General features: G+C 41.4%; 1 protein-coding gene across 1 annotated transcript; it reads right to left on the bottom strand.

Annotated features, from left to right (window-relative positions):
- Window positions 1-20,843: 20,843 nt before the first annotated feature.
- On the bottom strand, window positions 20,844-61,176 carry SEPTIN7 (septin 7). The gene is made up of 12 exons (XM_007523387.3): window positions 61,080-61,176; window positions 48,879-48,985; window positions 43,707-43,807; window positions 42,802-42,936; window positions 38,801-38,918; window positions 34,903-34,995; window positions 33,676-33,772; window positions 31,771-31,822; window positions 30,456-30,581; window positions 24,127-24,262; window positions 23,232-23,371; window positions 20,844-21,888 (listed from the first exon to the last, which is right to left on the bottom strand). The coding sequence occupies exons 1-12, from the start codon at window positions 61,087-61,089 to the stop codon at window positions 21,849-21,851; spliced, it is 1,155 nt and encodes a 384-aa protein (XP_007523449.2). The 5' UTR covers window positions 61,090-61,176; the 3' UTR covers window positions 20,844-21,848.
- Window positions 61,177-72,089: the final 10,913 nt, after the last annotated feature.

Here is a 72,089-nt window from a genome sequence, read left to right as displayed (position 1 = left end):
CGACAACACCAATAACAACAATAACTACAACAATAAAAAAACAAGGGCAACAAAAGGGAAAATAAATAAATAATTAAAAAAGAAGAAAAATTCCCCAAATGTTGCAGCATCCATATAACATAGAAAGTTTGTTATCTGCAAATTCTATATCCATACAACATAGAACTTGCCACTTTGACCATTTTTGGTATACAACTCATGACAATAATTTAAAGGCTATGCAGCCATTCCTGCTACCTATTTCTCAAAAAAAAATAAAAATTGCTAACATCCCAAATAGAAACTTCTACCCATTAAGCACCAAATTCTCATTTCCCCTCCCACAACCTCTAGTCTCTTTTCCTCTGCCTGGCCCGCCTTCCATACTTCATAGTATGAAGAAATGAAGCGATCCGTTTGCCATTATGTGTCTGTTTTTGTTTGTTTGTTTCATTTGGAATCTGTCAGAATTTCCTTCTTTTCAGGCCTGAGACGCAGTCCATGTGTGGCTATGCCATATATTGCCCATCCATTCATCCCTCCAAGGGCATTTGGGTTGTTTCCGTCTCTCGTCTACTGGGAGTTACCGATGCTGCAAAGACCACTGAGCAGGTAAGTCTCTACCCCTGCTCCTTCTTGCCTTTCTTCTGGATTTATTAGCAGAAGTGGAAATTGCTGGGTCCTATGGGAGATGCACGTTAGCTGTTCAAGGATCACTCCCACCTCGTCCCCAAATGTTCATGTTTTCATTGGTTATAAATGCTTGGTTTAAAAAGAGTGTGTTGTGGCTTTCTTAAGACACTTCCCTAAATAAAATCAAAACAAGCCCTGAGAATTTTTGAAACAAAATCAACACCCACTAAAGCTCCAGTGGCTTCCCCAAGGGAGCAATGTGGGGGTTGTCCAAACAGCATGCAGTCCCACTTAATCTCAAGAGGTCCAATGGAAGAGGAAGAAGACAGACACACGTGGCCAAGCAGGTAGCCCGTCCCTGCCTTCTCGCCGCCAGGGGGCGCAGAGAACTCAGCTGTCATTCGCATCACAAGGGAACACATCTGTACTCCTGTTTTCTTTTAATTTTATTTATTTTTCTATTTATTTATTTCTTATAGAGACTGAGAGAAACAGAGAGGGCAAGGGGAATTAGAAAGGGAGAGAGCCTCTACGGTCACTGGTCATCTCCATCAGGAACATCATCATAATGGACCCCTTTGTGGGCCCGTATAGGACCTTGCCCTCAATGGGAATCAACAATGGTAGGGACTGTTCCATTCTCCGAAGGGAGGTTGGACAACATACTCTATCTACCACCTGAGGAAGATGGGTCATGAAATTAGTGCAGCCTGGAATGTTCCTAGCTGTGACTACAAAATGTGAGCTCAGATCTACAGGGATGCAGGGGTTACATAGGTTCCTGTGCTGAATATGGGCCCTAGATCAAATTGATAGGGTTTAAAGCTAACAATATTTATATACTTTTACCATATTTGGGAGCGACTCTCTTCCCTGACCCAGCTTTCTAGTCCTTTTTCCAACTATGACACTATCTCCCCAGACAACGATGACACCATCTCCCCAGACAATAATTTGTTAGCTGTCAGGGTCAGGCAAAAACTAGTAAACTCATGGACCCCTTGAAATAGACCTAAAATAGACCTACTAGCTTTTTCCAAAATGGAGACCCCAAATCTTCATCTGCAATATTCTTGCCTTTGGGTTCATGATCAGTCAAAAATTTGTTCTGCTTTATATCTTAACTCTTTTTCAGCCACCAGGTTCCAGATGCTACCATGATGCCAACCTGACTTCCCTGGGGAATGTGTCCTGGAGCCTCACCTCTCCAGAGCCCTGCCCAACTAGGGAAAGAGAGAGAGAGGCTGGGAGTATGGATCGATCTGCCAACGCCCATGTTCAGCGGGGAAGCAATTACAGAAGCCAGACCTCCCACCTTCTGGACCCCATAATGACCCTGGGTCCATACACCCAGGGGGATAAAGAATAGGAAAGTGTTGTTGAGGTGGTCTGGTGTCGGGCTGCACCGCAGAGAAGAGAGCGGACGTCCAGAGCAAAGGGGTACACAGATCTTTATTATAGGATGGGGGGGGAGGTTTGGTTCAGACCACGTGGAGCCAGCCAGCAATGGCCGACCACGGGGGGAGAGCAGGGAGCGAGACCTCAGAGAGGGAGAGCCGAGAGCCCAGAGAGAGAGAGGGGAGGGGTGAGGGGGCTTTTTATTGGGCGACAACCAGGGGTGACGTGTAGGGCCAGGATTGGTTGAAAGGGGGCACTCTAGGATTTAGCGGGGCATAGAAAAACCTGGGGGCGGAGCCAGGATTGGTTGAAAGGGGGCACTCTAGGATTTAGCGGAGCATAGAAAAACCTGGGGGCGGAGACTGCATCAGAATAAGTCCTCAGCAACATCTCCTCCTATCCCTTTATATCTAAATGGACACAGTAAAGAAAAATGGAATGGAGCAGGCTTAAATGTTTTAGAGGAATGCCATGCTCAGGTGGGAAGATGTAGGACTTTCTGTGGAGAAGGGAAGGCTTAAATGGCTGCCAACCTTGTGAGATTTATGCGTCTTCCTGTGCTCAACCCCTCTTCAGAGAGAGAGACTTACCTGGAGAGACTCATCTCATAGGTTTAAGTGCAGCCTGCTCAACCATCTCTTCACAATATCTCTACATCTTTTCTATCTTTCTACCTAGTAATAGCATAAGATGTACAAAGTCTATAAAAGACTATCATGGGGCAGAAACCTTTTGGGCATAAGCCTACATGACATAACAAAATAGGAAGGGACACGAAGGGGAGAAGTAAAAGCCAGTGTGGTGTGAAGGGAAGGATTGGTGTGTAAAGGAGCATTCCCTGTTTGGGTGGGGAAAGGGGCAAGGGTACATAATGAGGGGGAGGCGGGAGGCATGACCCACCAAACAGAGGGGCTATTTGGCATTGTATAGTCCTCAAGGCAACAGTCTGTAAAGTCTATGAATTACTCAGGATCAGTCTATGAAAAACCAGCAACGTGAAGGGAAGGAAGCTGCTGTAAAATTGTCTAAAGTGTCCAAAGGGTATACCAGCAAGTCCGATAGAAGTCTCAGTCCAAAGTAGGCGACTAGGGGGAGAAATGGCAGGGGATGAAATGCTGCATGAGGAAGGTCAGCCTCTGGAATTCTGCTTTTCTGTAGATTGTGAGCTGGAACCGCCAAAACGTGACAGGTCAAAGCAAAAGCAGGAAAGGCAGACAGGCAGTAAAAAGGTTCTGTCCTTGGAGTCTGCGAATCAGATTCTTCAGATCGCGTTGAGTGACATCTAGGGTTTCGGGGGGTGTGCCACGGTAGTCGTGCCATCTAGTGAGTGACGTCAGGGTGTGCAGGGGTTCAGATGGTTTTTCCGGGATTCCTGTAAAGAAACACAAACAATCTGCTTCTCGTGGTTAGCAGGGCATCTGATTTGAATGCTTTATAGAAGAAGAGGTTTGGTGCCTTGACCAACTGAGTATTGGGGGATGTATCTTTCCTATTCATTTATGATTACATTTTATATTATTTGTTATGGTAGTCAGCCGTTTATCTGGAAGGTCCTGGGTGATTCATGGGGAAAAAGACCTTATCTTTTAACAAAGACTCTAAGGTGTAGGGAGGCGGGAACTATCTTATCCCTTTTTTTTTTTTTTTTTTTTTGTATCTTGTATCTTGCCTTTTGTTGCCCTAGTTGTTCTTGTTGTAATTATATTGTTGTTATTGCTGATATTGTGGTTGTTGGATAGAACAGAGAGAAATGGAGAGAGGAGGGAAAGACAGAGGGAGATAAAGATACCTGTAGACCTGCTTCACCGCCTGTGAAGTGATTCCCCTGCAGGTGAGGAGCCGGGGGCTCAAACTGGGATCCTCAAGCCAGTTCTTGCTAAACTCGCTGCGCCACCACCCGATTCCCAGGAACTATCTTTTAACATAAACTCTATGGCCATGCCAATAGCAACCTTGAGGGCACATGTGGCTCCCCACATGTCCCCCTGTCTTATATCATGTTTTGATGTTTGGCGGACTTTGTTTTGTGGCAGGGTGGACTGTGCCTGTCTTAGGTTGGGGATCAGCCTTCCGTCTTACCCGTCATTGGAACACCTGGTCATTTTTGCCCAGTAGTACCAGATGCCCTGTCTTAGGTTGACTGGATAGCGCTAGTTTCCTCTTACCCGTCATTGGCTAGCCAGCCCTCTACATGGTGGACGTTCTGATGGAGGGGGGCAAATCCTCCACAGCAACTCAATATTCTGCCATGTCCAGCCTATGATAGTGACTTTGTATAGGTTGCATCTTTATGGCATCAATCTGTTGCTGCAAAAGGCCATGAGCTTGTTAAGAATTATAGGACTGTGGTCCGGGAGGTGATGCAGTGACTAAAGCCTTGGACTCTTAAGCATGAGGTCCTGAGTTCGATCCCTGGCAGCACATGTACCAGAGTGAGTCTGGTTCTTTCTCTCTTTCTCATTAATAAATAAATTTAAAATGTGAAAAAAAAAAGAATTATAGGACCTATTGTGAGCAGAAGAAGTAAAACAAGCTAGGGTCCCACAACTAAGGGTATACAGGTAAGGAAGGGGGAATGTATCCATTGATATGAAGAGGTAGGAGCATATCTCAAGTCTAAGGGAAGCAGTCAGTGAATGTGATGTCCAGGGGAACAGCCATTTGTCTTTGGGGGTAGTAAAGGATGTCCGTGGCATGGGTGATGTTATAAAGAGAAACATCTTTAAATTGTTGGCTGACAAAGGCAGGCCTATGGTGGCAAGACAAGATACACCAGTTAAGTTTACAAGAATATGTGAATGTTGCTAATTCACATAGGTTGGATATGGAGGAACTTCTTACAGTTTAATACCTTACCGTATGAACAGATGATTCCTCATATGAAGGCTTGATAGCTGTAATCACTTACTTGTGAAAAACAATAAAACTTGTAACAAGTTAGAGGTTTACTATAATTGACTTTGGACTATAAGCAGACTCAGGTTACTTAGAGAGTTAATGCATGTTAGTAACAATGGTTTTAACATTTAGAGTACTTCTGAGCAGATGGGTCATACAAAAAATTTTTGGTCATTCAGCACACTCACTCAAAACACAACTGGCCATTCATAACATAAGACATTCAGGGAAGGGGTAGGAGAGAGGGCTCTGTGAGCCAACTTTTGTAGGTTCTGCCATGCCATATTATGGATCCTGGGATGTATCCTGCATCTGGTCCTCTTGTGTTATTTCTTGTTCTTCAGGAATAACAGCGCCATCCTGCGGGTATTGTCGGACATGGCGGGCAGGAACCCAGACAGGTTTAGAGAAATTTTGAGGGAAAATGCATGCGAAACCCCTTCCCATGGTCAATAATGGGTCAGGCCCTTTCCAAACTTTATCGAGTGGGTCTCTCCATTTGACCTTAATAGATGGGAGGGTAGATGGTGTTTGCCAGTGAAGAATAATAGGGGGTAAGGCTGAGTTATTGTAAATATTAAAGAGATTTAACGTAGTTAAGGCTTTTGCTAGCTGGATATTTGGGGGATATGTTCCTCCTTTATCTTTATTTAGTTGAGCCTTCAGAGTTTGATGGGCCCTCTCGACAATGCCTTGTCCCTGTGGATTGTAGGGAATGCCCGTGGTATGAGTAATATTCCAGAGGGAACAAAAATCTTTAAATTGTTTACTTGTAAACATAGATGCATTGTCTGTTTTCAAAAATAATGGGACCCCCATAACGGCAAAACAAGAGAGCATATGGCTTACAAGCTTTTTAGCACTTTCTCCTGTCTGAGCTGTAGCCCACATAAATTTAGAAAAGGTATCAATTGAGACAAACACATATTTTTGTTTGCCAAAGTTTGGTATGTGGGTGACATCAATTTGCCAAATAGCATTAGCTTTTAAACCTCGGGGATTAACCCCAAGGGTCTGGATAGCAGGTGTCTTTATGAGACTTGCACAAGAAGAGCATGTAGCGAGGATATGTTTTAACTGTGATACAGGAACATCAGGGAATCGAGCTTGAAGGCCTTTAAGATTAACATGGGTTAGAGAGTGAAAATTAGCAGGATCAGAGACAGAGACTGGGAAAGTTACTGTGGAGGCAAGGCGGTCAACTGCGGCATTCCCTTCGGACAGGGAACCAGGAAGAGGGCTGTGGGAGCGAAGGTGTTGAATATACAGTGGTTGGGTTCGAGAACAGAGCATAGAGGCGATTTGAATCAAGAGAGGGGAAAGTGGGTTGTCATCAATTTTCACATACGAACGAGCAAGCCATGGAAGTAAGTTAACAGTATACACACTGTCAGAAAAAAGGTTGAAGGATTCTGGTACAGCTTTTAGTGCAAGAAAAACAGCATAAAGTTCTTTGTACTGAGGGGAATTATCAGGAAGCTCAGTAAAGAGAGGTTTAGGAGATTGTTTGTCTGGGTAATATATAAGGGCAGCAGCTCCCCTTTTTCTGCCATCAGTAAAGATTGTAGGAGCAGAGGGAATGGGATCCCGAGAGAAAAGTTTAGGTGCTAGTAGAGGCAGAAGAGGTAAAGAAGCTATCAATTTATTAGAAGGAAAATGGTTATCTATTTGTCCTGGAAACCCCACGAAGCTTATGGCAAAGCGGGAATGATGGCATATAAGCCACTCTGTATCTGTGAGAGAAAAGGGCAGAATGATTAAATCCGGTTCTTTCCCTAAGACCTGCACAGACCTATTTCTTCCTTGGCGAACCATGAATGCTAACGCATCTATCTCAGTGAGGAGTCTTGGAGCTCCTCCTACTGGCGTGTGAAGCCATTCGAGAACCCCATGGTCTTGCCACAGTGCCCCTACTACTGTGGGGGTGGAGTTGAAGATTAGAAGGTTTACCGGAGAGGAGGGGGAGAATCGAACAAGGTGCATGTCCTGGAGGGCCTGGTTAACCCTTTCCAGTGCCAAGGAGGCCTCAGGAGTTAATTTACGTTTTGAAGAGGGCTGTTTGTTTCCTTTCAACAGGTCAAACAGTGGTTGGAGGCAGCTTGTGGGCAGATAGAGATACTGCCTAAGCCAATTTAAATTTCCTAGAAAACTTTGTAAAGAAGCAAGAGTAAGGTTAGAAGGGAAGGTAACATTAGGTTTTAAGGGACGAATTTGCGTTAGAGAAATCTCTGAACCTAGGAAGGATATTGGAGGGATTAGCTGTATCTTCTCAGGGGCTACATTAAGGCCGCTTTTCTTTAATGCAGGAATGAGAAAATCACGTAAGGCATAGAGATCTGTATCTGATTTTCCCCATATTAAAATATCATCTGTATAATGAAAAATATTAAGGCCCTTATGAATATATGGGACAAGGGCAGATTTAACAGCCTCCTGACAAATCATAGGACTATTGGCCATACCCTGGGGCAGCACCACCCATTCAAATCTATCAGCGGGGCTGGCATTATTAATAGATGGAACAGAGAAGGCAAAACGTTTACAATCTCGCGGATGCAAGGGGATAGAGAAAAAACAATCTTGTATATCAATAGCTATGATTGGAATTCCCGTGGGAATTGCAGAAGCAAGAGGCAAACCCCTTTGGGGGGAGCCCCAGACCTGCATGGTTTTATTTACTGCACGGAGATCTTGAAGGAGGCGCCATTTTCCCGAGCGCTTTTTAATCACAAAGACAGGAGTATTCCATGGGCTTCGAGAATGACGAATGTGTCCCAAGGACAACTGCTCTCGGACGAGCTCTTTTAAAATTTTTAGCTTATCCCTAGGTAAAGGCCACTGTTCCACCCAGACAGGCTCATTAGAAAGCCAGCTTAAGCGGGGTGTTTGGCTACGAACAGTGGCATTTAGTATTGGGGGTGCTGAATAGACCTGGTATCGCGGGAATGAGTTTTACGCTCTGCAGAGGCGTCTGTGGATATCCTAACATTAAGACATTCCAGAAGATCCCTGCCCAGTAAGTTGGTGCTAATATTAGCTACCAAAGGGCGGAAGTGTCCAGTAGAACCTTCTGGGTCTTCCCACATAAGCGAGTCTCGTGTGTAAAATGCTCTCGTCATCCCTCCTATTCCATGTAAACTGGGTCCAGGGATGAGTTCCCAATCTTGGGGAATCTCTTCTTGCCTTAAAATCGTCTTTGCTGCCCCCGTGTCAATCAAAAATTTAAAAGGAATGTTGCCTATCTTTACTGTCATAGAAGGGTGACCTTGTTCTAAAACAGGAGTAGTCCACAAAATCTCAGGCCCCGAATTTGTACTATTCAGGGGCGAACCATCTTTATGAAATTGGGACCAACAATCTCTCTTCCAATGAAACCCCTTACGACATTTTGGACAAACAGTACGTGGTCTCTGGCTCCCTGACTGAAAGCGGGGTTGCTCTGGCTGGAGGCGTGGTTTCCCTGACTGGAGGCGTGGTTGCAATTTATCAGGACATTGGTTACGCCAATGTCCTTGGCGACCGCACTGAAAGCAGGCCCCGTTTTGCTTACGTGGGGCAACTGCATAGACCTGCGTCATAGCGGGTGTCCCATAATTGCCTGATGTAAGTTCCTGTGTCGCTAGAATCCAATTATCTGGGTGTAGGTGTTTAAGATTAAGGCATACCTGACGGAATTGTGGTGTCATGCCTTCCCAGACAATAGAGCGCAGGAGTAGTGTGCGGACGTCAGGATTATAAACCTTTCTCTCTAAGCTTCTCTTCACCCTTGAGATGAAGCTCGCCAATGACTCATCAGAGCCTTGGTGAAAAGAGTTAGTGGGAGCTGATGGATCTACATCAGGTGTGGTCACCCTTTCCCATGCTTGTGTTGCACAGATGCGTACCTGTTCAAAATAACCAGTTGGAAACCTGGCTTCTGCCTGCTGAGCTCCAGATTCATAAGCTCCTGCTCCAAACAAAGCATCAAAATTCCATTCTACCTGTTTGTTACTATTTTCCTGCGATTGCCTAGAGCACTCATCGCGGAAACATGCCTGCCACTGAAGATAGAGTGGGTCTGGGAGTGCAGCACGAGCCAGTTCTTTCCAGTCTTGTGGTATATTTAAATGATGGTAAAAGCTTCTCAAAACGGACTTAGTCCATGGAGAGTGCATACCGTCCTCCCTGACTGCTTGCCTGAGCGCTCCAAGTTCTTTCGAGGAATATGGCTGCCACGGCTGAGGGTTTTGTTTAGAAGGGGCCAAGTTTACCGGGAATGTGTGGATTTGGTCCGATGGCGTGGGAGAGGGAGCTACAGAAGTGGAAAGTTCAGTAGAAACTGCTGTAGTGGCTGCAGGGGAGACTAAACGCATATCTACGGGGACGGAGCTCCCGGGGTGGACTGCACATGGTTTAAAATCCTTAAATGCTGAAAAAATATCCTTTAGCTCTCGTATCTCAGCCACTAGGTCCCTTAATGGTGACGTATCAGCAGGGGGCGGGGTCAGGGACGAGGAAGCCTCAGGCGGAGCTGAAACCGCGGCGGCAGGGGCCAGGGGCGGAGCTGAAACCGGAACGGCAGGGGGAGGGGCTAGAGAACCGGAAGCCTCACGGGAAGCGGGGGGCGGGGCCAGAGAAGCAGAAGGAACTGAACACGTGTCTGCCACAGAAGGGACCGAACACTTGTCTGCAGAAGGAGCCGAACACGTGTCTGTGGGGACAGCTGGGGGAGGGGTCAAAGGAGCGGCAAAACACGTGTCTTCAGGGGCAGTGGGGGGAGGGGTCGTGGAAGCGGAAGCTGCCGCAGGAGAAACCGAACACGTGTCCCCGGAGGCAGTGGTTTGGGGGCTGACTGCAGATTGCTTAGGGTGTTTAAGTCCTAAGTAAATATCCTTTAACTCCTGTATCTCAGCCTCAAGGTCACTTAACCTTTTGGCAGGAGGCCTTGTACATATCCTGAAAATAGTAAATATAGCCATGAGAACCCATGGTGTAGCAAAAATTAAAGCGTCTCTGAGATCGAAAGCCTGTCCCAGGAGAGAAGGATAGAATGTCTGGGACACCTCCTCATAAAACGGAAAAAATCCCATGGTGGAGGGAAACGCGGGGCCACAGAAGCGGGCGGATTCCACTTACCTGTGTCTGGGCGGTTTCGGAGACCTCAGGCCGGGCGTGGTGTGGGTACGGAACACGATGGGCGCCAGATGTTGTTGAGGCGGTCTGGTGTCGGGCTGCACCGCGGAGAAGAGAGCGGACGTCCAGAGCAAAGGGGTACACAGATCTTTATTATAGAATGGGGGGGGAGGTTTGGTTCAGACCACGTGGAGCCAGCCAGCAATGGCCGACCACGGGGGGAGAGCAGGGAGCGAGACCTCAGAGAGGGAGAGCCGAGAGCCCAGAGAGAGAGAAGGGAGGGGTGAGGGGGCTTTTTATTGGGCGACAACCAGGGGTGCCGTGTAGGGCCAGGATTGGTTGAAAGGGGGCACTCTAGGATTTAGCGGGGCATAGAAAAACCTGGGGGCAGAGCCAGGATTGGTTGAAAGGGGGCACTCTAGGATTTAGCGGAGCATAGAAAAACCTGGGGGCGGAGACTGCATCAGAATAAGTCCTCAGCAACAGGAAAGCTTTCAAGGGGGAGGTGGATGGGATAGGAAATTATGGTGGTGGGAATGATACCCCTCTTATCCTATAGTCTTGTCGGTGTTTCCATTTTATAAATAAAATTTATCTTTTTTAAAAAGTAAATCAGTGGGACTTCATCAAATTGAAAAGCTTCTGCACAGCATAAGAAACCACCACCCAAACAAAGAGACCCCTTAAAGAATAGGAGATCTTCACATGCCATACATCAGACAAGAGGCTAATAACCAAAATATATAAAGAGCTCACCCAACTCAGCATCAAAAAAGCAAATGACCCCATCCAAAAGTGGGGAGAGGATATGAATAGAATTTTAACTACAGAAGAGATACTAAAGGCCAACAGACATGAAAAATTGCTCCAGGTCACTGATTGTCAGAGAAACGCAAATAAAGACAACTATGAGATACCACATCACCCCTGTGAGAATGTCATATATCAGAAAGGACAGCAGCAACAAATGCTGGAGAGGCTGCGGGGACAGAGGAACCCTCCTGCACTGCTGGTGGGAATGTCAATTGGTCCAACCCCTGTGGTGAGCAGTCTGGAGAACCCTCACAAAGCTAGAGATGGACCTTCCTTATGACCCAGTAATTTCTCTCCTAGGGATATATTCTAAAGACTCCATGAAAAAGATATGTGTGCATCTATGTTCATAGCAGCACAATTCATAATAGCTAAAAACTGGAAACAATACAGGTGCCCAACAACAGATGAGTGGCTGAGAAAGCTGTGGAATATATACACGGTGGAACACTACGCAGCTATTAAGAACAGTGAACTGGGGAGTTGGGCTGTAGCACAGCAGGTTAAGTGCAGGTGGCGCAAAGTACAAGGACTGGCTTAAGGATCCCAGTTCGAACCCCTGTCTCCCCACCTGCAGGGGAGTCACTTTACACGTGGTGAAGCAGGTCTGCAGGTGTCTATCTTTCTCTCCTCCTCTCTGTCTTCCCCTCCTCTCACCATTTCTCTCTGTCCTAACAACGATGACATCAATAACAACAATAATAACTACAGCAACAACAATAAAAAAAACAAGGGCAACAAAAGGGAAAATAAATAAATAAATATAAAATTAAAAAGACTTCAATGATAACCTGATTGAATTATAAAGTGGGTTTAAACTATTAATACATTTCTAACAATGACTATTTCTTTTAAATATTAAATCACCTATAATCTTAAACCAGGGAGACCAGAAGCAACTGGTTACGTCACTATATAAGACACAGCTATGTGTAAATAGCATTAAATGGCATAAGTCATGGTATGATATAGAAAATGCTAACAATAGGATTTTCAAAGTAAACCAAATTCTCAAATACTCTGGTTATAATAATAAGTATCTACGGCCTTCTTACACTCTAAGACAGCAGGAACCTTCCCCTTCCCCACTCTCCATAAAGCCCGTGTTTCTCCCAGTCCTGGAACCCCTGGGGCGGGGCTCCTTTTCCTGCAAGCTTCTCTTGATTTATACCAATGGATACCACATCTGCTGAACTCAACCAAGTCAGTGTGACTGGTGGCTCCTTGACACACCTCACTTTGGATTGTGCCCAGAGATGCCAGGTGTGGCATGTCAGCCCTTCAGCCCCAGGACTCTGGTAAGACCATTCCTAGCTCTCATAGGACTCCTTAATTCCATGTCTGGTGGTGCTCTTCCTAACAAAGCCACAAAACCTATATATAGACTGGGGCCATGAGACAAAACACATGTGCACATGTGCCATAAATTAAGGGGAAGTAAATACCTTGTTGTAAGGGCGCACAATCGTTTGCAGCGACTCAATAAGTGCAGCAAGCAAGTCGAAAGACCTAAAAAAGATTTTTTCATTAAGTACCATACTTGATCAAATAGTTTCTACTTAGACCTAGATACTTTCCTCATCTGCTTCCTATTTCACGTCCCTCAGTCACTCTCAGGCTAACCTTGTAATAAGACAAAGTAAGGACTACAAAAGCTGGGTAAGGGTAAGAGACCAGCACACTTTAATGATGACTCTTTTGGTCACTGCCAGGCCACGCCATCCTCCAGGGCCCTAGTCAGGGCATCCTGGGATTCCCACACAGACATGTTGGGCCTAGACCTCTAATAAATATCTCTCTCCACTGTCACTGAACATCTCCATCAGGAACAACATAGTGGACCCTCTTGTGGCCTCTACAGAACCTTGCCCTCAATGTACATCAACTCTGATAGGGACTACCCCATTCTCTGCCTCACTTTTTAAATTTTATTAGTGATTTATTATTGATTTACAAAATCATGAGATAACATGAGTATAATTCGACACCATTCCCACCATCAAAATTTTGTGTTCCCGTCCTCTCCATTGGAAACTACAGCAGTTCTCCCAAGGTTACAGATATAGATTGACTATTATTTCTATAGCTATCTATCTCCAGTTATATATATTTGGCTTTTTTTTTCCCTATGGTCCTGCCTCTATTCCTTTCTTTTCTTCCTTTTTTAAAATTTACTTGCCCAAAGCGCAAGGACTGGCATAAGGATCCCGGTTCGAGCCTCTGGCTCCCCACCTGCAGGGGAGTCACTTCACAGGCGGTGAAGCAGGTCTGCAGGTGTCTGTCTTTCTCTCCCCCTCTCTGTCTTCCCCTCCTCTGTCCATTTCTCTCTGTCCATTCCAACGACAACGATGACATCAATAACAACAATAATAACTACAACGATAAAAAAAACAAGGGCAACAAAAGGGAATAAATAAATATTTTTTTTAAATTACTTATAAAATAAAAAATAGAAAATATTGACAGAACCATAGAGTAAGAGGAGTGAAATTCCACACATTTCCCACCACCAGAGTTCCATATTCCATCCCCTCCATTGGAAGCTTCCCTAGTCTTTATCTCTCTGGGAGCATGGACCCAGGGTCATTATGGGGTGCAGAAGGTGGGAGGTCTGCCTTCTGTAATTGCTTCTCTGCTGGACATGGGCATTGACAGGTGGATCCAAACTCCCAGCCTGTTCCTATCTTTCCCTACTGGGGCAGGACTCTGGAGACGTGGGGCTCCAGGGTACACTGGTGAGGTCGTCTGTCCGGGGGAGTCAGGTTGACATCTTGGTAGCAGCTGCAGCTGGGTGTTTGGAATGTGGATTCCTTTGCTTCCTCCTTTTCTGTGGGAGTCAGTTCAGTAGTTCTTGTAAGGTGGGGTTGATTGTAGCAAATTCCTTTGGTTCTTGAATATTTGAGAAAACCTTTTGACTTCTCTCTCATATTTGAAGGATAATTTTGCAGTATACAGTATTCATAGCTGGAATTCCTTCTCCTTTAGAACTTTGAATATGTCATTTCACTCTCTCTTGGCCTCTAGAGTTTGTGAAGAGAAATCTAGTGAAAGTCTTTAATTTTGTTTTGTAATTTTGTTTTATTTACTTATTTGATAGAGACAGAGATAAATTGAGAGGGAAGGGGGAGATAGAGAGGGAGAGAGACAGAGAGACACCTGCATTCCTGCTTCAGCACTTATGATGCTTTCTCCTGCAGGTGGGGACCAGGGGCTTGAACCTGGATCCTTGCACACTGTCATGTGTGTGCTTAACCAGTTGCACCACCACCTAGACTGATGAAAGTCTTATAGCTCTGCCTTTGTATGTAACTTTTTTTTTGTTTTTATATTTATTTTTCCCTTTTTGTTGCCCTTGTTGTTTTTCATTGTTGTTGTAGTTATTATTGTTGTTGATGATGTTGTTGTTAGGTAGGACAGAGATAAATGGAGAGAGGAGGGGGAGACAGAGGGAGGAAGAGAGAGATAGGCACCTGCAGACCTGCTTCATAGCCTGTGAAGCGACTCCCCTACAGGTGGGGAGCCGGGAGCTTGATCCGGGATCCTTGTGCCAGCCCTTGTGCTTTGCACCACATGTGCTTAATGTAACTTCTTTTTAAAAAATATTTATTTTCAGTTTTTGTTGCCCTTGTTTTTTATTGTTGTTGTTGTTATTACCGTTGTTGTTATTGATGTCGTCATTGTTGGATAGGACAGAGAGAAATGGAGAGAGGAGGGGAAGACAGAAAGGGGGAGAGAAAGACAGACACCTGCAGACCTGCTTCACTGCCTGAGAAGTGACTCCCCTGCAGGTGGGGAGCCGGGGGCTGGAACCAGGGTCCTTAAGCTGGTCCTTGCACTTCATGCCACGTGCACTTAACCCGCTGCGTTACCACCCAACTCCCTGTAACTTCTTTCCTTTCCCTAGCAGCCAGCAAAATTTTTCCTTGCTGTTGACTTTTGATAGTTTTACAATAATGTGCCTTGGTGTTGGTCTTTTTGAATTTATAAATCTGGGTGATTGTTCTGACTCTTGAATGAGAATGTTCTAATGGTTTCCTAAGCGAGGGAAATCCTCAGCTAAAATTGCTCTGAAAATAGATTCTTTGCCTTGTCCTCCTCTTCAGATATACCTGTCACTCTTATATTTGATCTTTTGATGGAGTCTGCAATGTCACAGAGTTGCTTCAGTCTTTCCGCACCATCCTCTCACTCATCTTTGAATTGAAAGAGTGGACTGGCCGTATCTTCTAGATTGGGGATTATTTCTTCTGAATGTGTGAATCTACTTCCTAAGCCTTCTACCTGGGCATGGGTTGCAGTTAGAGTGTCTTTTACTCCCTGGAGTTCTGACTGAAGTTCTTTTAAGCTCTGAAGATTCTTAAGTGAACTCAGTTGTAAGTGCCTCTCTTGTGTGTTTAAATTCCATGCTTTTAATTCTTGCTTAAATTCTTGGAGAGTCCTCATAATGAGCTTTGTGTAGTCTGTCTCTGAGAGTCTCTCTAGATCTGTAATTCCTTGGATTTCATCTGTTTCATTTCTGTCTGGCTGATACAGCATAGTTGGCTGTTTAGTTCTGTTCTCTGCTTACATAGTTTTTCTGCGGGTTATATGGCCAGCAGGTGGTGCTAATGTGATCGCTAGGTTTCTCCGGTTTGTATGATCTGTGGCAAGTGGGATGGGATGGGATGGGATGGGATGGGGTGGGGTGGGGTGGGGTGGGGTGGGGTGGGGTGGGGTGGGGTGGGGTGGGGTGGGGTGGGGTGGGGTGGGGTGGGGTGGGGTGGGGTGGGGTGGGGTGGGGTGGGGTGGGGTGGGGTGGGATGGGATGGGATGGGATGGGATGGGATGGGATGGGATGGGATGGGATGGGATGGGATGGGATGGGATGGGATGGGATGGGATGGGATGGAATGGGATGGTTATTTTGGGCTGTCTTGTGGTCACAATCACCCTGTTTTATGTTGTGTCCTTGCCTTAAATTCAGAAGGCTAAAACCCCCAAGTCAAAGATTGAGAGGTTTTAAGCCCCCATCTCTTCCTTCCGGCACTAGGAACAATGTTGCTTGCTGCGCTTAAAGTGAAATGGCGAAAATGGCGCAGCCCGGTGCCTGGCCCAGCACCCAGAGCTCTGATTTGACTTTGCTGCTCTTCTGCCCACACCACGGCCCTCTTCACTCCAACCCCGGCGAGCACCCACCTGAGGCTGCAGAACTTTCAGCTGTAGGTTATGACTTCACTTGGGTCTCGTGTTTATTTGCTGTCTTGGGAGGAAAGTCGATTTGGTCCCAGTTATTCCATGACCATGCCTCCCGGAAGCCCCCTCATTCTCTCTCTTTGCCTCCAGGGTTATTGCTGGGGCGCGGTGCCTGCACTAGGAATCCACTGCTGCTGGAGGCCTTTTTTTTTTTCACATTTTGTTACCCTTGTTGTCGTTATTGTTGCCACTGATGTTGTTGTTGACTGGGACAGGGAGAAATCGAGAGAGGAAGGGAGAGAGGAGAAAAGAGAGATAGACACCTGCAGACCTGCTTCGATGCTTGTGAAGTGATCCCCCTGCAGGTGGGGAGCCGGGGGTTTGAACTGGGATCCTTAGCCAGTCGTGTGTGCTTAACCCGCTGCGCTACCACCTGGACTATTCCATTCTCCAAAGGGTGTGGCTACATAGTCTGCCACAATTTGTTCTGCTTTGTGTCTTAATGTTTTTTCAGCTACCAAGTTGCAGATGCTACCATGACACCAAGCTGATTTCATTGTACAGATGACCTCACCAACGTGCCCTCGACCCCCACCTCCCCAGAGCCCTATCCTAAAAGGGAAAGCTAGAAACAGGTGGGGGGTGTGGGTTGACCTGCCAACACCCATGTCCAGGAGAGGAGCAATTACAGAAGCCAAACTTTCCACCTCTAATGATCCTGGGTCCATACTCACATAGGGATAAAGAATAGGAAAGCCTCCAATGGAAGGGTTGGGATATAGAGCTCTGGTGGTGGGAATTGCATGGAATTGCACCCCTCTTATCCTATGGTCTTGTCAGCCACTATTAAATCAATAAAATTTTTAAAATGTTTGGAGACGACTGGGGTCCCAAGCCAGCATCTTAGTATTATTTTTTTGTGGTATCTTATTTATTTGATAGAGACAGCCAGAAATTGAAAGAAGGGGGTGAAAGAGAAGAGAGTCAGAGAGTGGCAAGGTGGTGACCACCTGGTTGAGTGCCCATTACAATGCTCAATGACTCGAGTTCAAGTCCTAGGTCACCACCTGCAGGGGGAAAGCTTTGTGAGTGAAGAAGGGCTACAGGTGTCTATCTCTTTCCCTATCAACCCCTCCGCTCTCAATTTCTGGCTGTCTGTATCGAATAAAAAGAGAGACAGAGATACCTGCGGCCATGCTTCACCACTTGCAAGCTTTCCTCCTGCAGGGCCAAGTCTGCATCTTTAATCCAATCCCCTGCCAGAAGCACTCAGCTGATTTCTGACCTGCAGAAAGACAGCACATACAGTTAAAATTTAAAATTCCAATGTAATTGATGCTACGGTTAGGGGCACTTGTTGTTTTGAATGTAGCAGTGGATAGCTAAGTGTAATCTCATACAGCAAAATTCGAATCTACTTGATTTTTAAAAGGGGCTCAAATGGCCTGGAAGTGGCCCTTTTGCTAGACCTGCGCACTCAACACTTTTGGCACAAAGTACTCACCAAACGCTTGTTGCTGCACTTCACGAATTGTATTCCCTCCCCTCAGGCTTCAAAGGTGTATTTGACTTTACAAACAGGTTCTCTTCCCAGTTTGTACTCTGGGTTCCCGGAGTATTCACGTTGGGTATGCAGACAGGGTCCGTCGGGTCTCTCAAGTTGGAGAGAAAGGCCAAGAGGGGGGCGTATCCTCTTCAGGACACGACCTATAGCTGAGCCCATCTCGACTGGGGCTATCAGAGGTGAACTTGCTTCAGAGGCATCTAGGCCACCTTCCAAACACACGACTATGAGGAATGAGAACGAGGCCTTAATGGAGTTTAGGGAGAGAAAATGCCAACTGTAGTTCTTGGCATCTCTCCTGAAACCTGAAAATCCAAGATTTTTACTTTAGTGCCTTAAATGACTGTGCTCCTGAAACATTAATTACAACATTTAAGTGATGTATATAATCACATGAGAGTTATCCACGGGGAAACATAGCACAGTTCCCCTGGCTCCTCTTCAGACCAAAAGTCAGTATTTCTGCTTGCATGTTGCCCCAGTATCTAGTACCAATGGATTAAAGAAGCCGTTTGTTCCTTTGCCACTTAAATTCAAGTTCAAAGGATTCATGGCCAAACTTTGCCTGCTTGTTCAAAGATCCTTGTCTGCAACCTAAACATTTGAGGGAAGCTTCAGGCTGTTTCTGCTTGAGTTCAATCTGATGTCAAGAATTCTACTGTTGGAGGCCAGGCGGTAGCACACTGGGTTAAGCACACATGGCGTGAAGTGCAAGGACAGGTCAAAGGACCCCAGTTTAAGCCCGGATCCTCACCTGCAGTTGGGGGGCTGGAGGGGGTGGGGTGTCGATTCACAAGTAGTGAAGCAGGTTTGCAGGTATCTTTCTCCCTTGTCTTCCCCTCTTCTCTCAGTTTCTCTCTGCCCTATCCAGCAACAGAAGCAACAACAAAACGATGCCCACCAGGAACAGTGATTAAACCTGGAGGCAAATAAATAAATAAATAAATAAATAATCCTACCCTTGGAGGACATGGAAAGTTTTAAACAACCTGCCTATTGGCAGTAGCCTGTAGTAATCTATGCAATTCTAAGTAAAATTCTTTATGTTAAATAAAGAGGAAAAGCTCCCATTAATGCCAGGGTGTCGTCAGGTAAACTTCACCCCCACTAGCTTCACTTGTGGCTTTTCCTAGAAACAAGGAACTGACTGGTGCGAGGTGACAGGATTTAGATATGAGAGACACATAAGGGCAATGGAATTGGAGGCGGCAAGAAAAGCTCTGTTAGGTTAAATTGGTTCACCACAATGTGCTTGGGTGAGAGGCAAAATCCTGTAGTCTGCTGTCTGCTTGTAGATGTCCAGAGCAAAACACTGCTCCTTGCAGCCACCTAGAAGTTAGGAAGCTAAGGAGGGCCCACTTCCAAGAGAAATTAGACATTTGATTGAAGTGCCTTACCACCCCACCCCCTTGTTATTTGTCCCCCAACTTGGACCACCTCTTCACAAATCTGTTCTCAAGAGGTCTGAACTCTTCCCCATCCCAAAGAACTTCAAAAAGCCCGAGCAGCACTGGATTTTGGCATTCCCACAAATAGTGCATCTGAAACGGCAGTTTTGTGTGGCCAATAGGTCCCCTTTCAACTAGACTCTCTTCTAACACATGACTGCTTGGCCCAGCACCCCATGGGGCAGACATTCAAGCCAAGAATAGGCTTCATTCTTCCTGTGAAAATGTGAAAGGCTTTTTAAAAAAAGAACACAGGAAATTGTCAGTACCTATTTTCTGCCATCAACGGCTGACACTGAACTTTGAACATTCGCTTAAGCCCAAATTATAGGGATCGAATTTGCTTTTGAAAGGTAGCAGAGCTTTCATCAGAAATAGGATACTCTGATAAACCATACTAGTATGGTTTACAAAGAGTGACAACTTAAAATATTTTTTGTAACTAAAAAGTAGCTCTAGAGACCTAGGAAAGCACCACGTAAATGAACTATCACCTAAAACAGAGATGGGGGAAGCAATACTCTTGTTCTTCACAGTTCCTATCAATATTCCCATCAATATTCAAGAAAGACCTCACAAGGTTCAGGCACCTTCACAAGAAACTCATGTGAGGTCACAGCATAAGCCTCACTCTAAAGCGGCGAGTGACGCTTTAGACTCTACTTGGTAGCTGAAGGAACATTCCGAAAGGGAAATTATCATACTGAGCTAGGGTTTGAACACGGATGATTAATGAGCCCAGCGTTTTCTTATCCTCTGGGCTTGCTGGCGTCTGAGCTGCTATCATACTGAGACTGGCTGCACATACCAGATGGTTACAGTGTGACTGAGGCAATCTGGTCCTGGTCTAAGGAACACCGTTCATACCACCACTCTATCAGTGCATAAACCTAGTGTGTGAACCACTAAATCTCCAGACCTGTCTCCACGTCTGTGGGAGGATACTGTCTAATAAAGATTAAACGAAGACAGTGCACCTCAATTGTTTAGCTTACAGCCTGGAACGAAGTGTTCAATACATGAATGCTTAGTACTATGCTATGTGACCATCTGGTATGTGCTGTGTCATTTCATATTAGAAGAGAGGAGATCCCACATCTTTCTTCCTGTTCAAAATGTCTGTGGCAGAGCTAGAGATAGTTTAGAGGGCAGGGCACATGCCTGACCGTGTGTTTGTCCCAGGCTTTAAGTGCAAGATGACACAGGAGATGCTGTGGCAGAGGAGAAGCTCCGTGCTGGGTGTGTCCGTGTCTCTAAATGGCAAAGTGGCCAAGAGCAGTGAAGTCACACATGGGCGAAAGGGGGGGGGGGGGGGGGGAATCGGGTGGCTGTGGAGATGGCTGAGCTGTAAAGTGCAAGATAGGATGTGTGAGGTCCTCCGTTCAACCTGCAGAACTGCGGATGCCAAAACAGGAATTCTGGCATCTCTCTCTCTTATGAAGTAACAGTTTTGTGTGTGTGTGTGTGTGTGTGTTTTTTAATAAGATAGAAATTGAGAGGGGTCTGGGGGGTAGGGATATAAGATTCCTACAGCACTGCTTCCTCATGGGGACCAGGGGGACTGAAACTCAGGTAACATGTGCTCTCAAATGGGTGTACCGCCACCACCACCCCTTTTAAAAAATGGCTAATTTCTAGGACCTTGGGAGTTTACTTGATGTGAGTGAACTGCTGGCATTGTTCTCAGAGCAGTAGTTATCAAGGACAGGCAGAAACTCAGCACGTGCGTTCTGAATGAAAAAGCAAGTACTACATCAGGGCAGAGGCTTCCTCCCAAGCAGTCCCAGTTTCTGTAGATCGACTAGGAGTATTAAGACTACACACCATTACATCACAACATTGTTTATTATGTGAATTTTTTACAATACAAACAAAAAATACAGAAATGCAATATATGGATACAGCTAAATGCAGAATGGTGACTTTTTCAAGAGGCCATGATTCCCATTTCTAGTACAACAAGGAGACTGCACACAGGTAGAAACAGGTTGGTCACTAGCTTCACAATCTGCCTAGAAATGATCTGTGAATGCATTTACCCCTTCTACTGACCATAAGGTGTAAAAAGGGAATTAAAACAAAGTTTCCTTGTTGGTTCCTACCATGTGAAAGGTGCTATATTCTATTTTAGCAGGGCCAATATATGGAAAATACCTAAATTAAGTGTTATCACAAAAATGAAGCAGTAATGTGGCTCTGGCTAAAGAGGGCACTAAATGAGGATAATACATATTTAAAGAATCCAAAACAAATCAACAAACAAAAAAGTTGTTATAAAAAAGCTCTAGGTGCATTGTAAGCATATAGGGTTTTTCTTTTTTCCATGTGTATTTTTAAACAATGGAAGTGTCAAAAAATAGGGTCAACTGTGTTAGACTAAATTACATTATTGTATATGCTGCACTGAATGGAACCTTTGTATTATAATTATCATAAAGAAGCATAGTTTGCATCATATTATGGCAATTTATCCTCAGTGAAAACCTTCCAAGTCCTTTTATTTTGGAATATCTTGTAAACAATCAAACCACCTGAACATTATTGTACAACAGTAAAATGTTTCCTTGCATTAAATTGAAGACATCTGTTTAATTTTTAAAAAATGAAAAAATGTAAGAAAGGTACTTAGCTGTTAGTTTCTAAGTACACAACAACCTAGACAATTCAAGGCATCTTAATTTCCATCAAGAACAAAAAATTAATAATTTTTGTCATGCTGTTAAATCCATCATAATGGATAAAACTGGTGCAAATTGGTCAAACGGATCCAACAAACACTGATGTCCAAGCTGGCATATGGCAACTAATATGTAACTGGTGGTCAAGAGGGTTTAAAATATCTTCCCTTTCTTCTTGTTCTTTTCCAAGGTTCTACACAATAAAAGAAAACAATCAAAATGAGTGACTACATTATAAACATTTACACAATAGACATGTCAATAGCTAACTCAGTTCTGTGTTACTTTTTCGAACTCATTAAAAGATCGGTTATCAGTCCTGGAGCAGGATGGCACAGGACCACCTAGTGGGGCTGAATTGTTCTGTGGAAAACTAGGAAATGCTACATATGTACAAACTACTGTATTTTACTGTCAACTGCAACTATTAATCCCCCAACAAAGAAATTTTTAAAAATTGGTTATCTAAAAGATTTAGAAATAATGACAGTGATAGTCTATGCTAGCATTTTCTTATACAACCCAATATTTGACAAAACTTTAATAGAAAAATGACCAAAAAAAAAACCTCTTAAACATAAGAGTAACAATTCTTCCCAAATCCAATAGTGCAAAATGAAATAGATCAGCCAGTATCAAATAAGGTATCCTTTTCTCCTACTGCCATTTCTATTTTGAAATGCATTTACCTTACAAAAATATTTTCTTCTTGGGGGAAAAATGGTTAATGGAAGGAAAATATTATCCAACAAATACCTAATATTGAAAGTATTTATTGAAAAGTAAGAGTAATTTGTGGAATCCATATGGGGATGCAACTTTTGAGTTTTGAGCAGAATAAGGAAAAGAAAACCAAGGTGAAAACATGACTTAGTTACATATCGATTGAGTGAGCAGTTAGACATGGCTGATGTCAGACAAGTCAAAGTTTATCTTAAGGCCTTTATCCTTCATAATCCAACACAAATAAAAAATGCCCCTAAACATGTAAAAGCTCTGTAGCAATGTTCTCTATGATTACTTACTACACACAGTCATTCCATTCCATCCAACAACTAGGTTGAGGGGATCAGAAAGCACTAAGGTGAATCCACTTGGGACAGCTGTGAAATCATAATTGTGAAGACAGTTTCTCCACCCAAATGTTTAGAGTGAAAATATGCTATATTTACATTATGTCTATTTATATATAAAAAAAAAACTCACAGGTGCAAAGTATTGAGATTGAGAAACAAGATAATGGTAGTCAATGTCTTTTAAAATACCATTTTAATAGCTTCAAAACAGGGAAGTAGTGGTCCGGGAGGTGGACTCTCAAGCATGAGGTCCTGAGTTTGATCCCCGGCAGCACATGTGCCAGAGTGATGCCTGGTTCTTTCTCTCTCCTCCTGTCTTCCTCATTAACAAGTAAATAAAATCTCAACAAATATTAAAAAATAAAAGAAGAAGCTAGGAAGTCTATTAAACAGAAACAGGGAAGTCATTCTTCGGTGGCTCCCACTGGGACATTATTTATGAGACCAGGACGCCACTCACCGTGACGAGTTCTGCTGCTCTAAGATGCGTTGCTGGGCTTCCCAGTTGGCCTTCTCATCTTCAAACTGACGGCGTTTTTCTTCTAATTCTTTGTGTTGTGCTTCCAAATTCTTTTTCATTTGTTCATGGCGCCTTTGGAGCTAAATTACAGTATGACAGATAAAAGTCAGGGGCAGAAGTACATTTCATTCAGTCCTCTTACTGCTAAAAGCATGCGAAGTACTCCTGCTACACCAGTACAAGCAGCACACATGGTACACATTATGGTACACATCCTATCTCTGCCATCTCACTTCTCTGCACTCTAAAGCACACAGGGAGGTGGGCAGGGAAGACGCATCTATTCCCACGGTACTGAGAGCACACAGCTGCCAAGTGAAGTCACCTGCCGAGATGATCAGCTAGAAAGTACTGACTGAGCTGTCAGAAAAGTCATGAGAACGGTAAGGCACTAAAGAGTTTCAAGATCACAGTATCCTGGGCTAAGTCCCTGAGACAGACAGGGATGATATTGTGGTGTTGTCTTTTCTCTCTCTCTCATTTTGAAGTTAAAAAGTCTGGCAGGAACAGTGGACTAGCACAGGTTTGAGCATAAGTAAATAAATAAATAATAAACAAACAGCTCCGGTCTTTGCTGAGAATTCACTTCTCACCATGCTCATCCTAACTCATCATTTACTGCATGTGCTCTGCTATGCGTTCCTGCTACTTGTACTCAAACATTCACGTTAGTGAAAGTACATGTCAATTTTACTACAAAGGGAGGGATTCGCTTTTATTTATATACTTAAGTACATTGGGATATTTGGGGGAAATGTGTACAGAAGCATCACCAATTTTATTTTTAAAATTTGGGTTCTTTTCTCTACCACAGGCAAAAATGTCAGGAATATACCTCAGCTTCAGAGTCCTTTAGTTTTTGAACTTTCTCCTTCACTTTCATTTCAAATACTTGCTCCATCTCCATCTCCATCTTTTTCATCTTAGCTACATGCTCCCTTCTTTCTTCTTCCATTTGTGCAAGAGGACTCCTGTTAAAAAATATTAAAAGTAAACATTTAAAAAATAAAATGTAATACAAAGCTTTGAAATAGTGATGAAAACATGATATACTACATTACTAAACTGTTTTCTAAGTTTCAAAGTAAGTTCTGAATTATGACAACACAGATCTGACAATATACGCTTATAATTATATACAACTATGTATAAATTATGATTTATTAGAAATGCTTTTTTTGAAAATATTTATTAACATGAGGGAGTGGGTAGAGAGAAAGACAAAGAACATCATTTTGTATGTGATCAAATACAGGACCTCATGCCTTTAAGACAAAAGCCTGAGCCACTATTCAGAGTCCCACCTCGTCTACTATTTTAAGATACTTTGAAACATGTATCTATAATCTAGAACTACATTTGAAATTTCATATTTAAATATTAATCTCTAATGAATACTTACAATGAAAGTAGATCTAAGTAAAAAAGGCAGCTATCAACAGGAACAGTTTTAAACCCAGTATGTGCCCCATCCAAAGATGACACAAAAATTTTATCATGAGTACAAAGAAACCTTTTCCAAAATATACCCACAAAATGGAAAGCTGGGGGGGGGGGGGATGTGTATGCTTTTTGTTGTTGTTGCTAACTGTCACCAAGCTTCACTACTCCAGGTTAACTTTTTTTCAGAAAGAGAAGAAGGAAAAGACATCGGAGCACCAAACTCTCTAATGTGGTGGGGTGAGGCTTGAACCCAGGTCACTTGTATGACAACAAAGTGGGTTCACGATCCAGGCAAGCTATTGTGCCAGCCCAATTTTGTTCTTTTGAGAGTTTAATGTGAAAAAAAAATGGATTAATGAAGTCAACAAAAAAGAAAACAAACAATAAAGAAACAGAATGAAGTCACTTGTGTTAAGCACCAAACTCAAGACTTACTACCTAACCTGGTTAATTTCAACCTCTCCGAGGAATCTTTTAACCAGTCAGTGTGGAGTTACCTTGCCAGCAGTAGTCTGATAATTTCCCTTAAAGACACCTGAAAAATGGTGACACTGTACAAATAGTAGGTTATCTGCTGGTAGAACTATCCTGTCCTATCCCTTTTTGTATATAAAAATCTTTCACTTTATACTAATCAATAATTCAAACTTTTGTTGGTAAGTGGATTAATATGCTGGAATGGTATATTAGTTAATGCCAGAATACTGTGTAGATATAAGGAATTTTTTATAATTATGATAACTCATAATTTTGACAAATTATTCATTTAACTCCAATATTTTATTAACTTTTAAAGGTATCTCATGATATCATGAGAAAAAATAGACTTTTCTGAAATGGCAGAAGACAGATACAAGTATAAATAAAAAATAGTTCATTCCATTAACAAAGTACAAGAGTTAAATGTCTCTGAACATATTTAAGATTAACAAAGTACAAAAGTCTACATCTCTTTGAACAATCTTTAAATTAATCTTATTGAGAGAGACAGGCAGGCACAGAGGCAGAGGCAGCACCGCCTAGCTTATATAGCACAAAGAATTTAACTGGCAGCCTCAGGAACACAAGTTTTGCCCGAAGCCACTAAGACATCTCCTCAGAAGCTCTCTGCATAATTTTGCTTCAGATTTTCATGGTAAAAAAATTTTGCAAGTGAGCTTTCTGTTAAGGTTAGTATACTTGTAGACATAAGAAAATGCTCAAGTATCAGCAAGGAAAAACTGGATTCTTTGGCTTTGATTAATCTCTGAAAAATCATTTAATCCAATTTTTAAGAGGCAGAATCTTTTCTGTTGTTGATAAAACATGTTTATCACCACCACCACCCCTAAAAAACACTTTCTGAGCCACTGAACTGTGTGTTTTAAATGACTGAATTTGGGGCCTGCAGAGTAGCTCTCCTGGACAGTGTGTGTGCTTTGCTACTGACAGTCAGTCCCAGGCGTGAGCCGGGCTTCAACACATGGGCAGACGCTTTGCTGCTGCGCTATTCCTGCCAACCTCCCTCCTACCTGCCTCATTCCACCTGAAAGAAATATTCTGACGACTGGAACCATTTCCTTGTTATTACAGATGTCGGTATTTTTTTCTCTATTTCGTTTATAACCTTTTTAAGTTAAAAAGTACATGGGAGTTTTGTTTTTTTTTAAGTCAGATCAGAATGGCAACACCCAGCAGCTCGTGTCCTACAGCCTCCTCCACACAACACTGGGTTTTTCCTCAATAAAGCAGTTTATAAAGCAGAAGGATTGTTGGGGGGACAGGCATTTGCATGCATCTATACATAACCTCAAAGGCTAGTCAATTTACCCTTGATTTGACAAGCTCTGTGGTGACTTATATTTCTTCTTTAAAGAATCCTTGTTAATTTATTTACTTTTGCCAGAGCATTCCTCAGCTTTGGCTGATAGAAAATTGAGCCTATGACTGGAGACTCAGCGCTATGAAAGTCTTCTGCATAACCATTATGCTATCTCCCAGGTGCGACTTCTCTTATTAGGCTGAATATTGCTACACATTACAGCACTCACCTTCCCTATCAAAGAAGAGCACAGTGGGAAATATGAAACAAGAGTACACTGGCTACCAAACTTTCTAAGCAAAAAAGGACAAGACCAGATGTAGTACTGTGATCAAGATGGTCTGTTACTGCAATCAGCATAAATTAAAATAAATTATTAAACTGAAGAATTTTTCTTCACTAAAAGAAACCATACAATTAAGCAATCAATCAGATGTTTTGAAGATGAAACTAAATCTAAAATGAACTTGGAATAATTCAAAGAGATTTAAAAGGCCAGCTGAAATAACAAAATTTGAGTGTAGGACTTCTGGGAGGCACACCTACAGACTAACAGCAGACAGCAAAGACTCCCCTGAAACAGCAAATATTGACAACCATAGAACCCACAAACCTCACTGAACTGTAGCTGGGGTATCCGCAGACACCAAGGTCTCAGGTGGGTGCAGGTGAGTGATCTCTGAGCAACAGCAGCCAAGGGGGCACAGGGTACGGACTGTGAGGAGGGAACCTCTGCGTTTTGGCCCACGGCCTGGGGGTCAGTCTGCTGAACGGGTGATGGGGTCACACCACAATAGCAGGGGATTTGCCAGACCAATCTGGTCTGCCCACTACTAAGGCAGACATTCAAAATGTCGTATGTGGCAGCTGGCAGCTAAAAGGTGAGTCCTGCTGCTTCAAACACTACTGCCACCTAGTAGCAAACCCCCGTGACTTGAATTCAGACTGAAACCTTACACAGAAGCCATATATACCCTTTGAGTATAAAACAGCTCAAGGGAATAACAGGAAACATAACCCCAACCCCCAATACCCAGTAACAGTAACACCACACGTTGGCTCAGCAATCACCAGTACAATAAACGCACAAACTTCAGAACATGACTATTCAAAAGGACAGAAGTGAAACAGAAGGACTCCAGGAAAATGCAAACACAGAGGGACTATGAGAAAACACTACCGAAGACAATTAGGAAGTCTCTCCAAGACTCTAAGCACAGTACTGAGAAGCATACTCAAGAATTTAAAGAGTATTTCATTAAGGAGTTAGGAAACAAAAAATTCCAAACAAATCTCTCCACGAAATTAGGAAACATTAAAGAACTTCAAACTATCTTTTTTTTCCCCCCAGAGCACCGTTCAGCTCTGGCTTATGGTGGTGCAGGGGATTGAAATACCTGGGACTTTGGAGCCTCAGGCATGAGACTCTGTTTGCATAATCATTATGCTATCTAGCCCCCCAAGAAAACATTGAGAACTTCAATCAATTCACTAAGCGGTTAGGAAGCATGAAAGAAAGACTTCAAACAATTTCAAGGTGTGAAAGACAGCCTCAGGTATAAGGCTTTGGAAGTAGACTCACTCAGGAAGAGGAAAGAATATCTGAACTGGGAATCCGGCAGTAGCACAATGGGTTAAGCGCTCGTGGCACAAAGCGCAAGGACCGGCATAAGGATCCTGGTTCCATCCCCTGGCTCCCCACCTGCAGAGGAGTCGCTCCACAGATGGTGAAGCAAGTCTGCAGGTGTCTATCTTTCTTTCACCTTCTCTGTCTTCCCCTCCTCTCTCTCCATTTCTCTCTGTCCTATCTAACAATGATGACATCAATAACAACAATAACTACATCAACAATAAAGAGACAAGGGCAACAAAAGGGAAAATTATATATATATATTATATATATACATATATAATATATATATGAACTGGAAGAAACAACCCACTCTCTTTCAACTCAAAGATGATGAATAAAGGTTTAGAAAGAATGAAGCTGCCCTTTGCGAAATAGCAGACTCCATCAAAAGGTTAAAAAAAAAATTATTTTCCCTTTTGTTGCCCTTTTTTATTGTTGTAGTTATTGTTGTTGTTACTGATGTGGTTGTTAGATAGGGCAGAGAGAGATGGAGAGAAGAGGGGAAGACGGGGAGAGAAAGGTAAGACCTGCAGACCTGATTCACCACCTGTGAAGCACGACTCCTCTGCAGGTGGGGGACCCAGGGGCTCAAACCAGGATCCTTACGCCTGTCTTTGTGCTTTGCACCATGCGCGCTTAACCCACTGCACTACCGCCCGACTCCCCAAAAGGTTAACTTTAAGAGTGACAGGAATTAAGGGTACTTAAGGGAGTTATTGACAAACACAGTAATAGTAGGAGATCTGACTCACAGCAAGAGACCAATCATCCGGACAAAAAAAAAACCAACAGGGAAATAGTGGCTTTAAACAAAGCCACAAATGAGATGCATATACCCAACTTCCCATCCCAAGAGGAATGAATACACATCCTTCTGCAGTGCACACAGATCATTCACAGGTCTCGCTAGATCACACCTCTCTACTTTCAAATGTCTTTCCCTTTTTCCTCTTTTCTCTCTAGATCCTGACGGAATTGGGTTTCAGAGTCCTCTAAGTCACCTTCTCCTCTGGGAATATGGACCAAGTCCTCTCATTTTTAAATATATACGTGTGTGTGTGTGTGTGTGTGTGTGTGTGTGTGTGTGTGTGTGTGTGTATTTTGCTTAGCTTTGTGAATTCTTTATATACTCGTCCTTTGTCTCATGTGTGGTGAGTTATAATGCCTTCCACTCAGCAACGTGTCTTCCTGTTTTTGTGATGGCTCCTTTTGCGATGTAAGCTTTTCACTTTGATGGAGTTCCAGATTTATTTTTGCTTTTGTTTACCTTGCTGTTGGACTTGAGAAGTCAAGAATGTTTCCAGAGCAAACATCATAGACTGTTCTAAAGTATTTTTATGTATTTTTGTATTCTGGTATGTTACTTGATAGCTTCTGGTCTAATATCTATGTCTCTGATCCACTTGTCTATGTCTTTAATCCATTCATGAAGCAATGAAACTTGCTTCATTCTTCTGAACATTTCAACTTAATTTTCCCACCGTGATTTGTTGAAAAGGCTTTCTTTTTTCCATGTAACTGTTTTGGACCTCCTTGCAAAAAATTAGCTGCCCACGAGTGTGGAAGTCTTAGTATACTTTTAAAAATCATTTTATTGGGAGAGGTTAAGAGTTTACACAGCAGTTGTTGACGCATGGATACAATTTCTCATCTCCCTGTGACAGGTGTCTAGGAAACACTCCCCTCCCCAAATGTAGGTCTTTCTCCACCATCAAGTGTCAGGACTCCGAAGGCTCCCGCACACCTGTCTGTCCCTGTCTGCTCTCTGGCCTACTTCCCCAGAACTTGCTGTTTTGGTGCCAGGCATCAAACCCACGGTTCTCATGCAAGTGAAGCACATGACCTAGCACCCAAGTTCGTAATTTGATTGCTAACCTTCCCCTAGGTGCTACTTAGAGACCATATGAGGGAATAAAGGGATAAAGCAGCACATCTTTCATAAACATCAAAGAAATCATCTAGTTTATTCTCCTTAAAGGGCCTACTGGATTATTTTGAAAAAGGAAAATGGACTAGCAATCTTAGTAATAACTTTTACCTTAAACAACCAAAGTTTGTTTGGTTGCTAACTGATGATCTACCAGTCTAAATGGGTGGCAGAATGACTGCCTCATTCACTGAAGTAAAATATACACTCTTTCCAACAACCAAACAGTAAAATTGAAAACTGCCAAGACACAGCATAACCAAATTTCTTACTGAGTAGTCAGGAGGAATTTGATGAAAATGAAGCAATATAATCGGTTACTACACAGATACCTTTCCTGGAATAAGTAAGAACACTTACTTAGTAAGCTGCCCTTTATTCCTGTTATTGTCAACTCCATTGTAAGTCACAGCTGCCAGTTTTCTGCTTCGGTAGTTCTCATAATGCACATTATTAGTGACATCTTTCAAATCCTGCATGTGTGTCCTGTCATAAACAAACAATTTTGTCAAGAGTCTGCTTCTATTCTCACACACACACACACACACACACACACACACACACACACACACACACTTTATATAAACTCAAAATTCTACCAGAACAAGAAGTTCAAACCTAAACTGAAGGAAGGGAAGGAAGAGAAGGGAGGGAGGGAGGAAGGGGGGGAATGATTTATTTATTTTGTATGAGGAGAGAAACTAGAGCATTGCTCCACATTCTATCCAGAGATAGAACCTCAGGCCTCATGCTGTAAGTGCTTTGCTCTACCCACTGGGATACCTGGCCGACAGCCATTTATAGTCATATAAAGCAAAACAGTATAAACTAACTTTACCCTAATGGAAATTTAGACCCCAAGTGAAAATGTAGGTGTCATAATCCTCTCAAAAGAGTTAAAGGATGATACTGTATTTATAATACAGCATTTTACTCCGGCTTATGGTGCTAGAAACTAAACCTGGAACCTGTGGCATCTCAGAAAGGAAGCTCTTGTGTCGCTGCTGGGTGGCATTCTTACAGAAGACTATTTTATTTATCAGAAGACAGAAGGTAGATTAACTCCTACTGACACTTATTTTTATTACCTTGATATACAAAGAAAAACAATTACTTTCTCCTTATGAAAAGGACATAATGTCCAATTACTCTGGTTTATCTCCGACTGCCTGACATTTCCACACAAGTTTCTGAAAGCTTACTTTGCCAGGCTGTAAGTCCACTTTTTCCACATCTCATCTCTCTTTAGACTTTAGCCCTTGATCAATTTCTCCTCTATATAACCAACAATATGACACACTTTAAGTTCTACCATTCTCCCTTTCATCAAAGCAAAGCTCTTTATTTCTAGTATATCCAGGTTAGGATAATAGTTCATGTTCATTTGTCACTGACTCTCCAAACTCAGTTCAACTTGAAGCTTCAGACCTGCATGTGTGAGGATCCCAGTTTGATCCCCAGTTCCACATGTGCCTGACTAGTACTCTAATTTTTCTCATGTGAAATGCTCTGTCTCATTTGAGAGAAATATGACCAGAAATATGACTCTAGGCTGAATATAATGACTTCTACACACAATTGTGAAACTATCACCCTGATAATTTTGAAACCACTGCTACGTCACTATTAATAAAAATCTTTTAATTTTGTTAATTCACTTATGGGTCAAACTTACCTTATTAACATATTTCTTAGAATTGTAAAATCACAATGTTCACCATTTTCAACTATAAAAAAAAAAAAGGCCACATACATTATTTCCATCAAAAGTAGCCTTTTCAAAGAAAAACTCAATTAACAATGAGACTATGTGAACTATTTTCCATAAGGTCTAGCACTAAAAGACAGCAGCTAAAGGAAGCACAAAATAACTGCACTATAATAATTTTGTGACCTAATCTTCAGTGATAAAGCATGTAAACCCAACAAATGAGTTCTCCAGAAGCAAACGATTCTGAAATTTTGAAAGAGGAGATCATACGCCTCTCTGTATTAGTAATAATGCATGTATCTAACAATAAAGTACATTTTACAAGTTTAGTATTCAAAACTTTGAAAAGCCCCATGAAGGTCATCAAAATGCAAAGGTAAGCCAAGACCTTTGAGTTATTTAGTGTTTTAATGTTTCACTAATGTGATGTTCTTTGGGAGTGGGAGAGAAATACAAAGCGATTCCTTCAATACAGATATCTGAGGGTTTAGAAGTTCTAAAACCAGGAGTCAGCAGTAGCGCAGCGGGTTAAGCGCACGTGGCGCAAAGCACAAGGACCGGCATAAGGATCCCAGTTCAAGCCCCCAGCTCCCCACCTGCAGGGGAGTCACTTCACAGGTGGTGAAGCAGGTCTGCAGGTGTCTGTCTATTTTTCTCTCCCTTTCTCTGTCTTCCCATCTCTCTCCATTTTTCTCTGTCCTATTCAACAACGACAACATCAATAACAACAATAAAAAAGGGCAATAAAAGGGAAACTAAATAAATATAAAAAAATTTTTTAAAAAAAAGGAGTTGTAAAACCTCCACCTGAAGATTACACAGGGATGACAGAAAACATGAAATGAGTAAAGGGTCACTGGCAAGGAAAATCACTACAGAGGATAGTAACATAAACAATAGCCTAAAAACCATACAACTGTTTCAAAGGAACATCAAGGAGCCCAGAGGTGGCCCAGTGAGGAGGGTGCTGAGCTGGAAGCATGAGGTCCTGAGTCTGATCCCAGCATCCCACTGAGCCAGAACAATGGTCTGGTTCCTCCTACTACCATTTTGTGCTAATAAAAATAAATCTTTAAACATTTTTATTCAAACACCAACATGTGAACAAAATATAACACTCTTTGTTCAAGTTATTACAGCATACAACATGCACTACTAAACCATAATATATTACCTATTAAACCAAAAAATGTCAATGTAAATCTGAGGGGACATGTCTTAGCAGAGGACATCTAAAGCCTTGATACAGTAAAGTTCCTCACAATTTTTTATTATAAAGCTGCGAAACCAAGAAAGGTGATCGTTCTAAGGACAGGAGAGTGCAGACTTTTCAGCTGGACTTAAGCAAGTTGTTCTTTGCAGCCCCAGGGGCAGCAGAGCAGGACAGCACAGGACTTGCAAGCATGACTCTTCTCCTTGAACTCCTTTTCTCATTAGTCAATAAATAAAACTTAAGGGGGGAAATAGGAAAATCATTATCATTCTTGAGAGTTCAGATCTACTTGAAACTCAGATAAAAAGAGGCCTTTCTCCTATATTTAGTTTTCAATTTCAGAAGTTTTATTAGACCCCTGAAAGCAAGCTTTTGATCCCAGTTAAAGAACCCCCACATTATAAGTATGTTTTTCATAGAAAACAATAGACTTAATGATCAGGCAAAGGTGGGAGCAGGGCTACTGACAACTGCCCATATGACAGCAGGATCTGCTTCATGTAGTAGGGTACAAGCTCCAAGAAACTGAAACATGCTTGGTAAGTGAGCAAAGACAAATAATCTTAGGAAATCTACACTATATAAACATAGACCTACTTACTAAAAATACAATTTTCACTGCAAGATCTTTTAAGTTCACTGAAAAAAAACCTTACCTTCAGCAACACCCCATGGATACTGTCTTCCTCTGACCCTTTTGCCATTAACTTCAATGATAGTATTACTACCTACCACAGCAAGAGGTAAACGGTCCTAAAAGAACAAGGCATATGCTGGTCAAATCACTCGCTAAAAATCATTCAAATAGGATTTTTATTAGGAACACTTGAAAAAAAAAAAAACTCAAGAGGGGCAAAATGCTGGCAGTTTGAAAGAAACAGAAGCAGTCATGTGACTGACCGACAAAGCACCCTAAACACTCTCGAAACAGGAGATCTCACACTCACTGAGTTCTACCTCTGGAACTCCAGATCTAGGCAACCACAACTGTGTTCATCCAGATTAACTTAAAGACTTTTTTCCAAAGTTCTTGAGACTCCCTGAAATATGTAAAATATATGGCTAGTTTATAAAAACTCAAATTCATCATTGCTTAGGTACATATTTCAGTATTTCAAGATAATTATTTGCCCTCATTCTAAGCTCATTTATATGTTTACAATAAACTACTATAATTCCAAACTACAGGAAATTCTGTTGGTAAAGACTTTTGGCTATTTCTTCTAAAAGGAGAAAACTACAGAGTGTGTGCACACATGCAGGCTCAGAAACATGAAGTGCGCTACTAGCTGAAGAACCAGTTCTGAGCGGCAGCCAGCCCCGGTGTTGTGCTACTTTCCTTCCTTTTGTCCATCTGAAAAGGTCTGCCTGCAGCAGAGATGCTCCCATGACAGCAAGAAAAACAAAACAACCAAACAGGAAACGAATCCTCTTTTGTCATTTTATTGATTTTTTATATACTTATTAGGTAGAGACAGGAAAATTGAGATGAAGGGGGCGGCAGAGAGGACAAAAGCAAGGTAAGACTTTTGCAGCACTGCTTCACTGTCTGGAAGCTTTCCCTCTGCACGGCTGATGTGTGTTCAACCATGTGTGTCACCAACTGGTCCCTGATTTTCTTTTGAAAGTAGCAAAATTACATAATATAAAACTATTAATCAAAAACCACTTAAAGACAGGATTGTTATTTATCTCTTTACCCATACAATGCCTTATTACAGACAGTATGGAATCAACAGATTTTTAGTACACTGAACTCAAAAATGAGTAATTTTCCTATTCATTTTGTAAACCAGCTAATTAAAACAAAGATACCTTCAGTCAATTATAAAAGTGGTTTTAAGGCCCTAGACATTTTAGTACACATACGGAAGTGAACTCACCTTTATCTTTTTAACAAGCTTATTTTCTTCTTCATCATCTGTTTCTGGAAATTCATATATCTTAATTTTATGTTCTTGAATTTCTTTCATTATCTGAAATGTAAGAAGTAATTAGCAAAAGGTCACGACATGAGTTGTACATTAGCTTTATTTTTATTATACTCTTTTTAAATTCCTGTGAGCTCTTAGCTCTGGTTCCTGTACTATCATTTCAATGCTACAAAAGTATTATGTAATATCAAAGTACTAAACTTAGTTGACAAATAAATGCCACTCCTAAAAGTCAATTACTTCTGACGTGTGAAATGATATGGCCATACTATCTAGAGTTCTAAAAATAATTTAACAATTCAGAAAGGAATTTCTCTAGTTAATTTTAATTATAATGGCTTTATATACAATGAATAAACTTTTCTCTAATAAAACTCACCAACCATTTTTATTCATCTAAATCAACAGAACAGAAGCACATCTAATGTTTTTAGGAGAATTTGGCAAAGGTAGTAAGTAAAATCTCAGTATAGCAATGTCCCCAGGAGAGGAACTTATTATACACTGATAAAATATATCCTTACATGAACATTCACACAAACACAAATTAAGGAACAAGATCAGAAAAGGACATGGAGAGAAAATACACCCTAAAATTTATGAAGTTGGGAGTCGGACTGTAGCGCAGCGGGTTAAGCGCAGGTGGCGCAAAGCACAAGGACCGGCATAAGGATCCCGGTTCGAGCCCCGGCTCCCCACCTGCAGGGGAGTCGCTTCACAGGCGGTGAAGCAGGTCTGCAGGTGTCTGTCTTTCTCTCCTCCTCTCTGTCTTCCCCTCCTCTCTCCATTTCTCTCTGTCCTATCCAACAACGACAACAACAATAACTACAACAATAAAACACAAGGGCAACAAAAGGGAATAAATAAATAAAATAAAATATTTTTTAAAAAAATTAAGAAGTTAACAAGGTGAATGCAGGGAACAAAACAATTCATTCATAAGATCAGAAATGACGTCTTTCAAGTCATTTTGTCTAAAGCCATTGCATGGTTTCAGTAATACACAAATAATGCTCTACTACCTACAGTGCTCAATTTACCAGTGGCTAACAGCCAAAAGTCTGACTATGCTACAATTTCAGTGTGGTATTCTCACTGTAGGGTCCTCCCGGCAACAGCAAAGGAGCTTTGAAATGTGCTGGGGTTGGGTGGCAAAGCGGGAGGTGGTGCCTAGTTGAGCAGACATTGCCATGCACAACCACCCATGTTGGAGCCCCATCTACCTACCTGAAGGGGAAGCTTCACAAGCAGTGAGGCAGATCTGCAGGTGTCTCACCTTCCCTAACTGTCTATCTCCCCTTCCTCTCTCAACTTCTTTGCCCACTCAAATGGCCACCAGGAGTGGTGGACTGTATGTGCAGGCACAGAACCCCAGCAATAACCCTAGTGGCAATTTAAAAAAAAAGGTGTTACAAGGTGGATGTACAAACTGCCACTATGGAAAGAGAACCACAAATACTTGATAACTGTGGTATCTCTATATATACTAAAAAAACCTCATGAGCATAAAGGATGAGTTGTGAAATACACAATCAGAAGACAAAAATATACAATAGCAACTAGTGCTGAGAATAGTAGTTCTAGTAAGAAGTTGTATATGAAGAGGGTTCATGTAAGCATATTAATAATAAATGCCAAAGCCATTTATCTGTGGAACCAACTAAGAGAGAGAAAGTAAAGTGCAAAATGCATTTTGGGGGGAAAAATTCATCAGAGGCAGGCAGGTGGCTCACCAAGTAGAGGAGAAACACCACCTCCCACCAAGACCTGTTTCTGAGCCCTAGGCCACCACACAGGAAGTTTCATGAGGAAAAGAGAGATATGTGTGGCAGCTCTCCTTCTGCCTCTGCCTCTGTGTATCTGTCCCTCACACACAGGGGCATAATCATACATAGGGGAAAAAAATAGTCTCCTGAAAACAGTGGGATCAAGCAGGTTCTGAGCCTCAGAGATATACCTTGTAATGATAAGTGAATTAATTAATTTTAAAAGCCTTTAGATCATTCTGAAGACAATTCTGATTAACCATACAAAAGTAAAACTGGACAACTACTGTAACATTTGGAAGTAGAGACCATTACTTATTTACCATTTTTATCTTTATGTTCTCAGGGTAATGCCAAATCAAAATAGACATACCGAGACAGAAGATATGACTAGTAGTTGAATGTAACATTCATATTGCAAAAGATGGCAAATTACGTTGTTACAAGGGGAGTTACAAAGGCATATGAAGATAACTGTAGTGTTTACTTTTTTTATTTAAATATTTATCTATTCCCTTTTGTTGCCCTTGTTGTTTTATTGTTGTTGTTACTATTGTTGTTGTTGGATAGGACAGAGAGAAATGGAGAGAGGAAGGGAAGACAGAGACGGGGAGAGAAAGATAGACAGCTGCAGACCTGCTTCACCTCTTGTGAAGCGACTCCCCTGCAGGTGGGGAGCCGGGGGCTCGAACCAGGATCCTTATCCAATCCTTGCGATTTACATCACGTGCGCTTAACCTGCTGCGCTACCGCCCAACTCCCAGTGTTTACTTTTAATGGTTATACAAAGTAGCATTGGTTTGGAAGGTGTAAAATGGTTCTAAGCTATGAGGTACATATTTTATTCCAAATAAAGGTTCAAAGTTAAAAGTCACAAATGGTTAGCAGGGCAGTGAAACAAATTTTTTTTTATTTGTTTTATTTTATTGTATTTATTTTTTTGCCTCCAGGGTTATCTCTGGGGCTCGGTGCCTGCACTATGAAGCCACTGCTCCTGGCGGCCATTCTTCCCATTGTGTTGCCCTTGTTCTTATTAGACATGGGGGATGGGGCAGAGAGGAGGAGAGAGGAAGACAGACCCCTGCAGACCTGTTTCACAAGCTCCCCTGCAGGGGGGGAGCCAGGGGCTTGACCCGGGATCCGTAAGCTGGTCCTTGCGCTCTGCACCACGTGCGCTTAACCTGCTGTGCTACCAGCAGCCCCCTAAATATAATTTACTTATAAAATAAAAAACACTTTTTAAAAAATTATTGACACCAGGGCTATCGACGGGGCTAGATGCTAAAGCCTCAAATCCATAGCTCCCTGCAATTTCCCACCCCTCTCTCTTCTTTCTCTTCATTTAACAGGACAGAGAGACTGAGAGAGGAGGGTAAGATACAGAGGGAGAAAGACAGACTCCTGCAGACCTGCTTCACCGCTCACTTGGAAAGGGCTGGAGCCTGGGTTCTTTTGCTCAACTGGGTGTGCCATCTCCCAGCACCTAAATCAAACATTTTTGCTACGGGAGATACTATAAAAAAGAACTATAAAACAACATGCTAGGAATTCAGTTTCAGAAAACTCTTTTTTTTTTTTAAGTGCCACCAGCATTACCATGGAGCTCTGAGCCTACACAACAAATCAACCACTCCGAGTGGCCATTTCTTTCTTTCTTCCTTTTTTTTTTTTTTTTTTTTAGTTGATAGGACAGAAAGAAATCTGCAGCACCGCTTCACTGCTCATGAAGCTTGCCTCTGCAGGTGGGGAGCAGTAGCACAGTAACATATGTGCTCTACTGGGTACACCATCCACTGCCCAGCTCCCTCAGAAAACAATTCTTAATGGTATTTGAAGGGTTGTGGTAGAGGCATCTTAAAAAAAAAAAAAAAAGAAAGAAAAAAGCATCTTAATTATGGGGGAGAGACTGTGATGAATTAATTAAAAAATTCTCAGAAGAATACTACTTTAAGGAATTATTTTAATAAGTTATAAATGACACGGTAACTACATAATGCGTTGCAAAGCATTCTGAAAATAGTGACCACCACCGATTTTGTAAACAGTATCAGAAACCCCAAAATTCAAGCTCACGTGCTTACCTGTTTTTTAAACTGCTGGCACTCCTCCGGTGTGAGTGTGTCTGCTTTGGCAATAAGTGGGATAATATTCACTTTTTCATGCAAACGCTTCATAAATTCAATGTCCAATGGTTTAAGTCTAGAATTCATGATATTTAATGTGAGCAAAATGAACAACTGAAGTGGTTAACAGTCAGCACATTCCCATGCTAAATCAAATACACACGGACTACTGGACTAATCAGAAGCAATCTCTGTACCTCTGACTAACCATAGGCAGGATTTCAAGAAGCATTGAAGAGAATCCCGTCTGTCTCCCTCTTTTCCATTACAATTTGGCTGTTGTGTCCACTTCACTACTGCATTTCCAGAAGGCCACCAAATGCCACATGCTGGTAGCAGAAGTGAGCAGCAGCTAACTCGTAGTGCTGTGCTGGACTCTCACGCGGTTCCCTCAGGATTCACTGCAGAATTTACCTGGTGAGCTACACCTTGTAGAGATACTGCTCAAAACTCTCTACAAGACTCCTTCTTTCTTACTCTGCATTCTGTACACTTACCCTGCTAAAGTGACTTGACATTTTTCTCCACAACCTCCAATGTTGACATAGATCACTATTTTTATATTCCAGACTTGCATTTATTCAGAGGAAATGCTACCCAGGTATCCCAATGGATTCCTTAAACCCAGTTCATCTGAACTACCTGAGTTTGCCTCCCTTTCTATGGTTTCTATCTCAGAATGATACAATGATCCATCCAGCTACTCAAAGGTAAAGTCTAGAACTTTCCCTCTAAATTCTTATTTCTAAAGATTCACCAAAACCTGATGAAAAAATAAGTACATTCACCTACATTTTCATTACTTTAATCGAGGTCACTAGGACATTTGGCACAGATAATCACAAGTCAAAAAAAAATGAAGCAACAAAAGTTTAAAATCATAAATCAGTCCTGTGTTCAGTGATGACTCTTGACAGGTGAAACTGGGGGGTGAGGGAGGAGCCACAGAATATAGTGTTAGATCTATTTCTACTTACTTCAAAAGAGAGTCTCTCTCTCGAATGGGAATCCAGCAGCTTCTCACTAAGAGAGACTGTGACTCATCTATTAGACTATTTGGGTTTCAGTCTGTAGCGAGCTGGGATTTTAGAACTCTAGATCAAATTTAGTTTCATATTCTTTTACTTAATTTACAGAAAATATACCCAATGAAGAAAACATTCCATTTCTAGAAGTCATCATTAAGTCAAAAGTAAAAGATTTTTTACATCGGAAATTAAGTTAAACTCCCATCTTTAGTGAGAAGAGATAGTTCAAAGTCACTACACATCATTTGAACCATACCAAACAACAACAACAAAAAGTTTAATCTTGCTTCCCATGCAATTTTAAGAAATATATTTTCCCCCATGGGCATAGAAGGAATGTGATTTCATGAGAATTACTACATTTTGGAGGAAGTCCAAAAATCTAAAATAATGAGACTGGATATAAACTGACAAGTTTTAAAACTGCTTTAACCTTGGTTTATACAATACTATTTTAAAAACAAGAGGTATAGATTTGTATTTCTTTATAAGACTCACTACACCTACCAAGGTTCCAGTACTATCACATTTAAAAACCCAGTTTTCCCACAAGTAGAACCTGAAATGGAATTGGTGTATCGCACCAAAGTAAAAGACTCTGGGGTGGGTGGGTGGGGAGAATACAGGTCCATGAAGGATGATAGATGACACAGTGGGGGTTGTATTGTTAAATGGGAAACTGGGGAATGTTATGCATGTACAAACACTTGTATTTACTGTTGAATGTAAAACATTAATTTCCCAATAAATAAATTATTTTAAAAAAACCCAGTCTCCTTTCACCACCACCTCTGATAACTACCCCACAATTTTCATTGAGTGTGAGTCAGTGTTGCCATGATCTAACACATTTCTGTTGACTTAACAGTGGATTATAATTTTACTGTTATTTATTATGATATTTACTGTTAATTATACTAGAAATATAAAAATATGTATAAACTCAAAAACAAGGTACACAAATTCTATATATGTAAAACAAAAACATGTCAATGTATGTTTGGGAGGAAACCTTCAAGTCAGTCAAAGTTCTGCTTTGGTTACATAAACTCCCGAGAACAGTGTAGAAGGGTATTTAGAAAGAAACATTTCCTTTGACTATTTTGTTGTCGCCTGTTACTGCCACCATGGTTATCGATGAGGCTCGTGCCTTCACCACAAATCCACTGCTCTTTGCAGCCACTGTTCACTCTTCCCTTTCATCCTTTCTTCTTTTCTATAGACAGAAATTGACAGTAAAGGGGGAAACAGAGAAGCAGAGAGAAACCTGCAGCACTGCTTTACAGCTTGTAGAACTTCCCACCTGTTGAGCCCAGGCTTAGCCCAGATAAAGCAACACCTGGTCTCCAAAGTAGACATTTTCACCTCTACAATCATACCTACATAAAAATGGTACCCTACATAATAAAGTTTTCTGCCAAGGTAACAGTTATGAGCACTTCTTCTCATCTGTATTCAATTAATGGCAGAGTAGAGAAAGGAAGGAAGGGAGGAAGGGAGGAAGGCAGGGAGGGAGGGAGGAAGGAAGGAAGGGAGGGAGAAAGAAAAGAACCCTATATTTAGACACAGTGAATTATCAAACTGTGAGAGCTGCTACACTCAGCAGAGAGAACATATTCTCATGCTCTAGGACCAGGTTATAGGTCCAGGTCACCACCTGCAGGAGGCAGCTGCACAAGCACTGGAGCAGTGCTTTGGATATGTCTGTGTCTGTCTTTCTGTCTTTCCCTCTTTCTGTTCCTTTCTCTATTAGAAAAAGCTAAGAGGAAAAAGGAAGAACGGTGTCTAGAGCAGTAGAACTATAGGATACAAAGTTCCAAAGACAAGGGGGGGGAGGGGAGAGGGGAGAGGGGAGAGGAGAGAGGAGAGAGGAGAGAGGAAAGAGGAGAGAGGAGAGAGGAGAGAGGAGAGAGGAGAGAGGAGAGAGGAGAGAGGAGAGAGGAGAGAGGAGAGGGGGGAGAGGAGAGGAGGGGAGAAGGGAAAGGGGGGAGAGGAGAGGGGGGAGAGGAGAGGGGGGAGAGGAGAGGAGAGGAGAGGAGAGGAGAGGAGAGGAGAGGGGAGGGGAGGAGAGGGGAGGAGAGGGGAGGAGAGGGGAGGAGAGGGGAGGAGAGGGAAAGTTAATGATGATGGAGGGCCAGCAAACAGCTCCCTGGCACAGTGCACTGCTTTGCCAAGTGCACGACTCAATCTAAGACTGGGCCACTCTGCACTGAAGGAAGCTTTGGTGCTATGATCTTTCTCACTGCTTCTATATGCACTAAACAAACGAACAAAGCACCCTATAATGGAAATACTCTTCTTTTCAGAGAAGCATCTAAAAGCCCAAATGCACCAAAAACTAAAAAATAAAATGACTGTAGACTTACCTAGACCTTAAAAATGATTTCTAGTAACCATTATAGGCACGCCTGGTTGAATGCACATGAGACAGTCTGCAAGGACCCAGGCCCACCTGCAGGAGGAAAGCTTCTCAAGTGGTGAATCCTGCTGCAGGCAGGTGTCTCTTTCCCTTTCTATCTCCTCACTCCCTGTCCATTTCTGTCTCTATCCAGATTGTGTGTGTGTGTGTTTAAAGAATGTGTAGTCATCTTATATGAAAATTGGATACTGCAATTGATCTGAATGTAGTCCAAGGAGATATCTAAAATATTCACCCAAAAAGAGAGACAGGCTGGGAGTATGGATTGACCTGCCAACGCCCATATTCAGCAGAGAAGCAATTACAGCAGCCAGACCTTCCACCTTCTGGTCCCCACAATGATCCTGGTCCATGCTCCCATAGGGGTCAAGAACAGGAAAGCTTTCAAGGGAGGGGGTGGGGTACAAAGCTCTGGTGGTGGGAACTGTGCCCCTCTTATCCTATGGTCTTGTCAATACTTTCACTTTATAAATGAAAAGAAAAAGAATTATGCGAAGTATCAAGGTACTAACCCATGTCCTGAAGGAGCAACGAAGTATAAACAACACTGAACCCTGTTATCAGGCATCTGGCGTCTGTTCACTCGAGACTCTGCATTCAGGTAGTCCTCAAATTTACTATCGATGTAGTCAATAACCGGCTGCCAGCTACACAGTGCAGAGACGGGAAGGAATTAAATGCGATTCCATACATAATCTACAGTTATTGACTATTTAAGAGTAACAGCCATGCTTTTACACCAGTAAAACATTCTAACCAATAGGACATCTCAAATGATTTGATGTAAGCTGATTTTAAATCGGTTACAAATTCTACAGAATATTCATTGTTTCCAAATTTTTCAAATGAAAACTGTTAAGAGTAAAAAAAAAAAAAAAACTCAATCACCACCATCACCACAGTATTTGCATTGATTAATGTATCAATACTAAACAATATGAAAGATTATACCCAAATAGCTACACATTAAACAATACCAAAACTCTGTAGTGAACTTGTTTTAAAACTTGACAGAGTATTACTTTAAAAGCAATGCAAAGCTAAAGGAAAATATTAGCACTGTTTACAAGATACTAAGAAACTGCTGACTATACAGTATCATGGATATTCACGTATGACTTGTGGCAAAGTCAAAGGTGTAAATATCAGCCTTTAATTTAAATATCTTACAGATAAGTCTTGTGACTTCTTGTATCTATACTGTTTTAGAATTTATCTTCAAAATAAATCCATGATTATCTCCATTTTGAAAGTGATAAACGATGTTGTCAAGTAAGGAATAAAGTTAACACGTGAACCTAAGCCATACACTTAAGAAGTTCAGTGGCCAAACCTAAAATGAATAAGACATTTTGAAGCAGAAAATCCCCACGGTCCAAACGCAATGGAAAGCAATGATGATAAAAATCCTTCTTACCAATTACTATTATCCACTGCATCTCCAAACCCTGGAGTATCGACTATTGTGAGCAGCAGCTGAACACCACCTTCTTTGATTAAAACTTTGGATTGTTCCACCTGGAAAGAGTCAGTGATACAACTTAACTATCATTCATTACACTGCGGCTTCCTAAAAGGCAAATAAAGTAACAAACACTGATCAAAATTAACTGGCAAACAGTGTGCAAACCAAATAAACCATATTTAATATTTCCCTCAGCATCAATTACTGCGGTTGGTTATTAGAAGTATGATTACTGAAAAGAAAAGCACATGTGAGAACAGTGGGCTATAGCACAAAGCTGCTACAGCTGAAGTTCTTTGTTTAATATATTTATTTATTCCCTTTTGTTGCCCTTGTTTTATTGTTATAGTTATTACTGATGTCGTTGTTGTTGGATAGGACAGAGAGAAATGGAGAGAGGAGGGGAAGACAGAGAGAGGGAGAGAAAGACAGACACCTGCAGACCTGCTTCACCTTTGGGAAGCGACTCCCCTGCAGGTGGGGAGCCGGGGGCTCAAACCAGGATCCTTATGCCGGTCCCTGCGCTTTGCGCCACGAACGCTTAACCGCTGCGCTACCTACTGCCCAACTCCCTACAGCTGAATTTCTAGGTAGAAAAAGTCTTGTCCACCTCACAAGACTATAAGTGTTGTTTTCTATGTGGCTATGCATCTATCTATCTATCTATCTGTCCGTAAACAGGCAGACAGACAGACAGATCAATCTTGGGTAGAGACAGAAAAACTGAGAGAAAAGGAGCTAGAGGAGAGGATCCAGACACAGGCGGTGCAGCAGGTCTGCAGGTGTCTGTCTTTGCTCCTCTTTGTCTTCCCCTCTTCTCGCTACTTCTCTCTGTCCTACTGAACAACAAGGACAGCAATAGCAACAGTAATAATTAACAATGATAAACAAGGGCAACAAAAGGGAAAAGATGGCCTTCAGGATCACTGGATTCGTAGTGACACGCCTGCAGGTGGGGAGTAGGGAGCTTGAACCAGGATCCTTACACTGGCCCTTGCACTTCGTGCCATAGGAGCTTAACCCACTGCATTGCCGCCCAGCCCCCCAAGTGTACTTTTATTTCATTTATATCAATATACATTGAATAGCTACATGCTACAACAATCAAACTGGACAGCACAGGGCTACAGCAGTTAGAAGTTTTCTTGCTAAAAGACTATCAAAAAAGAAACTTACTAAAACTGAAAACACTACCTGAGATTTGACAAAACCAAAAAAGAGGCAAAGGTTCAACCAGTCTTTTACTCTCAGGTCTTCACATTATTTTGATCACATCAGTAAGAAGTTTAAAGATCAATATATAAGACCAACGTAAGCATATTTTTAAAAATCTACCAAGTATATACTATGGGCAAATTGAACACTAAACAATAAGAAATAATGATTCTCTGTGAGGAGCCGGATGGTGGTGCACCTGGTTGAGCACACATGGTAGTGTGCAAGGACCTGGGTCCGACCCCCCTCCCCCCTGGCCCCGTCCCACCTGCAGTGGGAAGCCTCACAAGCGGTGAAGCAGGGCTGCAGGTATCTCTCTGTCTCTCTCCCTATCACCCCATTCCCTCTCAATTTCTGGCTATCTCTATCCAATAATACATACAGATAACAAAAAAAAGGTTAAAAAATAATTCTCTGTTGACTGAAAAAATAAACATCAAGGAATGAGCGTTCTAATATCTTTTGGCTATTTTTGGCTTTTTGAAGGCATGATGATGACATTTCTTTGCAGACCGTTTTTGTTTCCTACCACACAGCTAAGGTAGTAAGGTCATGCTTGACAACAGGTTACTCTAACAATACAGCATAGGCAAAATAATTGAGTATATAATCAGACTTATCAAAGTCAGAATATTAAAACTGGAAAAAACAATTGATATTTCATGTCTTAGAAGTTCACATTTTGGGGGGCCAGGTGGTGCACCTGCTTGAGCACACACTGCAGTGAGCTAGGCCTAGGCCCTGGTTGAGCACACACTGCGGTGAGCTAGGCCTAGGTCCCCACCTGCAGGGAGAAAGCTTCACAAGTTGTGAAGCACAGCATCAGGTGACTGGCTCTCTCCCCTCTTAATTTCTCTGTCTCTACCCAATACTAAATAAATAAAATTTTTAAAAAAGAAAGTTAACATTCTTTTAACCTGATGGTCCTTTAGTCGAGACAGTATGTCTATTGATTGTATCTCAAAACATTTTTAAAGGGGAGAGGTAAGATCTGGTGAAAGCTAGTATCTCAATGTATCTTAAATTTGCATGTGGTTCCTTCAGAAAAACAAGTCATTTATATTATTTGTTAGAAATATTCAAAACAATCACACTACCCCTTTACTTAATAGAGTGACACAGTCCTATGTATTAGAAACTAATTTTAAAAATGTAGTTTTTGTAAGAAAAATTTACCAGTGCTATTCCAAATGATTTCTGGCTTATTTCCACACAATGCCCATTTCTACCTTCAGTGATAGCTTATACACAATCACATATTATGCTTACATCCTGGCTTAAAAGAAAAGCAGGCCAGTTAAGAATTTAGTTGCTTGCTGACATAACAAACTAATATATTTGTATTTTATATCCTTTAAAAGTCTGTTTATAAAGATTCTTTTCCTCTCAGGCTTATGAAATTCTGTTTATCCACACATGGCCAAATACAAAAAAAAAAGACAGCAACATATGGAAGGGATCCAGAAAACATAGCTATAAACCAGTGCCATTCACAGGACCCAACTGTATTCTATCATCTGGTTTTGCAAGTATCCTCCTGGGATCCATGAAAACCAAATTAGTTCAAGTCCAAGAATTTAAAACTTTTCTTAACAAATCTATTCCAAATGGCCACTTTCCCATGCACTTTACCAGAGGAGGTCACATCAGCATATTTTACAGCATCACTCAAGAGTGCTAGAAGATTAAATACATAATTTAATAGTGAAGGAATGAGCTGTGGCCTTCCCAACTCTATCCTTTAAAACTAAAACTAAAGGCATTGTGTTGTTTTTGTGTAATTAATGTACTGATGTCTTTGTTGGATTCTTGGATCCCAGAAATGTAAGGCACTTTTTCTCCCCTAATGGTGCTGTTAATTTAAGGAGAGAGGGTTAAAACTTCAGTGCTTATTGTGGTCCAGGAGGTGGCACAGTGATAAAGTTTTGGACTCTCAAGCATGAGGTCCGGAGTTCGATCCCCGGCAGCACATGTGCCAGAGTGATGTCTGGTTCTTTCTCTCTCCTCCTATCTTCCTCATTAATAAATAAATAAAATTTTAACAACAACAAAAAAAAAAAACCTTCAGTGTTTATTATACAGCTTCAAATTCATTTATTTCCCCACCTCACCCCACTCCACCCCACCCCACCCCCTTTTTATTAACACCAGAGCATAGAATGAACAGTTCTGGGTTAAGGTGGTGCTGGAAATTGAACATGGGCTCTTTGGTGCTTCAGATGTTAGCCTTTTTGCATAACTATCATGCTATCTCCCCAGTCCACTTCTTCCATTTTTGAAAGACTAAAATTTTCTGACCTGATGTTTGAGAGTCAAAATTTCTGGCACATACAGTGGTTTTGTTCTCTTTCCTAATCACCAAAGCTTCACTGCCCTGGGCTAATTTTTCAGATAGCGAAAGACACCACAGCAAGAAAGACTGCTCCAATGTGAGGGGGTCAGGCTCAAGCCTGGGCTGCATGTGTAGCGAAGTAGACGCACTATCAAGGTGAACTAATACGCTGGCCCAGGTGCTCCGTTAAATTTCAGTGAGTGGGTTAAATGGCATATCAAGAGCTTACCTTGACCTACACTTGCTCAGGAGGTGGCACTCTTTGCAAAAGACTGAACATTCAGATAGTCTACTTAGCTTAAACACAAGATCTATCCCATTATTTTCTGCCACTTGGTACCTGCATTCAGAATTTTTAATTGAATTTTTTTTAATGTGATATATTGTAACAGAGAAATGGGGGGTGAGTTTGGAAAGGAGAGAAAGAGAGCTACTTGTAGCACTGTTTCACCTCTGCAGGAGGGGAGGGGAGGGGAGGGGAGGGGAGGGGAGGGGAGGGGAGGGGAGGGGAGGGGAGGGGAGGGGAGGGGAGGGGAGGGGAGGGGAGGGGCTCATGAGCTGTCTGGAAGACTGTGAGAACTATCTATGGCGGCCATCACTGGGAAGGTGGGGCACAGAACCTTGGGTGAGTATGGCATGGAGCCAGACAGTTTTATAATTCTGTAAACCACTACTAAATTACTAATTTAAAAACTTTTAAAAAAATATTTCAAGGAGGAGTCGGGCAGTAGCACAGCGACTTATGCGCACATGGTGCGAAGTGCAAGGACCAGCATAAGGATCCAAATTTGAGCCCCCGGCTCCCCACCTGCAGGGGAGTCGTTTCACAGGCGGTGAAGCAGGTCTGCAGGTGTCTGTCTTTCTCTCCCCCTCTCTGTCTTCCCCTCCTCTCTCCAATTCTCTCTGTCCTATCCAACAACAACATCAATAACAACAACAACTACAGCAACAATAAAAAACAACAAGGGCAACAAAAGTGAAAATAAATTACAGGTGTGTGTGTGGTATATATATATATATATATGTGGATATATTTATTTACTTATTTATTTCAAGGAGTCCAGAACATGTTATCCTAGAGATAGAATTCATTCTTTCCTCTTTTCTCCAAAAATTCCCAATCTACTAGAGCAACTTATAGGGCTCTACACTTGAAGAAAATTATTTTAGCAAAATAATTTTTATTAAAATTATTAACAATTATAATAATAATTAAATTATTGTTAAATTTAATTATTATTAAATAATAACAGCCTTTTTAGCAAAAGGCTATCAAGTAAGAACCAGTAACATCACCAAAAAAATGTAATGTTGCCATTTTTTTACAAAAGAAACAGAAATAGGTTTATTCTCAGAAGAAAGAAAGATCTCATTTGGACCAGAATAGAGCAGTGGTATTGCATGACTTGGATGTCTGAAGCCCCACGGGTCCCAGGTTCAATACCGAGCACTGCCATATGCCATCGCTAAGCAGCGGGGAGGGGGTGTCGGGGGTGCGCACATTCAAATACCACAGCGACACAGTAAAACACACACATGTCAGCTTATTGACCACTCAACAATACTAGCATACACACCTGTACAGTCTTTTTTATTCTATGAGAAGGACCTGGATACTCTGGAGAATACAGATCTGTGAGGAATAATGAGTTGATTAATGTTGACTTTCCCAGTCCAGATTCACCTGAAAGAGAAAAAGGGGAGGGAGGAATCTGTTGAACTTGCTTAAATTCAAGCGCTTTTTCTGCAACTCAAAACACCTTTTTTCCCTTTTATTCCTCTTTTCTTTGTTTGTCATCTCTAGGGTAGGGTTACACCACTGTGGGCTGACTTTTTCTGACACAAAGAGGAGCAGAAAGAAAGGCATAGAAACCAGGACACTGATGCTTCCTTCAAATACAGTGTGGGCCAGGCCAATTACTTCTTGGGAGGACAAAGAAATGACAGAAAATATACAAGGGTCCCTAGTAGAATGAAGCTATGTGTCCTTGTTTTCTTAATGAATTACACTTATGTTTCCAAATGCTCATCTCTCGACTTTAAAGTTCTACCATCTGTGCTCTTCAAATCTGATCCTAGTGTAGTAAGGTATTCCTAGAGACCTAAGCTGAATCACACACTGCTGCTTATGTGAAAGAACTAGAAATGTTTATAAAATATGAATGACTGAAGAAAAATTATCACAATGCACCTCAATGTAAAACCAACCCCCCTTGCACCATCAAACAAACATACACAAGCAATTTACTCACCCCTATTCCAGCCAACTTAAATTTAAGGGTACCTCTGGCAACCAGACTCAAATAATTGTAAGTAATTTGCTTTTTCATTTTATTTTTCCAGATCGAGAAAAACAAAGTGTAAGATCACAGCACTGAAGCCTCCTTCATCTGGTTGGAGCTGGGATCATACCCAAGTGAACTATTTCTCCAATTCAGTAATTACATTTTATAAAGTTTTTGATTGAAGAAGCCTGAGTACAATTTCAGCTAAAATCACATTCTATTCTTTGAACCCCTGCATCAAACTTATTATACCACATCAAACAGTTGTTGTTTTTTCCCCAATACATCAACAGCTTTAAGGCATACATAGTGCAAGGTTAAAATAAATTACAAAATTACATTATAGCTATCAACTAACATGACACAGTGTTAAAGAATATAGTCACCATTAATGTGTCAGCTTAACAGGCAGACACCTGGTATAACATGTCCCAAAATTAATTTTATTCTTTCTATGTTTAGACTGAAGTCTTTTTTATACTGATTTTCAAGAAAGATAAGATCTATTCTGGATGGTAAGGGTCAACACATTTTTTTAAGAGGAAATGCTCCCCTTTTGGCTAAATATAAAAATTCCAAGAATTCCTATGGCTGGATCTTGAACTGTTAAGTGAGATAAGCCAGAAAGATGAAAGCCAGGTGATGTCATTTACAGAGAGACTTCAAGAAACAAGGAAAGGGACAACACCTGGTGAACCCTGAGCAGTTACTGCACCAGAGCAAAGGACTGAGTCGGCCAAGGGCACTGGGTGGGAGAGGCCGTAGCAGCAAAGGCCCGGGGCTGGAGGTGAGAGCGCTTTATAGACCCGTCACGGGAGATGAGAAACCAGCCACTGTGTCAACAACTGCACTGTAAACCTCTAGCCCCTTCAACAGAGTCATTTTAAAAGCAGTATCATGATAAATTTGGTTTGCAATCCCATTTAATGTTCTACTAAACTTAAACCTATCATTTTAATTCAGTACACAAAGTATGACATCAGTAACAAAGTCCGAGGGCTGTATATAATAGGGGATGTGAAGTGAAGACGGGGTCTGTAGTGCGCCGGGCTACAGTACAAAGAGCAAGGACCTGTGCAAGGGTCTTGGTTCAAGCCCCTGACTCTCCACCTGCAGGGGGGTCATTTCACAAGTGGTAAAGCAGGTCTGCGGGGGTCCTTCTCTCTCCCTATCTTCCCCATCTCTCTCTCTCACTTTCTCTCTGTTCTATCCAATAAAAAATGAGGAAAAAAGGCCTCCAGGAGCAGTGGATTCATAGTGTAAGCACCAAGCCCCAATGATAACCCTGGAGACAGAAAAAATTAAAAAAATAAAGTGAAGATGGTATATCCATATTGCTATAATTTACAACACTATATAATTTCAGAGGTAACCATAAAGAAAATATCTACATAATATACAAAATAACTGGAAGAAATGACAAATGTGTGGAAATTAAAAAACATACTTTTAAACAACTAATGGATCAAATAAAAATCATAATGGCAATTAGAAAATGAAAATACAATATAGCAAAACCATTTTACATCATTAACAAAAGAAAAAAGGGAAAGTGTAATACATACCCTCTGAGTCTTTTAGCTTTAAAATTGCATATAAGATTTTGGTCTAGCACCTTAGACTAAAGTTCACACAACCTTGCTTCTAATCTAAATCAAGACTCTCTTCCTTCCTCATACACATAGCAATAAAAATAACAAATATTTGGAGGGAAAGAAATTTATCAACAGGCATTCATTCACAGAAAGGTGGTATTAAATGCCATTCTTATTTATTAAGGTACAGAAGGTAACCCAGACTTTATATTAAATAACCTTTAAAGAAAAAAAAACTTTAGAGAAAACTTAGGTCTCAAAAGTTCTAGTTCTTCCACACAACAGTTGTGTGATATTTCACATTATGATATCTCTGCTTCAGTTTCCTTTACAGCAAATGAATACAAGTACTAGTAACTACTGACTAGGAGGGTGGGGAAAGAGGGAGAACCTAAGAAATAAAAATCGGCATCTAGGCCAAGTGGTTTTGGCATAGAGAGTGAGAACACTATATGCGTGCTGTTCTTTTCTCCTCCCCGACTGCTGAACAGAACCAATTAGCCTTTGACCACGCAGTGCCTTGGAAACAGAGAACATGCCCAGTGAAATTACAAAAAACGGGGGGGGGGGGGGGGGAGCCTGGGATACTGAGGACTTAAAAGAATCACATCAGGCCAACATTATTTAGCTATGGATTGTGAAAAAGATAAAAGATTACTTTTTTTTTTAATATTAAGGGGATGATCCACCGGCACATGGATTTTTGGTTTGTTTCCCACCCCCACGCCACCCCTTTTTGGAGACAAGAGAGAAGTTGAGACGGAAGCAGGTGGTAGAACAGGGAGGGGAGGGAAAGCCAGGTTCCTTCATACCAAAGGATGGCTGGGTGACAATTAACTTCTCTTATTGTGAAATGTCAAATGTAGTCAGAAACTAAGATAATTCATAACAGAGCAATACCGGCACAACCAGCACCCAGCTCAAGGAAGAGACCACAACCATTCCCGTGAGCCTGGCTGTCCTTCCCTGTCCCTGGAGGTACCAATTATCTTGACGCTGACAGGAATCACTTTCTTGCTTAATTTTAACAATGGTTTGGCTTTGCTAGGTTTTGAGTTTGTTTGTTTGTTTGTTTGTTTTTATTTATTCCCTTTTGTTGCCCTTGTTGTTTTATTGTTGTAGTTATTATTGTTGTCATTGTTGTTGGACGTTGGTTTGTTTTTAAGTATTTTATTTTATTTTTTTGAGAGAGATGCAGAGAGAGAAAGACACACAGAGAAACCCCAGAGCCCTGCTCAGCTCTGGCTGACGACGGTGCGGGGAATTGAACCTGGGACTCCGGAGCCTCAAGCATGACAGTCTCTTTTTATAACTACTATGCTATCTACCCCCATCCAGGTTTTGAGTTTTAATGAAAGCATTTGCCAAGTATTCTTCTGTAACTGTTTTCTATATTCAGCTGCAAATCACTCCTACTCGTTGCGGTCTAGCGCGTATCTGATGACTGTATTGCTATTACTGCTATACAGTTAGGTTGTTCTGAGTTTGGGGCTGGAACAAAAACTGCTGCATATAGACTCTTGTGTTTCTCTTTCACATGTCAGTGAAGTTCTCTTGGGCTGTTTGTGTCTTTGGTTTTAATAAATGATGTCAAGCTGTCTTTCTAAAAACTCAAAAGGAAAACTGATTTCATTATATACTGTGTAATAAACACACATCATAATTTCAAACTCAAGCACAATACTAGCATATGACATTGATCGAGAGAATTTATTAGCACTTTGCAAAGTGCAGTGTGTGTAAAAGTTTAAGAAATCCTCAAATGTGTCACCTATAGTCAAGATATAGGTGCTAATTTCAGCTGGAATGAAACAGTTTCAAACTATAAACATTTATAATTATTTATCTTACATGAAGGGGAGAAAGAGAAGGCAGATCACCACTTCAGCTCATGATGTACCAGAGTTCAAACCCTTTTACACACACACACACACACACACACACACACACACAAACACATCTTTTAAAAATGTTTTCTATTCTTGACAGGACTGAGGGAGACAGACAGACCTACAGCACTGCTTCACCACTTGGAATGCTGACCCTCTGCAGGAGGGAAGCAGGCACTTGGAGCTGGGTTCCTGCACAGGTAGGTGTGTGTGCCACCACCTAGCCTCCAAACTGTAATTCTTACTCAGCATGCATATCAGTGTCACCTAAGAAGCAATTGCAAAATAAACGGCTACACCCTGGTCTGGAATCATACCCCAGAATATTGACAAGTATTTCCAGATACATTTCAAAAATGCGGTCCATACTGCTCTGAAAAGTAAGTGGAATTAATAAACTCTAATAAACTGGTAATACGGGAAACATGCCCGAGTATACCAATATTAAGATGACCAACAGGTCCATGAAGGATGATAAATGACATAGTGGGGGTTGTATTGTTAAATGGGAAACTGAGAAATGTTATGCATGTACAAACTATTGTATTTACTGTTGAATGTAAAACATTAATTCCCCAATAAAGAAATACATTTAAAAAAAAAAAAAAAAGACCAACAGAAAGGGTTCTAGGGAGTCGGGCGGTAGCGCAGTGGGTTAAGCGCACACGGCATAAAGCGCAAGGACCAGTGTAAGGATCCCAGTTTGAGCCCCCAGCTCCCAACTTGCAGGGGAATCGCTTCATAGGCCTGGTAAAGCAGGTCTGCAGGTGTCTATCTTTCTCTCCCCCTCTCTATCTTCCCGTCCTCCCTCGATTTCTCCCTGTCCTAACAACGATGACATCACTAACAATAACTACAACAACAATAAAAAACAACAGGGCAACAAAAGGGAAAATAAATAAATAAATATTAAAAAGGGGGAGGAAGAAAAGGATTCTAAACAATCAACAAGTGGTTAATACCTCCGGGGAAGGGCACAGCATATCTTACCGGCCTTTCAAAACAATTAAGGACTGAAGTCCAATGTGGATGAGTTAGACAATAGATAGGAAGATTAAAAACACAGATGTGGTATTTGGTTGTTCAGTCACCAGGGTTATTGCTAGGGTTCAGTACCCACTGCAAGATAAACCCACTGGCGTTTTTGCCATTTTTATTACGAGACAAATAAGGTGAGAAAGAGGAGGAGATGGAGTGGAGGGGAAGAGGAAAAGATAACCTGCAGCCTGCTATGCCACTTAGGAAGCTTCCCCACTGCCAGTGGACAACGGGGGCTCAAGTCCCACTCTTCACACATGGTCACTGGTGCGCTTTACTGGCTGAGCCACCACCCAGCCCCGTTTTTATTTATATTATTATCTGGCTATGAAATGAAAGAGAAGGTACCAATCAAGAGGTGATTAAAAATATGTAACTGAGAGTGCTGTTCCTTGTTTGCTTTCTAATATGTTTGTCTCTGAAATTTTAATCAAGAACAGTACATTAGTTGGATAAGAACTTCATTTCACGTTCTCAATAACCAGGTAAAGACATACTGGGTGATGTACATGCTAATCTTAAAATATAAGCTGTTCTTAATGACCTAGCTCTGCTTTCATGTGAATAAAGTTTATTGAATTTAATGATAGTAACTCGCCACCAGCACTAAGAGGTAGTAATCCTGTATAATTAATAGCAAACCACCCAACCAACCACTCAATTATTAACCTCATTCACCAAGTCAATACGGTTGAACTTGCTATACAACCTACACAACTAAAGCAGGAAGCTTAAGCAAGATCCGTATGGTATGTCTTGCTGTATCAGAGGTGGACAAAGCCTGCTTCAAGTGAATAACTACATTTTTAAAATTTTTTTTTAATTCTTTACTTATTTTCCCTTTTGTTGCCCTTGTCTTTTTATTGTTGTAATTATTACTGTTGTTGTTATTGATGTCATCGTTGTTGGATAGGACAGAGAAATGGAGAGAGGAAGGGAAGACAGAGAGGGGAAGAGAATGATAGACACCTGCAGACCTGCTGCACCGCCTGTGAAGCGACTCCCCTGCAGGTGGGGAGCCGGGGGCTAGAACCGGGATCCTTATGCCGGTCCTTGCACTTTGCACCATGTGCACTTAACTGGCTGTGCTACTGCCTGACTCCCGAATAATTACATTTTTAACCTAATGTTGGCATATTATCTTCATATTTTAGAAAAATCTAAATGCCTCTACTCGGGAATACTTCCCAAATTTACTTCCACATCCTCCCTATCACCAGAGCTCTGTGTCCCCATTCCTTTCACTGGAAACCACAGTAGCTCTCCCAAGGTCACAGAAACGGGTTGTCTACTATAATATATATTCGCCCTTTTTTTCTTCTATGGTCCTGCCTTCTCTTTCTTTCTAAGGCACACCTACACCTACTTACTACTTTTTTTTTTTTAATTTTTAGTTATAAAATGGAAATATTGACAAGACTAGGATAAGAGGGGTACATTTCCACACAAGGACCACCCCCAGAACTCCATATCCAATACCTCCCCTCCCCCCCAATAGCTTCCCTATTCTTTATCCGTCTGGAAGCGTGGACCCAGGATCATTATGGGGTACAGAAGGTCTGTCTTCTGTTATTGTTTCTCCACTGAACACGGGCATTGGGCAGGTCGATTCATACTCCCAGCCTGTCTCTCTCTTTCCCTAATGAGGCAGGGATCTGGAAAGGCAGAGCTACAGGACACATGCTGGGGTCCTCTGCCCAAGGAAGTTGGTTTGGCATCATGGTATCATCTGAAACCTGGTGGCCTCACTGGAGATCCCCAGGTTGAAATCAGCTTCCTTGCAGAGCTCACACCAGGTGTGGTCTCTAAGCCGCCATCTTGGCTCTGCCCGAACCAAATTTCTCTATGGGGTGCAGAAGGTGGAAGGTCTGGCTGGCTTTTGTAACTGCTTCTCTGCTGGGGATGAGCATTGACCATTCAATCCCTAGCCCCAGCCTGTTTCTATCTTTCCCTAGTGGGGCAGGGCTCTGGTGGGGTGAGACTTCAGGACACACCGGTGAGGAAGTCTGCTCAGGGAAGTCAGGATGGAATCATAGCAGCATCTGCAACTTGTGCATAACCTCAATTTTGTGGTTAAAATGCACTACCTTGGACTAAGGTCTGCAAACTTTCCTAACTTGTACACCAAGTTTCTGTAACTCTTTCTGTTAAACTGAAAAAGACCTGTGAATGACAAATACTATTCACATTTTCTATTATACTCCTTTATTCTCAAGTTATCACTTGAAATTCTAACTGACCATTAAATGAACATTTCATAAAAATCAAGTATTCTTATGCAATACTATTAAAGTCCAAGATTGTGGGAGGGGTGAGAGGGTGGAGATAAGACCTCATCTCTAAGTTCTAGATGTGGCCAGTACTCACTGAGAAAATACGAATTGTAATTTGGACCCCTATGTTCATAGCTGCATTATTCACAATAGCCACGAGTGGAAGCAGCCTAGAAGTCCATCAACACACCGTCTGAAGAAGTTACGGGATATATACTCCACAGAGTATTGCCCTGAAATTTAAAAATGTATATGTATTTTTAAAAAGTTATTATGTCCTTTGGGACAAAATGAATGGAAATGAAGGTGATTAGGCTTAGCAAAATAAGAGATGAAAGACAGCTACAAGATAGTCTCACTCATGTGCAATCTATACAACTGATAAGACATGAGCTTGCCAAAAAAAAAGAAGAAGAAGAAGAAAAAAAAAAAAACAGAAGCAAACCATTTGTAAGATTCTGTGAGAACTACGGTGGCTGTCTCTAAGGTGGAGGAGCTGTGGAAGTCAGTATGCAGTGCCGTCTTACAGTCTAGTCACTCACTATTAATCACAAATTTAGACATGGGGCAAAAGTGGCAATTTAGAGGGAAACGGAGCTAGTTTTAGAATATGGGAATGAATGGAGGATTTTTTTTTATCATTTTCTGGGGATCTGATTTTTTTTTTTAAACCTTCCACTTGCTTTCTATTTTTTAATATATATATTTCTCTCCCCGAAGCAGATTAAGTCGAATCACTTCTGTGTACATGGAGGGTTTTTTTTTCTTTTATTTTTTTTATCATCATCTGGGGATCTGATTCTTTTATTCTTTTTTTTTTTTAAACCTTCCCCATGCTTTCTATTTTTTAATATATATATTTCTCCCCAAAGAAGAATATGGGAATGAGAAAAAAATAGAGTTTTTGGAAATATTCGAGTAGTCAGTGGGGAAGCAATTACAGAAGCCAGACCTTCCACCTTCTGCACCCCATAATGACCCTGGGTCCATACTCCCAGAGGGTTAAAGAATAGGAAAGCTAGGGCACCAAAATAAAAACCCAGTGGTGAGGGGTAGACATGCAGCTTCCTGGGCCAGTGGGGGGTGGGAGTGGGTGGGAGGGATGGGTCACAGTCTTTTGGTGGTGGGAATGGTGTTTATGTACACTCCTAGCAAAATGTAGTCATATAAATCAGTAGTTAATTAATATGAGAGGGGGAAAATCAATTGTATGTCTCAAAGTTTCTCAAAACACAAACTGAATCTTTTTAATATATAGGCTGTGTATTTGATATGCGGACTCTCTCAAAAGCCTAGACCAAGTAGATTAGAAGCATCCAATAGCACAGCTATATACAAGATACTGGATACTATACAGCAAACCATAACAAAAGAACTTTTCAAAGTTAACCCAATTAACAAATAATGTGATGATAACATTAACTATCGATTGTCTTTTTGAACCCTAAGACAGCAGGAACCTCACATCTCATCTCCACTATAGAGCCCCTACTTCCCCTAGTCCTGGAATCCTTGGATAGGGCCCACTTTCCCGTATGCATCTCCCAATCCAAACCAAATAATATTGCATCCGCCGATCACAACCTAACCAACTCAACGATTGCCACCTCAACATGCTTCACCTCAGACTGTGTCCAGAGACTTCACGTGTGGAATGACAACCCTTCAGCTTCATTACTCGGGTGAAACCTTTCCTTTTATAGTACACTCTAATTTCATCTCAGGTAGTTCACTTTCTAACAAAGTCCCATAACCTAGATATACACCAGTTTCTGTGAGAGAGAGCTTATGTGCACACGTATCCATAAACTACTGCAAAATATATACCTGAAAGCAGAAGTACACTAGAGTTTGCAGCGAGTACCTCCCTAACACTTCCTCTCCACTATTCCAAGCTTGGGATCCATGATTGCTCAACAAATTGTTTGGCCTCGTATGTTAACTCTCTTTTCAATCACCAGGTTCCAGATGCCACCAGGATGCTGGCCAGGCTTCCCTGGACTGAAGACCCCACCAATGTGTCCTGGAGCTCAGCTTCCCCAGAGACACACCCTACTACGGAAAGAGAGAGGCAGACTGGGAGTGTGGACTGACCAGTCAGCGCCCATGTTCAGTGGGGAAGCAATTACAGAAGCCAGACCTTCTACCTTCTGCAACCCTCAACGACCCTGGGTCCATGCTCCCAGAGGGATAGAGAATGGGAAAGCTATCATGGGAGGGGGTGGGTTATGGAGATTGTGTGGTGGGAATTGTGTGGAGTTGTACCCCTCCTACCTTATGTTTTTGTTCATTAATCCTTTCTTAAATAAAAAATTTAAAAAAAAAATAGGAAAGCTATCAGGGGAGGGAATGGGATACGGAGTTCTGGTGGTGGGAATTATGTGGAGTTGTACCCCTCTTATCCTATGGTTTTGTCAGTATTTCCTTAAATACATTAAATTAAATTAATAAATTAAAATGTGGGCTCTTTACCCAATGCACAACTAGCAATTTCAATTTATTTAACTTTTTTTTTTTATTTTCCCTTTTGTTGCCATTGTATTTTGTTGTTGTTGTTGTTATCAATGTTTTGTTACTGATGTCGTTGTTGGATAAGGACAGAGAGAAATGGAGAGAGGAGGGGATAACAGAGATGGGGAGAGAAAAATAGACACCTGCAGATATGCTTCACCCCCTGTAGGTGGGGAGCCAGGGGCTTGAACCAGGATCCTTACGCCAGTCCTGTGCTAGCACCCAACTCCCTTAGTTGTTTATTTATTTGGTCCCCAGGGCTACTGCTGGGCTCGGTGCCTGCACTAGGAAGCCACTGCTCCTGGCGGCCATTCTTCCCATTGTGTTGTCCTTATTGTTACTGTGGTTACTGGACAAGACAGAGGTATCAAGGGGGGGAGACAGAGATGGGGAGAGAAAGACACCTGCAGACCTGCCTAACCGCCTGTGAAGCAACCCCCCTGCAGGTGGGAGGCAGGGGCTCAACTGGAATACTTGCTCCAGTCCCTGTGCTTCACACCAGGTGTGCTTACCCAGACCCAACCCCTCATTTAACATTGTAGAGGGCTTCCACTCAGTATCAACAAGGAGGAAGTAAACAGCATTCATACGGCAGTGGTAACTATCTAAGTTGGTATAATATTTTCAGCTCACCTTTACTATGTCGTTAATTCCTGGCAATCAATCATCAAATATAAGGAAATATATTACAATAAAAATATTAACAGTTAAAAAAAAGTGGGGGCCAGGTGGTGGCACACCTGCTACAGTGAGCAAGGACTCAGGTTCGAGCCCCTTGCTCCCACCTGCAGGAGGAAAGCTCCACGAGTGGTGGAGCAGGGCTGCGGGTGTCTCTCTGTCTCCCTCTCTATCTCCCCCTTCCTTCTCAATTTCTGACTGTCCCTATCCAGCAAATAAATAAAGATAAAGAAATAAAGAAATAAATAAAGTGGGAGGGGGGGGAGGGGGAAGGGAACCTTTCAGGTACCACAATGGAGACGGGCTACGTACACGAGATAAATTCATCAGTAACTGAAAATTAATGTTTTTTGCACCAAAGTAAAACTCTGGGGTGAGTGAGGGGGGAAGTTCTGGTCCTGGAACAGGAGGGCAGAGGACCTACTGGGGGTTGCATTGTTCTGTGGAAAACTGAGAAATGTTATGCATGTACAAACTATTGTATTTACTGTTGACTGTAAAACATTAACCCTCCAGTAAAGATGTAAAAAAAAAAAAAAAAAAAAGGAAAATTGATGTTTAAAGTCCTGTTTGAAAGATAGAGGACATGATAGCACAGTGATCATATACTTAGACAAACACGCCTAACACCTCAGAGGTCCCAGGTTCAACACCCCAGCACTATAATATTCCAGAGTTGAGCACTGCTCTGGTCTCAAATCTCCCAAAAAAAATAGAATAAATAAAAAGAAAAAAAGTTTTTAAGATCTTTAAAACCCTGTTGGACACGGGAAAAATCATTCTGTGTGTATGTCTATATGTATGTGCTAGACAGAGACAGAGCGATCATGTGGGAAGGGAGAGACAGAAGTGACACATGTGGCACTGTGTCCCAGCTTGTAAGCTTTCTCCCTGCAGGTGGGGAAAAAGAAAAGGAAACCTGACAATAAAAAAGTGAAGAAATAAGGCATTCATATTCATAGACTGTATATTTCCTCTAGAATTCAATGTCAGACGACTAGTAAAATGTCACAGAGATATTAAAGCAGATATCCAGCCTTGATATACAGATAGTGTTCCACTAAGTATATTCATGAAATTTTTTATTGAATTTTATTCCAATTTTCCTAATGAACCTAGGAAATTCTCATATTCCCCTCCGAAATCATTTTTTAGGGACACAGTGATCTACAGTTGCTGTCACACGGATACAGCTTATCTCCTTATGACAGATATATGCACACCTCCTCGACTATCAAACACCCAGTCTCCAGCCCTCTCCCAATTCCCTCCTGGAGTTTTCTTACAAATTAAAAGAAACGACTTCATATATCTACAGTCTGTCATTTAAGATCACTAAAATTATACATACACAGTAAAATGTGGCATTTTTTCACATATAATGATGACATCACCAACCCATGGAAGAAAAGGTTTGTTCTGCAATTCATTATTTTCACAAATTCATTCAGATTTGATCATCAGTCAGAAGAGATCAACACTAAATTGTGGAAAGAAATTATATCTTACCCACAACCATAAGTGTGAATTCAAACCCTCTCTTCACTGATTTTCTGTAAACTTGATTTGGGAGATTTGCAAATCCCACATAGCCTTCAAGGTTCTTCTGTTGCTGAGAAAAGCAAAAAAGAGCAAAATTATCTATCATTAATGGCAAATCAAAGTACTTTTTTGTAAAATAACCAATGAAAGTTACAGAAAAATAAATAAATTCAACGTCAGTTTATTGATCATTTGTACTGGCCACCTTCAGAGCACAGACTCCAATTTACAATAAACAATGGTAAAATTCTAGCCAATCAACCTGCAAAGCAATGTAACAAAGACTCGTCGTGTGCGCTCACACTCTCTCTCTCAAACACACACAAACCCCAAATTACCTTATAATCATATTAAGAACTCTTAGTGAACCCTTTTTACTCAAAGACTTAGCCATAGGCATGAGGTTTTTGAAATCTGTCAGTTTTAAAATCATGAAATGAAATGAAAATGTTGAGTATAAGCAACATGTCATAAACTCATGAAGGCTATCATAATTAATGTCAATTAACAGTATCTCTCATGCCATTACGCCACTTCACAGCTGCACATGATCAGAGACATATTTATTCAGGTTTTAAGTTGTAGTTCAGTTTTCTGTGTAGTTTCTGGTAACTTCATACATTTAGAGAAATGTTTCAAGAAAGACATGTTTCTAAACTGCAGAGTAAATAGTTCTGATTTTTTTAAAAATTTTTTAATATTTATTTATTCCCTTTTGTTGCCCTTGTTTTACTGTTGTAGTTACTATTGAAGTTGTTGTCATAGTTGTTGGATAGGACAGAGAGACATGGAGAGGAGGGGAAGACAGAGAGGGGAGAGAAAGACAGACACCTGCAGACCTGCTTCACCGCTCGTGAAGTGACTCCCCCTGCAGGTGGGGAGCCGGGGGGTTCGAACCGGGATCCTTAAGCCAGTCCTTGCGCTTTGCGCCACTTGCGCTTGACCCACTGTGCTACCGCCCGACTCCCGATTTTTTTTTTTTAAGGATGTATTTATTCACTAATGAAAGAGAGGTGAGAGGAAATCCCTCTGGCACATACATGTGAAAGAGCAAACCTGGGACCTCAAACTTGAAAGTCCAATGCTTTATCCACTGTGCCAACTGCCAGGCCACAGTAAGTCTGATTTTTAACTTGCCCACTGATAAAAAGAAAAGAAAAAAAAAAGTTCAGCAGCCTCTCAAGTAGCAAAACAGACACTCAGTGTCGGCCTTTCAAGTCCCCGCCCGGCATTACATGAGCCAGAGCGCTGTTCTGGTTGAGGAACACTTGCCCTCCTCCTGTAAAGAGTTTGTTATTATTGTTGTTGTTGTTCAGATTCAATCATCTGAGTAATTGGTCTTTCTTACTAATTAATTTTACTTAGAAATAGGTAGTCACCGCTTTATTTATGCCAAACTATTCCCAAGATGTACACATGCCTCTGAAGTTTTTGTCATATTTAAATTCTTATTTTTAAGAAATTCATGCAATCTAAGCTTCAGTTCAACAAATCTGGATTTAAGAACTGCAGTCTACATTCCTCACATTTCTTCTTATAGTATCAGTATGTAACTAAATCTTTTTTTTTCTTTTTTTCTTTTTCCTAGACCAGAACACTGCTCAGGTGCTCAGTTCTGGTTTATGGTGGTGCTGAGGATTGAACCTGAGACCTCAGAGCCTCAGGCTTTAAAGGCATTTGCATAACCATTATGCTGTCTCCCCTGCCCTGTAACTAAATCTTCTATTCGTAACTTTCATTATAACAAACTAATATTTAGAGAAAAGGCTGAGAAACTAAGTAAGCCAATTAAATTAAAATCTAGTGTTAAATATATTAACCAAGATACAGTAATATAAAATCAAAAATTTGAAATTCTACTATGTATAGAAAATTTTTACTATGTAAAAATCTGTATTAAATGTAAAACTTCCTTGATTCATATTTTGTCCATCTGTAATATAGGCTCAACCTGACGCTGTTGACTGGCTACGGAAGAAGGGCAAATGCTAGAAGAAGAAGATTACATTTAAGTTAACTAGGCATAAAAAACTGAATGAATTTTCTTTGTCCATCTGTAATATTACATTTAAGTTAACTAGGCATAAAAAAACTGAATGAATTTTCTTGTATACTTACAGCTACTTTGTAAAGACATTTCCATCATACAAGTGTTCCACAGTCCCACAGAACAGATCCACAAAAGAACAGCAAATAAGGAATTCCAAGAATTGTGTAGGGTAATATTCAGTCCAAATAGGATAGGCAAATCCATTGGAACATAAAAAAGAGGGAAAAATCAAAGTTAGGTACTTGTAACTCAACAAATCAAAAGTAAATCATATATGTGTGTGTGTTATGCATATGAAAGTCATACTGTTTATAGAACTTCAAGGTCCACCTGGGTCCATACTCCCAGAGGTATAACAAACAGGAACGCTTCCAATGGAGAAGATGGGATGTGGAACACCGGCGGCGGGAACTATGTGGAATTGTACCTCTGTTATCCTATGGACTTGTCCATCATCATTAAGAGAGAGAGGGAGGGAGGGAGAGAGAGGGAGGGAGAGGGAGAGAGGGAGAGGGGGAGAGGGGGAGAGAGGGGGAGAGAGAGAGAGAGAGTGTGTGTGTGTGTTCGTTCAAGTGAGTTTTGGTTCATTCTTCATTCATATCTTTCTTTTTTGCCAAGGGTATGCCAGGGCTTGATGCACACATAATTCTAGCATTCTGGTGGTCATCTCCTTACTATTTTTTTTTCCCCTCCAGGGTTATTGCTGGGCTCGGTGCCTGCACCATGAATCCACCGCTCCTGGAGGCCATTTTTCCCCCTTTTGTTGCCCTTGTTGCTGTAGCCTTGTTGTGGTTATTATTGTTGTTGTTGTTGATGTTGTTCATTGTTGGATAGGACAGAGAGAAATGGAGCGAGAGGGGAAGACAGAGGGGGAGAGAAAGACAGACACCTGCAGACCTGTTTCACTGCCTGTGAAGCGACTCCCCTGCAGGTGTGCTTAACCTGCTGCGCTACCGCCTGACCCCCCTTACTACTTCTTTGCCAGAGTGAGACCGAGAAGCAGAGGAGAGATACCCGCAGCACTGCCCCACCGTTTCTGAAGTTTCCCTGCGGGTAGGCAGCAGGGGCATAAACCCCAATTCTCGCGCAGAGACTTACGTGCACTCAACCACGTGAGCCGTCACCCAGCTTCAATTACTATCTCCTGCATTTGCAGTCTTACCAAAAAACAGTGGAAATTACAGAAAGTATGACCCCTCAGGAATGTATAAAGGAACCATGTCTTAATCTCCTAGAAGAAAAAATGAAGAGTTTTACAACTGTGCTTTGCCAGTCACTGGATTTAGACAGCCTAGACCAGACAAATACAAATGTTTTAGCTAAAATCATTTTTTCTTTAATGAGATGCTGAGACCTTACACATGAGAACCCCAAATTGCCCTGGCCAATTTTCCATTCCTTTAAAATTACTTTAGAGACAGAGCCCCACCAGCCACGGAGCTCCCCACCAATGCAGTGCTGGTTCCTCATGGTGCCTCAGCTGAAACACAGGCCTCACACTCGCTGAAGTGTGTGCTCAACACGATGACATGTGGCGAGCCCTGGCTAGGATCCTAACACAGTGCTGTGTTTCAAGTTTTACCACTTCAACTAAAGTGAAGTATTGGGGCCAGGGAAATAATTCACTGCTAGTCTGTGGGATCTGCATGGAAAAGGTCCCAGGTCTAAACCCTACCTACACCAGAGCTGGGAAATACTCTGGTAAAATACAGAGCTCAGAACTGGAAGGAGGGAAAAAAAACTTCTGGAGGGAGAAAAAGGAAGGAAGTTAAAAATAACAAGCAGTGATGAAAAGCTAAAACAATCTGAGTTGTGAGAACTAAAATGCAACAAATGAAGCACAACACAAAAAATAAACTCATCAACTAAATGTCTGAGTCATATATTGCAGCCTAGTTCAAATAATGTAAGACAACTAAGGCATTACCATAGTTTTTATATTTCGCATAATCAGAATCTGGTAAATGAAAACCCAGTGTTAAAACCAACTGTTTCCCATAACAAAGTCTTCCAATGACTTCCCGTCTTCCTCAAAAAGTTAAAGTCCTAATAACAGCCTCTAGTTCTGTCGACACTTTGAATAACCAGAGGAGTTCTTATAATAGTATCACTATCTTGATTGCATCCCAGATAAATTATATCAAGTTCTGGACAGGGAGGCTCCCCATCAGTAATTTTTAAAGCTCTTCAGATAATTCCAACTAACAGCCAAACCTGAGGACCACTGCCTACAGGACATAGTGAAATCTGGCTTCACTGTTATTTCTGGCCTCACCACCAAACACACACATTTTACTCACTTTGTTGATTGTTATTTTCACCCTATCTCAACTAATTAGAATGTTAAGATCCATAAAGGCAGAGGAAGCCATCTGGGGGAGCTTAAGTTTCAGAAAGTTTTTAGATTGCATATTCAGTCTAAAGCAGACAAAAGGCTTTATTTAAAAAAAAAAAATTGCTTCAGAGTCTTATTCATTGTTGTATTCTCAGATCCAGTAGTCTTTGTAGACCTGAGAATTTAGTCAAGGAGTAAAAACTTTCTAGGCAAATGGGTGGGACCTAAATGAAGATGAATGTGGTACTTTTAGAAACAACAGAGTGAGGACCAGGGTATGAGTGATAGAAAATGAGGTCGCAAAAGCATCTGGGACCAAATCACGTGGGACCCAAACAAAGTAAAGTTTGGACATTATTCTAGACCTGAGGAAAGCCACAGGAGGGATTTTACACCGGAGAGTGACCTGACCTGATTTGCATTTAAAGATAGCTCTCACTGCTAAGAGAAGTGAAAACAGAAAAATACAGGTCCAAGAAGGATGACAGAGGACCTGGTGGGGGTTGTATTGTTATGTGGGAATCTGGGGAATGTTGTGCATGTACAAACTATTGTATTTACTGTTGAATGTAAAACATTAATTCCCCAATAAAGAAATTTTTTTTAAAAAAAGGTAACAGAAAAATAGTAAGGCGGCTACCACAATGGCCTGAGAAATAAAGAAAGATACAAAAGGCCTGGGAGAGAGTTCACACCTTAGAGAGCATGCTTTGCTGTGCAGAAAGCAGTAGGTATGAGCCTTGAGCCAACATGGATGGGACCAGGTAAGTTGGACGAGTGGTGAAGTGGTGCTGCAGTGTCTCCTCAGTGTATCTTCATCTTCCCCTCTCTGAGCAAAGTTAAGTGGTCGGGGGAGGCCACACATAAACAAGGCCCTGGGCTCAATCCCTAGCATTACACTATTTTCTTTTCCTCTTTGTTGATGTTGTCATTGTTGGCTAGGACAGAGAGAAATGGAGAGAGGAGGAGAGAAAGATAGACACCTGCAGACCTGCTTCACCGCTTGTGAAGTGACTCCCCTGCAGGTTGGGAGCCTGGGGACTTGAACCGGGATCCTTAGGCTGGTCCTTGTGCTTGGCACCACAAGCGCTTAACCCGCTGCGGTACGGCTCAACTCCCAGCATTACATTATTTTTTAAAGGAACACAAAAACAAAAATGACTAAGTATCATTCACAGTAATAAAAAATGCACACTAAATTTAGATGGTGCAGACAATGAAACATAAGAATAATTCATAATACGTTTTGAAGGCCCAGTTGCTATGGACAAAACTGGTAAAAGAAAAAGAAATCAAAGATAATCATTGGGATTTTGACCTGAGTAACTCAATGGTGAGTGCTATATATTTCCCTTAGGGAAATCGGATTATAGGGAAGACAAGGTTGAGTAAAGGAGGCCAAAATCAGAAACAAAACTCAAACCACAGTAGGATAGAGGGAGTCTCAGTGACAGTGAGGAAACGCGACTAAACTGAAAACAATTTGTTGCATTTAACTATCATAACACTTTAAATAGTTTATATTGTTATTTAGCTATTTATATTGTTATAGTTACTTAGCTACACACACACCTGTCCTGGTTTTCAAGATGGAGAGAACAACGTCACATCAACTCTTTATTGCTAACAAAATGATACTCGAAAGTGGAATGACTAAAACACACTTAACTTTCTCCTGAGGAATAAGTTATGCCCAGAGAGAAGATTTAGAGCACATACTAATAACAGTATGGACTAACACATAGGACCTTTTTACATTCCAACAGGTTTTTTTCCTTATCCCATATTCTAAAACCATCCAGCTTGTAATTAAGAATACTTAACTAGTCACTGAAACAAAACGTTTCACTGAACCAGTGTGAAATATGTCTAGATCATGCTGGGAGTATGGATCCACCTGTCAACGCCCATGTTCAGCGGGGAAGCAATTACAGAAGCCAGACCTTCCACCTTCTGCATCCCACAATGACCCTGGGTCCATGCTCCCAGAGGGATAGAGAATAGGAAAGCTATCAGGGGAGGGGATGGGATACGTAGGTCTGGTGGTGGGAAATGTGCGAAGCTGTACCCCTCTTTTCCTATGGTTTTTTTCAATGTTTCCTTTTTATAAATAAAAATTTTTTAAAAAGAAATATATCTAGATAAGCAAACATTTCCTACAGATATGAATGACAATTATAAGCATGTGAAAGTATACAAAAGTATATTCACCGGGAGTCGGGCTGTAGCGCAGCCGGTTAAGCGCAGGTGGCGCAAAGCACAAGGACCAGCATAAGGATCCCGGTTCGAACCCCGGCTCCCCACCTGCAGGGGAGTCGCTTCACACGCGGTGAAGCAGGTCTGCAGGTGTCTATCTTTCTCTCCTCCTCTCTGTCTTCCCCTCCTCTCTCCATTTCTCTCTGTCCTATCCAACAATGACAACAATATTAATAACTACAACAATAAAACAACAAGGGCAACAAAGGGGAATAAATAAAATAAATATTTAAAAAAAAATTTTTTAAAGTATATTCACCAAGGCTTAAGTTAACCAGTTATCTTTAAAGTTTATTTGAGAAGATCAACTGATTTCACATACCAATTAAATAATAAGGAAGTCATCAAGTGATATTTTGTAAAAACATTTATCTGTATAATCTATTAGTTACAAAGCCAAACCCGTCAAAATTTAAACTATGTTTCACTGTCAGTGAGAAAAGAAACAGTATCTAATGATTTCAGAGCTGAATTTATTTCTGGAAACCAATTATACTCAAAACAAGATGACCCAAACAGGTTCCAACACACAGAATATTTGAACCCTGTAGATTTCTTTTATCCTCCTGACATATGTTTCCTATTCTAAAGAATAAAGTCACCAAAAACTTAGCATCTAAAATTCCTATTATCGGAAGTTGGGCAGTAGCACAGCGGGTTAAGCGCACGTGGGGCAAAGTGCAAGGACTGGCGTAAGGATCCACGTACAAGCCCCTGGCTCCCCACCTGCAGGGGAGTCGCTTCACAAGCGGTGAAGCAGGTCTGCAGGTGTCTGTCTTTCTCTCCCCCTGTCTTCCCCTCCTCTCTCCATTTCTCTATGTCCTATCTAACAACGACGACATCAATAATAACAATAAAAAAACAAGGGCAACAAAAAGGAAAACAAATAAATATAAACAAATTTATGTAAAAAATAAAATAATTAAATTCCCATTATCACTTTTTGAAGTGTATGTATTCTGGTGGCAATTTTTTTAAGTCTGACTTGTTTATGGATGAGAGGAGAAGAGAGAACCTGGGTATCGTGACTCTGGCACACAGAATGCCAGAAACGTCTCGTGTTTACAGAGTTCATTTGAGCCACTATGTCACCTCCTGGGCCACCCTCATTATTTGTTTTTAATATTCTGAGTATTAAGCAGTTGCTTTAACAAATTTTCCAACTTACTTTGAAAACTGCTGAATGAATACACTTTTTAAATAACAAGGGTAAAAATTGATCAAGAAGCTATTCTATAATAGATTGGAAGTCTGGCAAAAATGAGAATTTGAGGAAAGTTACAGTAAATCCTGTGGGATTTACTACAGATGTCCAGCTCCAACCATATTTACAAAATGTAATATTTAGGTTCAAATTGCCTTAATATAAAACAGAATTTCATTTTTTCTTTAGTGAATGAAAAAAAGATACAGCTTATACCCAAGATAAGCATTGAAATTTTTTTTAGTAATTCCAAGTTTAATCTGCCCAATCTCTTGAGCTCTAGAGCACAAAACACATACAAAAATAATTAAATTTCAGCGCTGGGTGGTGGCACACCTAGTTGAGTGCACATGTTATAGGCCCCAAGGCCCAGGTTTGAACCAGCAGGGCCCACCCACAGGGGGAAGCTTTGCAAACGGTAAAGCAATGATGCAAGTGTCTTTGACTCTTCCTCTCTACTGCCTCACCCAATCAACTTCTGACTATGTCTACCCAATATGTAAAGATAATAAAAAATAAATTTCTTTCTCTTAAAGTCATTATAAATTCAAATAACTAGGTACTTACTACAAAAGGAAAAGATACTGAATATGCATAATATTCATTTCTTTAATGCTATCAAAAGTCTGATTTACATCAAACACATGTCTTGGATTTGCTTTGTCAAATTTCTACTATCATGTACAAAACTGGAGGGAGAAGTTAAAGAATTTGATCAACTGGGGACCAGGTGGTGGCATATCTGGTTAAGTGCACGCATTACATTACAGTGTGCAAGGACCCAGGTTCAAGCCCCTGGTCCCACCTGCAAGGGGAGAGTCTCAGGAGTGGTGAAGCAGGGCTGCAGGTGTCTCTCTCCCTTTCTATTTTCTCCCCTCTCAGTTTGTCTCAAGCCAATAAAAAATAAATAAAAATATTAAAATAACAAAGAATTTGACCAATTAAATGTTTTAAATATTTTAAACACAAATGATATAAAGAATCCTATGTTCTAAATTTAACCTAACAATGCTAAGATGTCACAAGATTACATCAGCATGTACAAAGTGTTGACTCTGATGCCCTCTTGTCCACTGTTTTTACAGGTTCATGTCTTAGTTTGCAACTGCATTTTCTTAATCCTATTCTGAATTTGTCATAAAAAAATGTATCTATGAACAAATGAAAAAGAAAATTTTAAATTTAAATCTCTCTAAACTTGGAGTTTAATTCTCAACTTACTGGACACACTCACTCAACATAGTTCCTAAACCTTTACAATACGCTAACAACTGCAGATGTAAAAGCTACCAAAAGCAGGTCCCCACTTACTAAACTAAGAATCTAAGTCAGGTCAGATAAATTGGAAGGCAACTGTAACACAGAGACAAATGCTACAATGTAGGTAATCACAGAAGAATAGTTAAGAGAAGGGAGATAAAATTGGGGAGGTGCGCAAAGGCAGAAAGTGTTGCACCTGGTTGATTGGAGCTACGTTCAATCCACCCTAACAACCTTTTTTGGGGAATGTTTATCTGTCCTATCCTGGGTCTAGATCCCTCAGATGCAGAAAAAGTCACATGCCTTAATCTGGTGAAGAAATACGGGTAGGTGTAAGCAAATATGGGCCCCAGACAGTCTGACTAGGAGAAAACAACAATAGCTGAAAACTGCGCAGGGCCACAGCAAGAGAACATGGTTCTGTAAGAGAAATAAACAGCCAATACAACTCATTTCCAAGGTCTAAACTCTACAATACTGTATTTCAGGGCAAGAGGGAAAGGGATGGAATAGAGAGGGGCTGGGGTCTTGGTGCATGATGATGGGGAAGGGGTTGGGGAGGGTTGGGGGAAAGGTGTCTTGTAGACACTTCACGGGGGAGATGAGAGATCAGCAGCTACACTGTAAGACCACTAGGCCCTCAATGTGGCCCTGAAGTCACGGGAAGGTTTCTCTACCAGCTCTAGGCAACTTGAAGAACAACAGGTTACATGATTTACTTACAACTGTCATTTTGCAGAAACAGTGTATGAAATAGAATATTCTTTGTCCGTGAACAAAGAATGGAGAGGGGCAATACTGTGAAACTGTTTAGCCACACACTTGAGTTTTTAGAGGTGTGAGTGTCAAGTGATGACTACATGGGGCCAATACAATGATGGTTCAAGCACAATCCAGAAGCTGAGAGATTTAATTACTGAATAGTGCTTCGCACTCACCAACAAAACTGGCCCCAAAATAATAACAGAGCTTGAGAGGAAAAGAAAACCAAATGTTAAGGTTTTTAATGAATAAAAAGAAAACAGGAAGTTGTGGCCAACCAATTCAGAACAGGGAGAAAATGCTACCTATAGCAGCAGCGGCAGCTGTAAAGAAGCAGGACCTGCCTGTTTAAGTAAGGAGAGAACAGTCAGGCATCTAGACCGGTAGGTACTGTCTTATAAAAACAGGCTGCTCATATAGAATTCCAAATACTGCAGCAGACACGATAAAAATACTCCTTAACTGTCAAAATATTTACAAGAGTATGCAAATTGAAATGGACAGTTAGTTCCCAGTACTCAATGAGGACATAGGGAAATGAACACTCGTACATGACTCTTAGATGATGTACTTTAAACCACTTCCCTGACAAGCAATTTGATCACCCAAACCTAAAGATTTAAGTTTTCATATTAAACAAACTCCACTTTCACAAACTGATGATCTTGTGGAAACATCAGATATAGATTTTTAAAATTCAAAACAGTTAACAACAGTGGAAAATCAGGGCTGGGTCACAGCTTACCCAGCAGAGGGTAAACTTCACAATGCATAATTATGGAACTGTGTTCAAATTCACATGAGAACACTAAGCACAGCATCAAGAAAGAACATCATGAGTGGTGACACAGTATCTGACCTCTAGAAAGAGAGAGAGGGAGAGGGGGAGAGGGAGAGAGGGAGAGAGGGAGAGAGGGAGAGAGGGAGAGAGGGAGAGGGAGAGCTAAAACTGAAGAAAAAGTTCACTGGGAGCAGTTGAGTCATGCAGCCAAGAAAGCCCTGGTGCCAAAGACAACAGCAATAGCAATAATAGTCAAAAAAATGGCAAAGGGGTGGCTTAGTGAGTGCAGCACCAGGGTCTGTGTGCCAGCACTGCACATGGCAGAGAGG

The sequence above is a fragment of the Erinaceus europaeus genome, chromosome 8 (genome assembly GCF_950295315.1).
Source record: "Erinaceus europaeus chromosome 8, mEriEur2.1, whole genome shotgun sequence".
NCBI classification, from domain to species: domain Eukaryota; kingdom Metazoa; phylum Chordata; class Mammalia; order Eulipotyphla; family Erinaceidae; genus Erinaceus; species Erinaceus europaeus.
Note: the sequence above shows the minus strand (reverse complement) of the source record. Positions and strands in the feature narration are given on the sequence as shown.

Bases quoted from the DNA above. Each gene is read 5' to 3' on its own strand.
- SEPTIN7 (XM_007523387.3), bottom strand. The intron at 34,996-38,800 runs GTAAGCACGTGA...CTTACATTTCAG, and splicing joins GCCAGCAGTTTAAAAAACAG to ATAATGAAAGAAATTCAAGA. The intron at 30,582-31,770 runs GTAAGTTTGACC...TGTTTATGACAG, and splicing joins CTAAGAAATATGTTAATAAG to GACACACATGCAGGATTTGA.